The 71,251-nt window shown below is 33.4% G+C and overlaps 5 protein-coding genes across 17 annotated transcripts in view; all 5 read left to right on the plus strand.

Moving 5' to 3' along the window:
* Positions 1 to 15,711: 15,711 nt before the first annotated feature.
* On the plus strand, positions 15,712 to 17,458 carry FLDH (NAD(P)-binding Rossmann-fold superfamily protein). Of its 2 annotated transcripts, none has more exons than XM_020362878.3 (5): positions 15,712 to 16,121; positions 16,200 to 16,328; positions 16,394 to 16,558; positions 16,649 to 16,954; positions 17,078 to 17,458. In XM_020362878.3, the coding sequence occupies exons 1-5, from the start codon at positions 15,864 to 15,866 to the stop codon at positions 17,165 to 17,167; spliced, it is 948 nt and encodes a 315-aa protein (XP_020218467.1). In that variant the 5' UTR covers positions 15,712 to 15,863; the 3' UTR covers positions 17,168 to 17,458. The 2 variants fall into 2 exon arrangements, with proteins under 2 accessions (XP_020218467.1, XP_029128051.1); XM_029272218.2 differs by having other exon boundaries at positions 15,723 to 16,121; positions 17,118 to 17,458.
* Positions 17,459 to 23,578: 6,120 nt separating this feature from the next.
* LOC109802561 (AP2/B3-like transcriptional factor family protein) lies at positions 23,579 to 28,115 on the plus strand. Of its 5 annotated transcripts, XR_002240109.3 has the most exons (7): positions 23,584 to 23,857; positions 23,955 to 24,085; positions 24,163 to 24,340; positions 26,010 to 26,216; positions 26,587 to 26,675; positions 27,314 to 27,425; positions 27,930 to 28,115. XR_002240109.3 is itself a non-coding variant. In XM_083074000.1 (6 exons), the coding sequence occupies exons 1-5, from the start codon at positions 23,732 to 23,734 to the stop codon at positions 26,635 to 26,637; spliced, it is 690 nt and encodes a 229-aa protein (XP_082930126.1). In that variant the 5' UTR covers positions 23,581 to 23,731; the 3' UTR covers positions 26,638 to 26,675; positions 27,930 to 28,115. The 5 variants fall into 5 exon arrangements, 4 of the variants coding, with proteins under 4 accessions (XP_082930124.1, XP_082930126.1, XP_020219555.1 ...); XM_083074000.1 differs by lacking the exon at positions 27,314 to 27,425 and having other exon boundaries at positions 23,581 to 23,857; positions 24,166 to 24,340; XM_020363967.3 differs by lacking the exon at positions 27,314 to 27,425 and having other exon boundaries at positions 23,585 to 23,857.
* A 1,907-nt stretch (positions 28,116 to 30,022) lies between these two features.
* Positions 30,023 to 35,778, plus strand: LOC109802558 (putative protein phosphatase 2C 12). 4 transcript variants are annotated; one of them, XM_083074002.1, is made up of 11 exons: positions 30,035 to 30,272; positions 30,655 to 30,960; positions 31,061 to 31,376; positions 32,072 to 32,243; positions 33,015 to 33,168; positions 33,261 to 33,324; positions 33,841 to 33,948; positions 34,283 to 34,408; positions 34,536 to 34,768; positions 34,857 to 35,056; positions 35,150 to 35,778. In XM_083074002.1, the coding sequence occupies exons 3-11, from the start codon at positions 31,173 to 31,175 to the stop codon at positions 35,173 to 35,175; spliced, it is 1,287 nt and encodes a 428-aa protein (XP_082930128.1). In that variant the 5' UTR covers positions 30,035 to 30,272; positions 30,655 to 30,960; positions 31,061 to 31,172; the 3' UTR covers positions 35,176 to 35,778. The 4 variants fall into 4 exon arrangements, with proteins under 4 accessions (XP_082930131.1, XP_082930128.1, XP_082930129.1 ...); XM_083074003.1 differs by having other exon boundaries at positions 30,655 to 30,799; XM_083074005.1 differs by lacking the exon at positions 35,150 to 35,778 and having other exon boundaries at positions 30,023 to 30,272; positions 30,655 to 31,376; positions 34,536 to 34,640; positions 34,720 to 34,768; positions 34,857 to 34,996.
* A 13,839-nt stretch (positions 35,779 to 49,617) lies between these two features.
* On the plus strand, positions 49,618 to 50,736 carry BKI1 (BRI1 kinase inhibitor 1). Its single transcript, XM_020364362.3, has one exon. The coding sequence runs from the start codon at positions 49,748 to 49,750 to the stop codon at positions 50,615 to 50,617; it is 870 nt and encodes a 289-aa protein (XP_020219951.1). The 5' UTR covers positions 49,618 to 49,747; the 3' UTR covers positions 50,618 to 50,736.
* A 10,052-nt stretch (positions 50,737 to 60,788) lies between these two features.
* The window catches only part of LOC109802987 (phosphatidate phosphatase PAH2), a 10,799-nt gene continuing 336 nt past the window's right edge, over positions 60,789 to 71,251 (plus strand). Inside the window, exons 1-13 of one of the 5 annotated variants that reach the window (XM_020364429.3) lie at positions 60,789 to 60,884; positions 61,203 to 62,223; positions 62,750 to 63,563; positions 64,136 to 64,449; positions 64,579 to 64,652; positions 66,268 to 66,352; positions 66,661 to 66,747; positions 66,850 to 66,922; positions 67,801 to 67,844; positions 67,948 to 68,076; positions 68,178 to 68,276; positions 68,563 to 68,702; positions 71,236 to 71,251. The exon at positions 71,236 to 71,251 is cut by the window's right edge and continues 336 nt beyond it. In XM_020364429.3, the coding sequence (XP_020220018.1) occupies positions 61,261 to 62,223; positions 62,750 to 63,563; positions 64,136 to 64,449; positions 64,579 to 64,652; positions 66,268 to 66,352; positions 66,661 to 66,747; positions 66,850 to 66,922; positions 67,801 to 67,844; positions 67,948 to 68,076; positions 68,178 to 68,276; positions 68,563 to 68,619 (2,739 nt within the window). In that variant the 5' untranslated portion in view covers positions 60,789 to 60,884; positions 61,203 to 61,260 and the 3' untranslated portion in view covers positions 68,620 to 68,702; positions 71,236 to 71,251. Of the gene's footprint in view, positions 60,885 to 60,907; positions 62,224 to 62,749; positions 63,564 to 64,135; positions 64,450 to 64,578; positions 64,653 to 66,267; positions 66,353 to 66,660; positions 66,748 to 66,849; positions 66,923 to 67,800; positions 67,845 to 67,947; positions 68,077 to 68,170; positions 68,277 to 68,562; positions 68,703 to 71,235 lie in introns of those variants that run through there. The other 4 variants (XM_020364431.3, XM_020364428.3, XM_083074007.1 and 1 more) reach the window with 4 other exon arrangements.

Here is a 71,251-nt window from a genome sequence, read left to right on the forward strand (position 1 = left end):
GAAGGAAACATAACACATGGACACTGACACAAAGTTGCTCTAGAATCTCGCTTCGTTGCACATTGTAAGACTAAAAAACTTGTAGTCCTATAGGACTACGTTGTATAGAGGAGCTTCAAGTGCTTAATTGAGATCGTGCAAAGAAGTAGGTAAGCAACAAAGGCAATTGGCAATTGACTCCACGATTCTTCTAGGGGAACAATGAGTTCTAGAGTCGAAGCCCTTGTGTCTACTTGCTAGTCCACAACATTGTTAGAATGTACTTTGATTCCTCTTTGGCGCGACCATTGCCATTGAATTTGTTTCCAAGTGGGGTGGGACAAGATAGAGGAAGACCAAAGAAATAGTCTTGTGTGGTTTGGTGTAACACCATGTTCTTTCTTAAATATGTATATTTTTTATATATGTAATTAAAAATTATATTTTATGTTGTTTTATTGTTCTTAACTTATGTGGGGTGGAAGTTATAGTTGAGATAATTTTAAGCTGAAGTTATAGATGACATAAATTAAGTATGTGATAGTTGACTTGAGGTGGGTTGAAGTATATAAGACAAATTTTAAGAAATGAGCTTCATAAGTTCATAATTCTATAATTTTAGAGAGAAATTAGAGAGAAGTGTTCTAGAGCCAACAAAGTCCGATCCTTGATCCAATTTCACTGAAAGATCTCTTTCCTTCCCCCGATTGTTAACTTGTGCGATAGAAGTTGAGATTAGAGCCAATGAGCTGAAAATATTAGAGAGAAGTTTTCATATAAGAGTTTGGGGTTCTCAAGTTTTCTTTCCTTCTCCCTTGTTTTTTGGAGTACTCAAGGCAAGAAAATCTTGTAGGTTTGATATTTTTTGTTGTATATGTTGATTATCTTTTGTTAATTCATGCTTTGATAAGCATTTAAGTTAGAAATCGAAAGGTAGAACCTTGAGTTCTTTGTTCTTGAAGTTTCTTGGTGAAGAATGAGAAATGGGTGATTTGTGATGCATTTGTTATTGCATGTTGTCTTTCTTTCAAAAATTGACTTATATGTTGTTAATACATGATGGATTTTGAGTTGCACGTATGAATTGTTGTTTGGATGAGAAGATTTTAGGGCTGGTTTGTGTTCTTGAGATTGTTGCATTCGTTCTTAGATTTATGTAGGTTTTCTAGGCTTGCTTGCTCAAAGCACCCATGGGGTCACTTAAGCGAGCAAGTGGATCATTTTAGGAATGAGTCTTTAACTTGACTCGCTCAAAACAAATTTTGGGTGCTCGAAGCAAAGTCCAATCATTCTAAGCTAGTTGTTGGGTGCTCCGAGTGAGCTTTAGGACGCTTGAAGCGCTTGTTTTCCATTTGAACTTATAATTTTCTCAACTTATTTTGTTGAGTTGGTTTTTTACAAGATCCATGATGAAGATTGAATTCAGTTCATTATATATTGATTTATGATGATGTATGATGATGATGATGTTTAATTTTAAAGTTGCCTGTTGTTGAAAATGGTATGTTGATTTAAGTTGATTAAGTTAAAGTTGTATGAAGTAAAATTTTATGAAGGTAAGTTGTGAAAGTAAGTTGCTCATGATATCACAAAATACTTGAGAATGATAATATAGGATGTTGTATGAATAAGAAGCATGATGAGATGAATGAGTTGGAATGGATGATGTTAGGATTGAATGATATTTAAGTTGAAGAATATATGAAGTTGTATGTTGTAACTTGCAATAGACATTTGGTGCATGTTTTAAGTTGAAGTTGCATGAAAAACTTGAGGAAAGAAAGGTTTTTTTTTTCCTTTCCGAAAAGTTATATATCCCATTGTGTGGATATTCATTGTGGTGCTCTAGGAACCTATAGTTGAAAATTTTTCAGTGAATAAGTTGTCACTTGATTGAGAAGTTGTTTTAAGTTGTCTCCTCTAAGTTTTTTAGTTGAAACAATATGGTGGAGGCCAAACCATACTTATCATAAGTAAACATTGAGTAAGGTACATGGTCGGGGGTCAAATTCTCTATCTAAATATTAGAAAAGTTCATAGTATTTAGAGGGTAATCGACAAGTTAATTTTATATAGATTTAGTTATCCATGTGTTGAGATTTTCGTTGAAGTACTTTTGTTATAATTGTAAATCAGTTTGATTCAATCAACGGTCTCAAACATGGCAAGTATACCGGCCGTTCAAGTAGTAAAAATATCGTATCCACAAGGATTAGAAGGTAATATAAGCATTTATTGACTATTCGTTACTAAAGAATAATTCCAATTTCATAGTTTGTGCAGTGAATTCAAAGTTGTGACTATTGGAATGAAAGCTGTAAATAAATATTGTTTTGTGAGTGGAAAAGGTAAGGAATGGTATTGTGGTATTGTGAGGTTGTGGGGGTCAGATTTCACCAAACGTAACACTAATTTATCCTTAATCTCTTGTTGAATTCATTGCTTAGTCAACCCAAGAGTTTACTCAAACCTAATCCCTTAGAGAAAGAACCTAGGTGCAGATATTGAATATCAATCCCTTGAGTACCCAATATCTACACCCGCATTATGGGCTAGGGTTTAAGACTACTAATGGGTCAAACTCTATCCCTAGATACAATCACCACTAGGCATATGTTTCAGAACTAGTTTCAAAGGTTATTTTCCAATACCCATGGAACCTTAAATCATGCAAAGGGTGATCAATCCAAAGCAAGCATTAAGAATAGAAACAAACACAACAAAGAATAAAACAACATGTATATATATCATTAAAACCGTAAAGATTACAATAGAGTACGTTGGTTACATCTAACCCCACAAAAATTGGGTGAAACCACTCACAACAATGAGTGCAAATACAAAATAGAGATGGAAGAGGAAGTGAAGAACCGAAGGAAAGATCCGCACACGGACGATCTCAAGCCCTGGGAATCCCTTCCGCAGCTCCTAGAGGCGCCCAATGTGAGAATGGGGGTTTCTCCCCCAAAAATGGCTTCAAATACGGGCCAGGGAGATCATATTAGGTTTTCGCTCCCGGCGTGTAAGTCTTCGCGCCCGGCGCGTACTCTTCTGTGCACTTTCTGCCTCATTGTAAGCCCGGCGCAATTCCCTTTTACGCCCGGCGCGATGTCTTCCAGAGAGTTTCAAGCACTCTCTGTCTCGACCATGCCCGGCGCGTGTATACTCTCGCCCGGCGCCATGGCTTCCAGGCTCTGTTCTTACCAAGCCCGGCGCGAGTCATCTTGCGGCTGGCGCAATTTCTTCTCTGCTCCTTGTCGTAACCCGAAAATTTCTGATCTTGCGACGTATGGTTTAGACATCCTTTTTAAAAGTCTCATTAATTAAGGAATGCCCGGACACCAGACTAATCCTTAATTAATGGTTTTGAAAATAGGTTCATGGAGTCGCCACCAATATTTTACTCAAAATATTGGAAAAAGAAAAGGTTTTTAAAGATCCAATAATGGCCTTGATAACCAAAATTGGGTTCGGGGGTCGATTACGTGTAGGGAAGGTATTAAGCACCCCTACAACGCCCTAAATCGGTACCCTATGATGAAGATAACGTAATAAGAATTAATAGATTAAATATTAAATCCCCTTTAATAATGTTTATTTACATACTTAAAATATAAATTAAGCGATTTCTCTAAAATATCTACATTATGACGTTTATTATAATAAAAAGGAAATAAAAAATGAGGAATAAAAAGAAGAAAAGAAGATTGAATGAAATACCTCTTGAACAAGCTTTATTAAATCTTCAAATATAGGAAAGGTGCTTTGTGGCGACCTTTCACACTACAGTATGCCTCACAAATCTCAAGAAATACAATAGGAGGGAGAGAGAATATAGAGATGCGACACAAATCTCAAAAAAATATAATAGAAGGGAGAGAGATAGAGAATTTTCGTGCTCAAAGGAGTCTTATTCGAAATTTCTCTGGTCGCGCCAGGTGAACTGTGCCCAAGACTTCAATTTATAGGGATCAGTACTGGGCCAGAATGGCCTGTTCTGGTTTTGGAACGGCCCGTTCTGGCCCAATTATAATGTGTAAATTTCATACCCTGGAACGACCCGTTCTGAAGACGGAACGGCCCGTTCCAGAGTAGAAAGTGACACAAATTTTCCTTTTCCAGAACGTCCCGTTCCAGTTTTTTTCTTGTTTGGAACGGCCCGTTCTGGTATTGGAACGGCCCGTTCCACCCAAAATATTTAGTTGATTTCAGTTACGTTGGAACGGCCCGTTCTTATATTGGAACGACCCGTTCCGGGGTTCAGAACGGCCTGTTCCGATTTTGGAACGGCCCGTTCTGAGTTTTGGAACGGCCCATTCCGATTTTGGAACGGCCCGTTCCAGGCTACTAAAACCACCTTATTTGGCCTTTAGGCCTTCTGATGTCTTGTCTTGTTGTTTGCCTACTTTGGAAGCCCCTTCCCTTCGTAATGGAGGTCCATTTCTTTGTTTGTATGCCCCCCAGACGAAATTGGGTGTCTACAGCTGCCCCTCTTTACTTGTCCTTTGGAGTAGCTATGTGTTGCTTTTCCAAAGACAAGTAAAGACGTAGACATTTCGTCCGGGTCTCCTCCTCGTCTCTTTGGTGTTGGCGCTTCTACGTTCCTTCTCTTGGATAGGTGTATTAGCTCGTGTCCTCGCCCTTTAGAGTAGTTGAGTGTTGGTTGCATACTCTATTGGGTAACAAGGCTAACAAACTGTACACCTGATCTTCGACCTTCAAGTAGATGCTCCATTGTGTCTCTTGTGATAGTGCGTTCTTTTATTTGTAGCTTGTTGAAGAGGGAGTATTTTCGTAGCTCAGCTTCCCTCACGACTTTGTCATATACCGGATTGGGAGATGACTACAGTCTCTCCAGACCTTTCCCTCACGGCTTTGTCGTATACCGGATTGGGATGCGAGTACAGTCTCTCTAGACCTTTCCCTCACGGCTTTGTCGTATACCGGATTGGGATGCGAGTACAGTCTCTCCAGACCTTTCCCTCACAGCTTTGTCGTATACCGGATTGGGATGCGAGTATAGTCTCTCCAGACCTTTCCCTCACGGCTTTGTCGTATACCGGATTGGGATGCGAGTATAGTCTCTCCAGACCTTTCCCTCACGGCTTTGTCGTATACCGGATTGGGATGCGAGTACAGTCTCTCCAGACCTTTCCCTCACGGCTTTGTCGTATACCGGATTGGGATGCGAGTACAGTCTCTCCAAACCTTTCCCTCACGGCTTTGTCGTATACCGGATTGGGATGCGAGTACAGTCTCTCCAGACCTTAGTATTTTCGTAGCCTCTCCAGGCCGTAGTATTTTCGTAGCCTCTTCAGGCCGTAGTATTTTCGTAGCCTCTTTAGGCCGTCTGCTGGTGCTGATGATGTGATTGCCCCTTGACGAGGATTGTTGGTAAGTGGTGCCCTTGTGATTGTGGGCAAAGGAGTTCATGTGTGACAAAGATTCTAATGTTGCCCCTGTCGTGTGAGTATTGTGATGCCTCTCCAGGCGCCTGCTTGTGGTAGGGTTTTTTCTGAATTTCATTTTTATTTAGTTTCGGCTCTTTCATGTTTGAAGCTTGCCTTTTTTGCTATCATTTTTGAATGCTTCGGCTTTTTTGACATTTTCGAAGCTTGCCTTTTTCTCATGTTGCTTTTTTGTTTTTTTTTTTTATTGTCATCATTGATGGAGGAATCTATTCCTATGATGTTATTTGCTGAATCTTTATTGGTGAGTATTATTTTGGAAGCCACTCCTGGCTTTGGTGAGGAGAGCACGCCTGATCTTGGCATTCTCTTGGATTATCCTGCATTTGGTGAAGAGTAGGGCACGATGACCTCTTCATGCTTATAGGCTTGCTTGTTTGATTGTTGAGCTTTTACAAATGCTTTGTCTTGATGACTCCCTTTGACTCATAGCAAGTAGAATGCATGGATGCATGGAGGCAATGAAAATGCAAGACAAGAATGATTTTTACATTTTTTGTGTAACGCCCTTCCATATGCCCCTAACTCATATGCATGCGATACAGTTTATGCTCATGTGTTTGTTCCTAAAGATGCAATTCATTTTTTTTTGTCGGGAAATTAACCTGTACGCATTAAGGTTCATGTTGACGATTCCTTTTTATCCATGTCGTTTGTGATTATCGCCGGGATATGTTCTTTTGAACTCAAGGTTTCAGTGGCTCCTTGATTATCTAGTCGATGTGTAGTCAAGCGTCTCCCAACTCCGTTCAGGGACATCTCGATCTTTCCTCTGTGAGTATTCACTGTGCATTCCCCGTGTATATTTTTGGTACCATTTTAATGCCATAAGGGTCAAGAGAAAAGACAGAAGGGATGTTTGTATTTTTTTCATAAGGTTTGTTAGAATGGATGCTTTTTCCAAAAGGGTTTTCTAGAAGAATGGCTGGCCAAGGTGGGCTTTAGTGTTTATGGCTATTAAACAAAGCGTATTTGCTACAAAGAAGCTATCATTGTGTTTAGCCTTTTTGGAAAGTGAAGTGATGACTTGGGGTTGTGCTTTGTTTAGACGATCCCTTGAGCTGCCTTTCAATTTTCAACTCAGGTCGCTGCTTTGACGTCCTAACTTTTGCCTAGGTTACTTGAGATGCGTTCCCTAGCGGACATTTTCTTTTGATCATTACTTTTGCCTAGGTTACCCTTTTTGATTGTGGGTTGCCTAGCAGATCATGCCCTAACTTTTGCGCAGCCCCCTTGGTGGGTTTCCTGCCGGGCTTTCATTTTTGCAGCGTTTGTGTGGGACGCTCTATTTTTATTAAACCCTAGTCATGTTTGAATTTCTGATTGTTCCTTTGTTATCCTTTCCATGCTATTATTGAAAAGCCTCTTTGTAGCAAATACACCTTGTTAATTAAGGGTTAATGGATGAGGCCTAGAGTGGATATTTAGAGGGAGAAGAGAAGCAAAAGAGTGTTATGGCATTTAAAACAGTACCTTCAATTTACACGTGCCCCTTTAACAAAGCTCGAAGGCCCGGGCATGCCCCGAGTTCGTGATTCATACACAGAGAGATAGACAGATGTTGCCCCCTAGAGAGTCATGAATGATTTGATGATTTCAATAGAAAACCTTTCCACTTGCTTGAACGTCGGTGTTTTCATTTGGAGTGAAACCTGTGAATTCATGCTTTTTGAAGGGAATACCCAAAAATCGCCTTTCGATTTCCAACTCAAGCAGACATTACTTTTTATATGTATCCCTAACTTTTGCATAGGACGTATCCTATCGGGATTTTGATTTTTTCTTTACCCTAATTTTTGCCTAGGATGCCCTTTACGAGTTTTCATCCTAGCGGGTTTTTGTCGCGCAATGTCTTTATTCCTCAATTAGATTTTGTCTTGTAATTCCCTATAAGCAATGATTCGTTCATTCTTGTTCATTCCTCCTATCCCGACAATTGTCATTTCGTCATGGGAAAGTCTCGTTGTTTGAATCGTCGATTTGGGCGTGTGATGCCCCTAATTACTGATAAGTGTTTCCCGATTTGATGTATCAGGTTCGCATTTGATTACAGTAATTTCCATTATCCGGCTAACACGCACAAATTAGATTTCCCTTTTTATTCGTATTTATTATTTACAAGGAAGACGTGTTATCTATATGAAAAGTAAAATAGGATGCAAAGACATATGAGAAATTCAACGGATATCATTCTCATTGATTTTTGTTTAGAGAACATTCTTTGCATACTATTACATGTGTCTTCCATTTCTGATGAATGTATGAAAATGTACTATCCTAGGAGATGCATGATATCTGTTTTCTGCCTAAATTTTATAATTTTTTTGTTACTAAAGGGGATGATGCATGATTTTTGCTTTTTTTTTTTTTTTTTTTTTGAAATAAACTACCCTATATGATGCTTTAGAGTTAGGGTATACAGAAGGGAATAAAATTTTTTATCATATTTTTTATTAATATCTATTTGTTTGTAATTCTTGTCCATTTGAAATAAATAAACACAAACAAATGCAACACACATATGCTCAAACAAATGTACACCCGCGAACAGTCGCGTTTAAATCCTTGGTCTATGGTCCCTACAAGAAAAGTGCATTGTATAGGACAGTTCTAATCTCACTGGTCTTAAGGCCCCCAAGGTGCCCCCATTATAGGGACCCAGTATCTCTATCGCCGTCACCTGACAAACTCTAAGGTCTGTCACAGTATTTCGGGCTAGAGTAACCGGTTATCACCTTGAGTGTGATTTCCGACAAGGCTCGCAGGCTCCAAGGCCAAACTTGGGCCGGTCGTACGTCAACCACTCCCTATGTTTATTACCCTCATGCCTCCGGGTGTATGGGGAACTGTTGTGTGCAAAGGTTTTGTGTACAATTTGTATTTCAAACAAATGCTGAATTTAAACAGGCAAATAAATATTAAAGCCAAACAAAGAAAACAAACAAGGTAAAGGGGAAAAAATATTTAAATTATTATTTTTTATTTTATTAACTTCATCAATTAAATGGGCCTGACCCTCTTTAAACGTCCCCAGTGGAGTCCCCATCTGTCGCAACCCGAAAATTTCCGATCTTGCGACGTATGGTTTAGACATCCTTTTTAAAAGTCTCATTAATTAAGGAATGCCCGGACACCAGACTAATCCTTAATTAATGGTTTTGAAAATAGGTTCATGGAGTCGCCACCAATATTTTACTCAAAATATTGGAAAAAGAAAAGGTTTTTAAAGATCCAATAATGGCCTTGATAACCAAAATTGGGTTCGGGGGTCGATTACGTGTAGGGAAGGTATTAAACACCCCTACAACATCCTAAATCGGTACCCTATGATGAAGATGACGTAATAAGAATTAATAGATTAAATATTAAATCCCCTTTAATAATGTTTATTTACATACTTAAAATATAAATTAAGCGATTTCTCTAAAATATCTACATTATGACGTTTATTATAATAAAAAGGAAATAAAAAATGAGGAATAAAAAGAAGAAAAGAAGATTGAATGAAATACCTCTTGAACAAGCTTTATTAAATCTTCAAATATAGGAAAGGTGCTTTGTGGCGACCTTTCACACTACAGTATGCCTCACAAATCTCAAGAAATACAATAGGAGGGAGAGAGAATATAGAGATGCGACACAAATCTCAAAAAAATATAATAGAAGGGAGAGAGATAGAGAACTTTCGTGCTCAAAGGAGTCTTATTCGAAATTTCTCTGGCCGCGCCAGGTGAACTGTGCCTAAGACTTCAATTTATAGGGATCAGTACTGGGCCAGAATGGCCTGTTCTGGTTTCGGAACGGCCCGTTCTGGCCCAATTATAATGTGTAAATTTCGTACCCTGGAACGACCCGTTCTGAAGATGGAACGGCCCGTTCCAGAGTAGAAAGTGACACAAATTTTCCTTTTCCAGAACGTCCCGTTCCAGTTTTTTCTTGTTTGGAACGGCCCGTTCTGGTATTGGAACGGCCCATTCCACCCAAAATATTTAGTTGATTTCAGTTACGTTGGAACGGCCCGTTCTTATATTGAAACGGTCCGTTCCGGGGTTCAGAACGGCCCGTTCCGATTTTGGAACGACTCGTTCTGAGTTTTGGAACGGCCCGTTCCGATTTTGGAACGGCCCGTTCCAGGTTACTAAAACCACCTTATTTGGCCTTTAAGCCTTCTGATGTCTTGTCTTGTTGTTTGCCTACTTCGGAAGCTCATTCCCTTCGTAATGGAGGTCCATTTCTTTGTTTGTATGCCCCCCGGACGAAATTGGGTGTCTACACTCCTTAGCCTCTTTAGTTTCCAATCCTATGGATCTTCAATCCTCATGTCCCTAGCTCAATACCTGCACAAAAAATGAGGTGTATTAAGGTATTGTTAGCTAAATTTGGGTTAGTTATATCTGCACACAAAATGAACCAAAAAGAGAACAATTATATTGCAATGGTTCAGAGGATGAGTGGAATTCGTTCAATAAGTCTCATCCAAAAAGAGGTAAAATTGAGACTTAACACCATGCTAAAGTCATAGTAGACTCACATCCAAGTTATTCTATATCTGATAGCAGTACTAGAATTTCTTAGTGTAAAAGTGAAACATAAGAAACTAATTTTGGTTATCATGTCAACCGTTGTTTTTAATTATTATACTAATTGTTGTTTCTGGTGAGCAAGTTCGCCGTTGTTTTTGGTTTTTATATCAACTGTTGTAATTCGATAGGATTAAGCCACTTAGACTACTCACCCTAGTTGTAAGAGATTCCCATAAGTTGTTATGCATAATGATGCATCAGTTGTTTTAGTTACTTAATTGTGTTTGAAGTTGACTTTCATTTGCTCAATTGTGTTTGAAGTTTTTTAGTTGCTAGTTGATTATTCTTAGTTGTTCAATTATTTCTATTGTTAAGTTATGAATGATGTTAAAGTTGTTGTTATGCTTTTAAGTTGAAAAACTAACATGTTGCTTTAAGTTGATTATGTTAATGAAATTATTTATTTCTTATATCTGATGATGTGTTATTTTTTTTCACAAACTTGTCTTTTTTTTTCTATGTTGTTGGACTATAATGATAATACTTGGTATGGAAATGAGATAAGATCAGGTTGGAGGAAATGCTTGGTAGATGACCATGCTAGTGATGACCTTATTTTGTTGAGTTGTTCTTATACAACATTTTTATTTAAAAGTGCTTGACTAGCACTAGAGCTTTTGTGTTATCAGTATGCTTTAGTAGATGTATATTTGTATATATATACAATGCTTATTTGTAACCCCATAACAAACTTTATGTTTTTTTTAAGTCAAATTGATAGGAATTGTTTTATGTTTTCTATGTTCTATACATATATCTATTATATAAATGTTTAGATACAATTGCAAGATAACTCTAATATAATTAAATCCTTTGTATTTTCGTTGCGTAGTTATTATATTATATTAAGTGCAATGATATTTTAAATAGTTACATTTTGTCATAAACTTTGATGCCTTAGTTCTTAAAAGTTAAAATGTATATTTTTCTTTTCTTTTATTATGAAAATTCATTTTTGTTCATTGTCTTATAAAAGATTTTATTTTTATAAATTTGAGTTCATGTTATCCTTTTAAAACAATGGTTTTTATATTAAGAATGCTTTTGAATTTTTTTTATTGATTTAAGATTTGAAGCATTAGATTTACCTATATTAAGGCTATGAATTTTAAGTTAATCTCATTGAATAATTGAAAATTTGCAAATTTTATTGTGAAATTCTTTTTTAGTTGCTTGTAAGCCTTATTTTTCATGATATTATTCATAATTATGACATTTTTTTTATGCATTAACTGACTTTCATAACTTTGATATATATAAATCTGTTAAGACAAATTTTACATCTTAAATTAATCAAATAAAATATTTAGAATCGTGCTCCAAAATAAATAAAAAATGATCATTAATTCTAAGAAAAATATTAACTCAAATTTGAATTTGATAGGAGAAAAAACAAATTTCTTAAAAGATAAAAAGTCAAATTAATTTTTTGTATAAATAAAAAAATATTTTAGTATGTGATGATGGTAAAGTTGAATAATATTAATCATAGTTTAAAAGTCCAACTAAAAATTAGAGGATAATAAATTTGAGTTTGTTATCAGATCAAATGTGTTATCAACCGATGTGAACTGTTATGATACAACCCTTTTTTCAGATAAGCCAATGAACCGCGCCGCTGTCTAAAATGCGACCCGGATGCGTGCTTCCCCGTGCTTTTTGCTTGCTTTAGGTAGACGTGCTTTTAGTTTTCTATCGTGTTTTGCTTGAATGGGTCGCGCTTTCATTTTTTTCCATCCATCAATGCGCATATCTCATCTCAGTTTTCCATCCTACGATGCATGTATTTGGTCATCAATGCGCACGTCTCAACTTTCCAATGAAAGTATCAGGCTTTGTTGAGTAAGATCTTTCTTAATGTAGAAAAATAAAATGGAAGCACTTTTGGCCATTAGGCATCTCCAATAGATCATGCATTGAAGAGTGTAAAAAGTGGTCCTCAGTGTGACACGTCAGTATTCAACGACTCAAATATAAATTTACTCTAATGGTTTAAGAAATTCAACTTTTATAAATTTTTTTTCTAATCATTTTTCATTTTTCTCCCTGCTGCTCTCTTCCTTTCTCCTCCATCTTCCTGCCATCCCTCATTGCGTCGTGCTCACGTTAGCCAACCTTGCCTCGCCAGCCCAGCCTAGCCCTGCCGCGCCAGCCCAACTCCGCCGCCCACTTCTCGGTGCTTTTGTATGACAAGCTGGCCAAGATCACCGCCTCCTTCGACAACCCCAACCTCCATGCGGCATTGCTCGTGTGTCGCGCCTGGTGGGAGGCGCTGCGGCTGCTACAGGAGGCCATGGTGCTGCTTTGGTAGGGGAAGTGCTTCAAGTATGGCCGCTGTGGCGTCCATCGCAACGTCGACAAGGCTCTCGACGCCTTTAATAAAGCCGCTGCGCGCTGCTCCGCCCTTACTGTCAAAGCCCGCGCCTCCGTCGTCAACCCCGCCATCATCAAACCCCACCTTGCTGATCTCTTCTCCCACCAAAATCTGGTAAGCAACAGTTACTTGTAGAAGTAACTCTCCCTTTTTTTCAAGCAACTCATATTGCACGTAGGAGTGCTCCAATAGGAAAAAACTGTCCCTTGAAACATTTGGGACAAACAACTCCCATTAGAATTGCTCTTATGTGATTCAATATCCAGCCTTCTGAAACACCTAAGCCTTAATTACATTATCGTTGAGACAACTCTTATAATGTGTTAAATGCATGAATTAAGTTATATTTATAGTTAATCTTTAATATACAATTATATTCCTAAATATATATATATATATATAAATTCATCATGTGCTTCAATTTTTTTTGTGTGACTTAAACAATTTGAATAATATTTTTTAATCTAAAATTATGTTAACTTATACGTTTGAATAATCTATAATTTGATTGCTCTTTTAATATGAATAATTTTTTTATATATTTTTTTAAGATATGATATAAATTTTATTAAACTTTATAAATAAGAAATATATATGACAAATATTTTTAAATTTTTTAATAAAAACTGATCATGCAATTTAATTAATGATCCACTAATTTAACTTTTAAATCACTCATATAGTATCTTAATCAATTTAATGATTAGTTTAATTTTTAAAATATAAATATTTATCTTAACAAAAGTTTTATATACTTTATAAGGTTTTAAACTAATCGTTATGTATATACCCAAAAAAAGAACTAATCGCTATATGTTAAAAGATAGGTTCATTTCTGACCATAATCGCAATGGTCAAATCACTTAAACTACTCATTTATGTTGTAAGAGATCTTCTGGTTGAAATGTGTAATGACACATATAACTGTTGTGTTGTACATATGATGTGTTGACCAAGTTGTGTTGTTCATATGCTATATTGAATTGTGATGAGTTATATTGAGGGTTATTGTTGTGTTGTTCAATTTGAAGAACATGTTATATTGTGTTGAAAAATTGTTAATTGATATTATGTTGAAGCAAGTTTGGTTGTTTATGTTGATAGTATAGTTACTTATACATCTATATTGTTTATGTTGATTTCTTTTAAATACTAGTTTATCCTTGCATGTTTTCCATATAATTAAACTATAATGGTCATACTTGAAAAGAAGCATAGCAATGATAGGCTAGAGGTGAAACTTTTGTAGCCATATTAGGGATGGCGATGCAGGTCTTTTGGGTTACCCTAGAGTAGTTAGTTGATAATAGTGTTATTTGATCGACAACTACGACTCTTTTTCATACTATATATTGTAATGATTACTATGTTCGGATATTATATATATATATATATATATATATATATATATATATTATGACATGTATATTCAGGTTTCGTAAGTGTCTGAAATCTTAGGTAATTTTAGCTGTGTTTGTTTTTTCGCAACTAGTTATGAACTATTAAGTATAGAGACTTGATAGATTGTTACAAATAATGTTCTCATTTATTGTCTTAGGAGTTTTGGATTAAGAATATTAAATAAATTTGACTTGGTTAAAATTTGCTTATATTTGAGTTAAGATTTTTTAAGCATTTTTTTTACTTATATATAGGTGAGTATAGATGAATAAAAAAAAAAATAACAGTGATAAAAATAAAAGAGAAAAAACTTAACAAATAATAAAAATTAAAAGAAAAAAACTAAGAGAACTTTCTTTCAAGTTGCCCATATGAATAGGAAAAAATTGAAAATAAATTAATAAATAAGTTATGTCTCTAATAATTATACAGATAAGATATTAGATAATTATGAATGATTATTAAAAGAGGATGAAAAATTATTTTTTTTAATATTCAAACGGTATAATGGTCTACTAAAAAGTAGGGCTGTCAAAACGGGCCAGCCCGGTCCGTTTGGCCCGACCCACCTCAACCCACTTTTTAAGTGGGCCAACCCGGCCCGGCCCACCAAATATATTATGCAAATTTTCTAGCCTGGCCCGGCCCACCACGGGTTGGTGGGCTAAACGGGCCGCCCACCAACCCACCTAATTTAAAAAAAAAATTTATAATTTAAAATAAATTTCAATATAAAATAATATTTAATTTAAAATAAAAATTATTAAACTAAATATCATGGATACAACATTAAAATTAAATTAATAAGTGTGCAACTTTAAAAAATTAAAATAAAAAATAAAAAATCTTTCATGAGAGTGATTATTCATCAATATTAATTTTTATTAGAGGTTTGAATAGATAAATTTCATACTGTTTAACATTGATTTTATCTTTATCTATAAAAAAAATGATATCTTATTAAAATAATGCATATATAATAATAAATAGTTAAGTGAGTTGTTAGTGGGTTTAGGGGATGGGTTGGTAAGTGGGTCAAGTGGGCCGCCCGGCCCACCACGGGTTTCATTTTTTGGCCCGGCTCGGCCCGTTTTCAAGGTGGGTCGTGTTGACCCACGGGCTATAGCCCACTTTGACAGCTCTACTAAAAAGTAGAGATAAAAAATAGTTACATATCATGAATTCATGGTATACCTTTTATAATAGGTATAGTTTTTTAATATTTAAGGAATATAATGATTCACTAAAAAGTAGAGATAAAAAGAAAGTTACATATTATGATATTCCCTTTATAATAGGTATAAAGTTGTAAAAAAATATTTAATTTTAAGAAATAAAAATAACTTATTTAATTAATTATTTTTCTCAACATAAAATTAATATTTATATTAAAAGTTTTTTGTTTAAATTTTTTTAGAAAAAACACATTGATATATTAAAACTTAAACTATAAAATGATGCTACTGTAATGAGAAATGACAATGATATTATTATTATTTTATTATTTCATAGTTTATCTTAAACTAATTTAATTTGATCGAGAGATTATTTCTAATACTAAATTTTTTAGTATTAATTAAAAAAATTTAAGAATTATAAATTTAGTTAATCTCACCATTAAATATTACTCGAGACCTGACTCTATCATCATTAATTAATGAAACTTTAATTAAAATATTTTTAAATATAATTGATACATAAAATATTTTAAATTACTTCTTATAAATTGACAAACACGTGAATTAATTTTAATCCGGTGTGAGCTTGTTGTCATTGTTGTGAATATTGAATTCTTCTTCATTATGCATGTAGAGTTATGGAAAATATGTAGGCGTTGGTCTTGCATGGAATAAATGTTTCAAGAAGTTTATTATATAGATCATTGAATTGGTTCCAAAGGAAGATAATTATGATTTATATATATAAAAAAGCACATTCCGTCCCATGACAAACAAAACAACAAAAACAGTGTTTAAGAGTACAGATCGCACGGTGGAATTCTTCAAGAGTCAAGACTCGGGCACCAGAGGTAGCAATTAGCAAAGCAAGAAGCAGAGAATGAAGGTATTGGTGACCGGTGCGTCCGGTTACCTCGGCGGAAGACTCTGCGACGCTCTGCTCCGCCGAGGCCATTCCGTGAGGGCCCTCGTTAGGTCCACCAGCGATATCTCCGCTCTTTCTTCGCACATCGAAATCTTCTACGGCGACGTCACCGACTACGCCTCTCTCCTCGCCGCATTCTCCTCCTGCTCCGTCGTCTTCCACCTCGCCGCCCTCGTCGAACCTTGGCTCCCCGACCCCTCCAAATTCTTCTCCGTAAGTCGCTGCAATTCCCCTCATCTATCGCCCTAACTCACTGTCTCACTTGCCAATCGTTTTTCTCTTTTCAATTAGGTTAACGTCGGGGGATTGAAAAACGTGTTGGCGGCGGTCAAGGAGACTCGCACGGTGGAGAAACTCGTCTATACGTCGTCGTTTTTCGCTCTAGGACCGACTGATGAAGGCATAGCGGATGAGAATCAGGTACAATTCCGATTTGTCTTTGTGTTTATTGTTTTTCTCAATTCCGATTGGAATTGCAATTGCAGGTTCATCATGAGAAGTTTTTCTGTACGGAGTATGAGAAATCGAAGGTAGCTGCCGATAAGATTGCGTTGCAAGCTGCGTCGGAGGGTGTGCCGATAGTGTTGCTGTATCCCGGAGTAATCTACGGGCCTGGTAAGGTTACTGCAGGAAACGTTGTTGCGCGAATGGTAATCGGAAATTGATTTAGATATATATGATTTCCATGACATTTAATTAAATTCAATTGATTATGTTTTGTGATTGATTTGAATTGGTAGATAGTGGAACGGTTTAGTGGTAGATTGCCTGGTTACATAGGGTATGGGAGTGACAAGTTTTCGTTCAGCCATGTGGAGGATGTGGTGGAGGGGCACATTGCAGCAATAGAGAAAGGAGAAGGTGGGAATAGGTATCTACTAACGGGGGAAAATGCGTCGTTCAATCATGTTTTTGATATGGCTGCTGTGATTACTAATACGAAGAGACCAGTGCTTAACATCCCTTTGTGGCTAATTGAAGCCTATGGCTGGCTCTTGGTTTTCTTCGCTAGAATCACTGGAAAGCTACCTCTCATCAGTCCACCGGTGAGCTCTCTTGTCTTATTCCATGCTGATCTAAAAAGGTCTATTGATGTTTAATAAAGCAAGACAGGTTCTGCTTTGAAAAATAAGTACTAAAAAGAAAAGGAAAACATTTTCTTACACCAGATAATCCCCAATTCCTTCTTGGTCTTATTTTATGGAGCAGACTGTACATGTTTTGAGACATCGGTGGGAGTATTCGTGCGACAAAGCTAAAAGGGAGCTGGATTATAGGCCCAGAAGCCTGAAAGAAGGTCTTGTGGAGGTACTTCTCTGGTTGAAGAACTCGGGCTTGATAACATACTCATGACAACATCATTTTCTGTTGTTTTTTGGTCGATACATTATTACTAGTACTTATCAAGGCTTCACCTAGAGCAATATCGATAATTTAAAGAAAGAAAAAGAAAACTGTAGTAGAATATAAATATGTTCTTTTTATGTACGGATTTGGTTTGATGGTCAAATTATAGTCAACCTTAATGAATCTGGTTAAATTTAGTTTAACTCAAATTTAAGATGTTTGATTACCAAATTAAAATTATTTTCAATTGAGGAAAATCATAGTAGAGTTGAAGTAATAAGATGTTATTTTTGCTTCATTCAATATTAGTTTTGATCGTTTAGTTGTTACATTCTTTTCTCTAATTTATCTTCATACTATCAATTTAAATACCTTTTTGTTTAATATTTATGCTAATTTAATATTTTTATTATTTATTTTGACTAATATTTTATTACAAGTGTTATGAGTTTTATTTCAAAAGTAAATTTTTTTTATTCACTACAAATATGAGAAAAAACAACTATCCCTCAACAGAAAACATATCAAGAGGAGAGATCACATCCTGATCCTGATCCTTTAGAGAAAAAATAATATCATCATATAAGTTATGAATCATTCTTAAGATATCACGAATATTCCATATCTCAGTGTCAAAAAGGTGATTGTTGGGCCATCTCCAGATCCACCAACAGGTTGTAGCAAATAGGAACCTGTTATGATTTGCCAGTTGAACCCAAATCCAAGAAACCGCAACTGAAGAGAGAAAGCTGGGGTGAGCTAGTGCCCCAAATGTGTCCAGACCTCCTTAGCATGAGGGCACTCTCTCAGACAAGGCAAGACATCATCCTAATCTTGCAAACAAGAAGGACAAAAGCAGCTGAGTTTGAAATATTTCTGTTTGGATTTGGAGGACGTCTAGGATTTATTCTAGGCGAGTCACCAAAGCCAGAGCATTCAAGAGTGTAATTTGTCCTCTTAGATTTAAGGTTCAAGATTTTATAGTTACTTATTCGTGGGTCTTATGGGTTTCGAAAATATTGAGATTTTCTAAAGTGATTTTAATACTGTAATCTTTGGTTATTAAATATAAGATTTTATTCTAGATATGACCTTCTATAACGGATTTATTCTGATATCCTTTAGGGAGGTAATTTGTATTAAGAAATCAGCCTACTCCTGATCCTTTGATATCCCTTATCGGCTTAGCCTTTAGCGTGTTCGGTCAAAGATCTCGACCAAAGCCTCTCGACAAGACCATCACAGAATTTATCCGGGATGATACACTTGTCCCCTAATCCTAAGCCTAGAAGGCGAAAGGACTTGAGTAATAGTTACGGTGCTTGACACCTCTCAGTAGAACCATCTTGAAATTTATCTAACTTGGTATACTTGTCCCCCAATCCTAAGCCTAAAAAGCAAAAGGGCTTGACTGACAGTTACGACGCTTGACACCTCTCAATAGAATTATCTTGAAATTTATCTGACTTGGTACGATTTCTTTTTAAAGAAGTATAGTTATTTGGAAGAGTCGTGAAGTATGAGCTAGAAAAGCAAGTGAATCTTTCCTGGAATACGTAGCTTCTAAAGATCATCCAGAGGCTCCTATCACAAAGATCAAAACCTTCTTGTAACTTACATATTTTCTTAAGCGTATATACCATAATAGGATATGCAATATTTTTTCCCATAAGTTTGATGACTAGAGTCTCAACCCACGACTCACAATTCTTTAAAATAATTCTCATCAACAATAATCTTAGGGAGTAGAAGATTCCCTTCTTCAAATTTCACCTTCAAAAGATTACAAGATAAAATATCTTTCTTCTTTTTTGAATGCAAGGGTGGTTTGCTTGTCAATTTGTCCCGAAAGGAGATGACATTTGGAATTGCTCCATCAGGAGGATCACGAGGGGGTCTACCTACATGAGAGGAAGAACTAGAGAAAACGAATCCCAAACAGGGAGACTACATTGGGTTTTCTTTCCAACAACAATTATCAACTTTATTTGTTATTCATTAATAAATCGAAGGAATATAAATTTCTTTAGTGCTTGAGCTTAAAAAAGGAACAGAGATATGTTTCTCATCATAGAAAGGACAAACAAATATCACAAAATGTGCAAAGTTTTAGATAAAATTATTTTTGATTGACACACGCAACAAATATCTCAAAAATGTGCAAAGTCTCGAATAATAAGTAACTTCCGTGATCAAATAAGAAATAACAATTTGATGAAATACATTTAATGTTTACATTTAATACACTAATAGACACCTTTCACTATAAAGAAGGATATGCAATGAACATGTGGAAGAACATATGTACAAGATTTTGATGATGTCAAAGCATTGTAGAAAACAAAAGGTCAAGATAAAGCAAGTTGATCAAGGAGAAAAATTTCAAGTAATAACTAGATAAGTTTTGACTACTTAGCTTAATATGTAAAATGAACTTTTAAAAGTATTGCAAATTTTACTTGGCCATTAAAATTAGAATTTCAAGAAAACCTAAACTTAATCTTTTTGAAATATAAGAATAAGTTGTTTGAAAAGAAAGCAAAAAGAGTGTTAAAAAAGATTTTACAAAAATATTTTTGACTGAAAATTAGAAGTTTCTTATAATCAAAAGTTTGTGTAACAAATATAAGAATATTTGTCTAGTAATCGATTACCAGCTTATGTAATCAATTACCAGAGCAAGGAAACTTCAAAGTTTGAATTTTGAATACCAAATGGGTTCTAGTAATCGATTACTAGTCATTGTAATCGATTACTAGAAGATGAAATTTCAAAATTTGAATTTAAATGATACAACGTTTCAAACATTTTGAACTTAAAACCGTTGTAATCGATTACCAAGTCTTGTAATTGATTATCAGAGTATCTTTTCTGAAAAATTATAAAGAGTTATAACTCTTCATGAAAAGACACAACCTAAAAAATAATTGTCTATAAATACCTATAATTTTTTAGTAAAAGGTTACGAACTTTATTGTGAAAAAGACATTTACAAAAACTTCTTGGCCAAATTCATTTGCATTATTCTAAGAGTTCATTAAGATATTTAAAGGTGTAATATCTACTCTTAAAAGAGAGTTCTTCTGTAATTCCAAATTGATCATTGGATCTGTAAAGTAGAAAAAGTTGTTCACCTTGTTGTTTTTGAATCTCAACACTAGGAAAGGGTATTCCAAGGTGTTGGAGAATTCAAGTCTTGTAAGTACTACAAGAATAGTGAAAATCTCAAGTTGGAGACTTGAGGACTTGATGTAAGCAAGTTTGGCCGAACCAGTATAAAATCAAGTTTGCAATTCTTCTTCCCTACACTTTTACTTGCTTGTTATTTAATTGTGGTTGAGTAATTTTTATATCATTACATACATTTTGCTTAAATAAATAAATTTTTAGAAGGCATCTTTAAAAATTGTAAAAGAGAAGAAAAATAAGAAAACTTAATTCACCCCCCTCTTAAGTTATATGAGACTTCTTGACTAACAGAACATCTTTATGAAATACTTATATAAAGAAACTTGAAGACTCAAAGGATAAAGAACAACAATGGCAAAAAAATTCATTTCATTTTTTCAATGTCTTTGTGCTCAAATTAGTTGTATCATGTCTTGAAAGTAAAATAAAACAATAAGTGATTTCCTATTTTTAACTTATTGTTATTGCTTGAAGCATGAAGAATGCTTGAAATGACAAGTCAAATAATACTTAGGTTGAGTCAAAAGTGATTTATGAGAATATTTGTATCTTTATGAAAGATATTGAAATTTGAACATTAACACAAAGTTAAAGTTAGAAAATTTGTTTTACTTTTAAGACATGATGCAATCAAATTAAGTACAAAACTTTTTATATAAAGAATGAATAAAATTTTTACAATGTTGTTTTTTTTTCTTTCCGAGTCTTCAAACTTCTTTATATAGATATTTTCATGAAGATAATCTTTACAAATTCTTGAACATCTCTCATAGAACTATTTTATTTATCTTTGTCTTTCTTGCTCGTAGATAAAAGTGTTTGTTGCTACATTAAATCCAAATATTAAATGTGTTTCATCAAAATTTCACTTTTTATCTGATTAAGGAGGGTTACTTATCACCTTTAAGGGGTGCTTTTAGGGTATAAGTTTTTAGTCTTTTTGGGAATCTTAGAGTGAGAATATTAGTTTCTCATGTTTGACATTTATTTAAAAAAAATCAAATAATTATTGTTTCCTAAGAATAATTTTTATCACACTTTCCCAACTAAACATTTTTATGAAGTGAGTTGAGAATATAATTTTTCCAATTAAGAGGGAAAGTTTTAATTATATAAATGATCATAATATCATTTTTTAAAAGAAAATATATAATTGAATTTTATCTTTTCAAAGTATTTCTCTTCTATTTCTCTTTCTCCCTCACTATCTTGCTCTCTCTTGCTTTTTTCTCTCATTTTCACTCTCATTCCCCTCCCCTTTTCTCTCTTTCACTTCCCCTCTTCCTTTCTCTTTTTCCCTTTTCCCTCCCTCTCTCTCACATTTCTATTTCTCTCTCTTTTTCGTGTATTTCATTATTTTTTAACCTTGTTAACTTTAATAATTAACCATATATATTAAATATGAATTTCTATCTTGCAAGAATGCATTTTTAAGAATTTTTCTCTGACGAAAGAATTTTTTAGAGATTTTTTTTAACTTCTTATCCAATTCATTTTTTTTCATAATTATTTATAAATTAAATTTTAATATATTTAAAATAAATTATTAATAAATAAAAATAACATTCTACCATAATATAAATTATTTATCATAAATATATAATATATAAAAAAAAATATCTATTTGTTAAAGTGTTTAATAGTATTTGTTAACACTTATTTATTTATTTTTAATGAAATGAAATAATATAGTTTGGTATACTTAATAAATTAACTTATTTATCTATATAATATAATAAAAATAATATATATATATATATATTATTAACAATATAATTAAATAAATAAATTTATAATATAAAAAATTAAGTTATCATTATTTTTGATATTTTTATTACACTTAAATATTTTAGGTTCTTTATCATACAAAATCTAAAAAATCAAAAATAAAACTCTAGAATGTACATCATTGTTTACTATTTTGACTCTAGAATGTACATCATTGTTCACTATTTTTCTTTATTTTCATATAAAAAATATTTTTATATATATTTTTTAATAAAGTTATATTCTTTTCATCATAGTCTGTATATGTTAGTGTATTTGTATCACAACTAAAAATTTGAAATTATGGTTTTAAAAAAGAGAATTTCTATATATTAAAAAAAAATGAAAAAGTTCCAAATTTTAAAATATTCATATTTTTTAATAAATTTATTATAAAATAATTATTTAATTTAATATTTTAATGTTTAAATTATTTTTTTAAAAATTCGGACTGTGTTTCGGAGAAACTTTTGGAAGATCTATAATTTTTTTAAAAAATAAATAGTATAACATTTTTCTATCAACGATTACTATTTTTTTCTTACCTTTTGTGATGTGTCAAATCATTCCATAGTCGGTCACAATTTATTTTGAATTCAAATTTTACCTTTTATTATGAGTTAAATTATTTTATTATTTTAAAATTAATATTTTTTTAGTGACCATTATAATTAACTAAGTAATCCAAGAAAGAAATTGAAGTAGTAAAAATGTGAAGATTTTAATTCGATCACTATTGCAATTATTTTTTTAAAAGAAAAATATAATACACCCTCTAAATTAAAAATATTTTTTAAAAAATAAATAAAATACTATTTATAACAAATACAATTAAAAACATTTTAATAGACATATTATATATTTTATGTAAATTATGAAAATTAAATGTATTTAATTATTTTTAATTCATATGAAATTGATTTTTTTATGCGATGGATTATATATCAAAAACATTTTATTGATCGACTCATGTGAAAAATTTATTTTTTGAGAATAAATTTATATTCTCATAATATTTTCTGTTTGATAATATGTATCTGTAAATTACTTTATACTAATATAAAAAAACAAATAAATGAATAAATAATAATAATAATTTGATATGATTAACCTTATAATTAATATTTTTTAATAAAAAAATATGTAACACAATCAAATTTTAACATAATACTATTAGAAATATTAATAAAAAATAATTAATACTTATATAAAACTTATTTTAAAATATAATTTTTCTTTTAATACGAAAATTATCCTTTACATAAAAGTTCCCCTTACACTAACAAAAAAAAGAGTGTAACATTTTAAATTATAGTGACAGGAATGAGGAAACTTAGCTAGAAATACAACTATTGGGGAAATGACACGGTGCATCGGGAAGTGGGAATACAACGGTCGACTACTGTAAATGCAATGCCATTTCAGTTCACAATTCATAAACCAAACCCAACCACAGCATTACGATATATACAAATAACATCGTAACGGTGCGGGTGTTGTGTTGTTCTGGAAAGAGAAAAATGGTGGCAGCGTACGAGGAGAGTCGGCGAAAGAGGTTGGAAGAGAACAGGAAGAGGATGGAAGCCCTCAATCTCCCTCTGCTCTCTCAAGCTCTTCACAAATCCTCTCCTTCCAAATCCTCCCCTGTATGTAACTATCTATTACATTATATTATATGTTACATTAAATATCATTTTATTTTTCATCTATATTATATGATCCATCACTCTTTGTTGTTTGCAGCTGAAGCAGCATGCTAAGAGTCGCACCATTGAGAAAGAGGTTGTTGTCGTCAGGAGGTCCAGCCGTGTGGCCAACTTGCCCTCACCCGTTTACAAAGAGGTGGTTATTGATCGTGTCACAATACCTAGAAGGTTGCTTCTCCATTAGCCTTAACTTTCATTTTACTTTATTCAAAAGAAATGACATATTTTTCCATTCGTTTTTGTAGAAGTCTTGGTAGAACTTACAGCAAGCACAGGGATTATGCCAATCGGGTGTATGCTTCAGATGAAGCCAGAGAAGAAGCATTGGAGAAAGCAGACAAGTTAATGTCCGATTTGGAATCTCAATATCCCACCTTTATAAAGACAATGCTCCAGTCCCACATCAGCGGGGGATTCTGGCTGGTAATATAAAACTATATCCACTTTTTTATTGCTTTTGAACCACGTTTCTTTCATTTTTGTAATTTCTGTCTATAAGATTAAGTTGTTTTTCATTAAATGGGTAGCTTCATTTCATTGGAGCTTAGCTTATGCCCTTTCGTTCAGGCGTCTCTTTGTACAAATAATACGTTGTCATTTTATATTATTATTATTTTTGTTTACATTTATTCAAATTATTGTGTTTGATAACCATGGTTTCATTCTTATTTATCAGTAATTTTCTGTTTTGAATTGTGTGTCAATTTGATGAATAAACTAAATATGTTTTTGACATTCCTAGCTCCTAAGAATGTATAGGATACCATAGAAGAAAGATAGAGAGTGATAGATCATAGATGTAATGGCTAATACTAGCAAAAAGGAAAAGAGGAAAAGGGGTGCAAACTATATAATATAAGTATAGGATGTTTGACAAGTCTAGAAATTTATTTATTTTCTACAATATTTGCTAAGAGGTGCAAACGTCAAATTTTTTCAATAATCATGATTCATGAAAATCAGGAATTTTGGTAATTATGATTCTTAAAAATCATTAATATCTAATTCTGGTAATCATTATTTCTAAGAATCATTAAAATTTATTTAGTTAGTCATAAATGTTTTTTTGGAATATTTTAAAATATTACATGAATCATGAATTTTCAAACATTAAATAAGTAAATAAAAGTAATGTAACATTTTTATTGTATTAAAACTTTATTTTTGCTTTGAGAAAGTTAGTTTTTCATCCCTTTATAAATCCATTTCTAGGAAACAATTGTTCTTAAAAATATTATTTTTTTAATAACAGATTCAACGCAAAAACTTAAGACTCTCAACGTTACATTTCTAAAAAAGAAAAAATTTATGTGTTTCAAACACTCCTAAAGATTACAATAAGAGTGGGCTTTTTAATTTTGTTCCTTCAAAAGTTATATTACAATATTTTCATAACATGTAATCTTGTGTGTAAACATAAATATATGAAGTGGGGAATCATGATAATTTTTTTTTTAAAAAAAAAATAGCACTTGTCTTCTCTGATGTCTCTTGACAAGTCTTCCTAAATGATGTTAACACCTCTAATTTTTAAAATACACTCACCCTTATGAGAGATAACATTAAGAAATAGGTATGCATGTTTTTATTAGAGGTGTGTTTGAATTGGAATCAAGGTGTACCCAAGGTTATCGGGCATTCACTCAATGAAGGAATAGTCTTCTCCATATCCTGCAATCCAATCACACTGAATTTGTTTGGATAGAAGTTTAGAAGACTTTTTTTTTATATTTTTTTTTATTGAAAATAAAAAGTTTTTTCTTGAATAAAAACTCTCAAAATTTCTTTTAAACTAAAGAGGCTTTAAATACATGAGGGAAGTAGGTGCAGTGTGAGTGTCACTTAAAAAGACTTCTGAGTGATTTCTCCTAAATTTTATAATTTGTTTAATCTTCACAAGTAAAGTATTGTTTAAAACACACAAGGATTGGGATATATGATTCCTAAAAAAAGTTGATGCCCTTATAACACAACCAAATTGGTTTAACTGTAAATGTATTGCCCAATACTGCAGAAGCGACTCAGTTAAATGCGTTTTGTTTCTAAGCGCAATTTAAAATGGGGTTAATCACTGTGCAATCGTTGACAACAGGGCCTTCCAGTCCATTTCTGCAAGAGCAATCTTCCAAAAGGGGACGAAGTGATGACATTGATTGATGAGGATGGGAACGAGTACCCAACAATATATTTGGCACGAAAAACAGGACTTAGTGGTGGATGGAAAGGTTTTGCGGTTGCTCATGACCTAGCTGATGGGGACGCTTTAATTTTTCAGTTAATTAAGCGCACTGCATTCAAGGTGATTAAATATTGATCATATTGGCTTATTCATGCCCTTGTGGTAAAACATTCATCATATTTTTGAATTATGTGAGTGGTATTCATGATTGTTAATAAGAAAAGAAAATTGTGATTTGACTAATAAATATAATCGAGTCCTTGACTATATTTTAGAACTTAAAAAAATGTGCTGCCATTTTATTTTCATGTGCTGTGGACTGTGGTTAGTGGTTACTACTTGTACTTGCTCCCTTTTGAGCTATCTCAATATTGCTACATTTATTTTTTTCATTTTGAATTCATGAATATGCTTCTCCTAGTGTCACAGGTGTACTGTATGAGTTCACTAATCTTGATACATACTGTGGTTGCCTAATATTTTCTTTCAGGTGTACATTATTAGAGCAAATAGTCCTGCAGAGGATAAAAAGCTTAAGTGAATTGCAGTTGGAGATAGAAGCCATTAAAATTAATCTAGGTATTATTTTCTTCATAAACATAATCAATCATGTTACATCCAGAGTAAATATAACCTTTAAATGAAGTGAAAATCAGGACACAGATACAACTTGGGTCTCTTCTGCTGATGTATGATCGTCAAATATAGGTTTGTTATCTGGGGCTTTTGGACATCAATAATGGTGATCTGATAAAAATTTAGGGATGAAAAATTAAGCAACAAGTTTGTAATGTTAGAAAGGATATGCACTTGGAGACCTATATAAATAACACAAACTAAGAAAATCAGGACACAGATACAACTTGGGTCTCTTCTGCTGATGTATGATCGTCAAATATAGGTTTGTTATCTGGGGCTTTTGGACATCAATAATGGTGATCTGATAAAAATTTAGGGATGAAAAATTAAGCAACAAGTTTGTAATGTTAGAAAGGATATGCACTTGGAGACCTATATAAATAACACAAACTAAGAAAAGGCCTACAAGTGTTAGAATAGTGGATTAAGCCTAACTCAACCCTACAAAACCAGCTTGTAAGGTGAGGGTTGCTTTTCACTTATATACTATTCAATTGCCTAATCTCTAGTCGATGTGGGACTTAGGTTTTTCCCAATAACAGGGGACGAATACAAACAATGACCCTTTCCTTTTTCAGGTTCAGGATGAGAATAGTCTGTTGCTCTATTGGCTTTTAAGATCATAGCCATGACCATTCATTGCGTGCTTTAAGTCAAGTTCCCATACATTTAACAAGAGATCTAGAATGGGTTAGTATTATATTGCAATTGTATATGTATTCGAGAAACTAATCACATTAGGTTCTGAAAAGATCATTGTCATTTGATAATTTAGAAAGGTAAAATGATGCCACTAAATGCACTGGGTGAGAGAACATGTCAAGGGGATACTTGAGATACTAATAGGAGTTTATTGCACCAGTGAAAGAGTTTTTCGTAATTAATTGTAATCAAATAGAGTTTCTTAGTGACTTCCAAGGGTAAGGGCTAGGTTAGGCACGCTAAATTCCAACTTCCCTGTCACATTTTGTCCGGTGGTTGCAATCAGTCATATATTGAAATTTTTGTATGTTGTATTAAAGATACATGCATGTGGGTCTTTGTGCGTGTCAAAGGGATAGTTGGTTCCATTTTTGTCTTCGATCAACGTTGTTCGTATTCGAGTCTTGAAGCAGTGGAAGTTTGTTTCTGTTTCAGTTTAAAATTAATTCAATGAATGCGTTATTCATTAATTCATTTAGTTTTGTATTGCAGGTTCTTGTGCAATGGAAGTTCCATCTTGGGTTCAATTTTTGGTCAAGTTTTAATACACTTGTAGTTTGGCTGACGTATGAAGTCTAATTCTGCTTTGGGGAACATGTTTATATCTGTATGTGAAGGGAACTCTTAAGTATCTATATCTAAAATGAATAGAATGATCCCATGACGAATTTTCTTGAATACGTAATTGTTATAGTGCTTGTTTTTTTGTGGTTGGGTGTGGTGAATGTGAATTTGTTGACTCTATCTAACAAATATAGCTGGCCTTGGCCAAAACTAAACCAGGGGCACAAAGGCAGAAATTAGTCTTGTCGCACATGTGCTGATGCGCAAACATGCCACCATCATTTGTTTCTTTGTTTAATCTAACTTAATCTTCGGCTTCTTTATTTTTTAATGTTTATTTAATTTTTTTTTTTATTTTCACTCTACTTTTTAAAATTATAACTACAATCACAAATTCTTTTTTTTTTTTTTTTTCATTGTTGAGTATTTGATGCTATATATATAAGAAAGGAAGCAAACTTAACGCGTGTGTATGATGAGGAAGAGGAAGTTATTAGAGGCTTTTTTTAGTAAGAGAAATATAAGGAAGGTGATGCATTATTGATTTAGAAGTAGCGCATGTGGCGGAGGTGCAGTGAATAGCTGTGGTGGACTACGCGTATTTGAAGTCTGATGTATACATATATTTATATCTATTTGATGGGAACACTTGGTTGGAAAGGTGATGTGGGGTGTTTACAGCTGGCAAAAGCATGTACTACAAGAACAAGTCTTTCTGGCTTTCTAATTTACAACTTAATTAGCATCTCACTATGAGGCTCAGCCTCACTCACTCAGCCATCACTATCAGCCATCAAAAGTTGGCTCTCATTTTTATATTCATTTTTCTAAGTGGCTGATTAGATTATGCATCATAATTCACTCCTTTCACGCCGACCTCACGCTTACAAGTCACATACGCCAGCATAATGCTGTGTTATGTTGATATTGTTAACTGGATTGGGATACTGTAACATTAATTCTTGAAACTAAGAAAATTTTAAATAAAAATATGAAAGTATGATATGTTAATTAATATTCACTTTCATGAGCCAAATTAATTATTTACTCTACGTGATAATAAAAAAACCCTATCCTAAACAATAAAACAAACGAAGAAAGGATCCATTAGCTTCGATTGTCTGTTCCTTTCGGCGATGGTGTGGACGCGCCAATAGCAGTGCGGCACGGCACCCGTTTTGTTACTATGACAAGCGCCGATGATTGCGGGGGTTCTCGTTCTCGGCATTAAAGGTTTAGGTTCAACCTTGGACTTTTTTTCGTCTCTTTCTTAGTTCAAGGTGAAACAGTTATTCATTTTTTATTAAAAAAAATCATGATTTTTTAAATCAATAATTGTTTTCTAAGATATACTGAATAAAAAATAATTCTTTAACTTATAAAAATAAAATTTAGTTACAATTCTTAAAATGTGATTAAAATTATTTTCTGTTTCGAAATATCTAAAAAGTCTCGCTTTGTTTAAGAGTCGAGACTAATAATAACTTATAAATATTCTCCTTACTTAATCGATCAAAGTCCTTTTTAAAAAATATAATCGTAATAATCCAATGAACATTAAAACAGATAATATGTATAAATATATATTAAAAGTTGGAAAAATTATATCATAAAAACCTAACTCTAATTAAAAAATAACACCAATCACATTTAAGGAATTATAACTGAATTTTGTTCCACTAAAAAACCTAATAAAAAAAATGTTGTCACTTTTACCATAATATTTTAACAAAAATGTTACTTTTAACGAGATAAATAAAATATGTAATTTGAATTCTTAGCATTTACAGAAATATTCATATGAGAAATTATTATATTTATATTATGAGTTAGAGACACTTTAGTTGCTTGATTTTAATTGATCTATATGGTTCGAGAAAATGCAAATACTTTGAGAAGAGGACGTACTTTGGAGGAGAAATCCATTAATAATTAATATATACTGCAAAATATATATTTTCCCTTAAATCAAGTGACCATCGAAACAATAGTTTTAGACATTTGCCAGCCAAAATATATTTTGGAAGATCTTCTGTTTGTATTGGCTATCTCCAATGGCAATTAGGTGGAAAAAGCAAGAAGAGAAAGAGTACGTTAAGCAATTTGTGTGAGATGATAAGACAACACAAATTCTAATCGCGTGGATAAGGAAATTCCCAAAAAGAAAATGTAGGGCCTTCTGATTGCGAACGAATTTGGATATACCGATGTTACAAATGTAGATATAGACTAGACTTCACTAAAGTTTCTCAAGCACTGTTGCCTTTTGAGGTAAGTGAAACTACTGTTTATAGTCTGTTCCACAAATTCAACTGCGTTCTATGTGGTGCAGGAAAATACCAGGAATTTAGCTGTTCCACCGTCAGTAATTATTTCAAATTAAGAAAATCTCAATAAATTTTAATAATTCATAATTTATTATATATATTCATTAATAAATTTAGTATAGATATATAATAAATTTTACTTTAACCAATTGCAATTGCATCGATTATTCGTATGAGAATTACCGCGCATACAAAATAATTTCCTCCCATAAATTATATATGTCATAATGGTACGAGCATGATTTATTGTTTCCTTCCATGTTTGATAAATAATATTATTTATAAAAATATATTTGAAATTAAAAAGTAAAATAAATTGAGTACAGGTGGGTAATTGACAGAGCGGCGCAAGAGTGATTACAGCGTTGACAATGAGGAGGGTGGGTGGCGCCGAGCCGAGGAAATGAAACGAAGCGTTTTGGGCATGTCATATCATTCACCGTCTTTGGGGGAAAGAAAGAAAAAGAAACGGTCCATTCATTTCATTTGTTTGTTTGTTTGTTTGTTTTATGTTTTGTGTTTTAAGCTTTATTGTCTTGTGTTGTATTGTATACATCAACAAAGCCAGTTTTGCAGAACCCCGGGATCCGCGTTTTTCGACCACTCCATCTCACCCATTCTGTTAATCCAACGTTGTTTTCCGACCATGAACTGCATTGCCATCTTGTTATAACAAATGCCGAATTGGCATCAACACAATTGATTAATGTCTGTGATTGTGTCGTATTTTAGGATTTTGTTGTGACCCACGACACAATCACATGGAGGATTAAAGCAGAAGGAACGCATTGGTGTTTCGTATTCGAGTTTCGAGGAAATTAAGGTTTATCATCGCCAACCATCAATGTCTGCTCGGAGTGGACACCAAACGGTTCCCCTTTCGGTGCTGCTGAAGCGCGAGTTGGCCAACGAGAAATTTGAGAAGCCGGAGGTGGTGGTTGTGCACGGCCAAGCTAGCGAGAATAAGAAAGGCGAGGATTTCACGCTGTTGAAGACGGAATGCCAAAGAGTCGTCGGAGATGGGGTTTCTACGTATTCTGTTTTTGGAGTATGTTGTGTTATGTTTCTTTCTCATGCCATCACATTTTCTTTTAGTTGAGATTTAATGGATTGTAACTCATCAGCGTGTTTTTATGTGATTATGGTGCATCACAAGTCAATGTGTGTGTGTGAGTGACGAGTACAATGCATTCACCTTACTGACTGTCTACTTCTTCTTGAGTTACTTAGTATTTAAAGCCAAATGTATTTTAATTTTGCTTATAGTTGATGCTTTGATCTACTTGGCTGATTTAGACTGTCAAAAAAGTTTTTGCAAGGAAAATAATTTATATGCAGTTCATTATGTACTTTTAGGATGTTCTCCGATCAGAATTGGAGTTTTACATTGTTAACATGATAAAGGTTTGCATTGAAGATCAACATATGTTACTTAGTTGATTAGTGAACACCACAAAAAACATATCTAAATTTTGTCCACTAACTAATTGCATAGAATGTTTGTATCAACACAGAAGACCATATTCTTGATAGTTAGCTTTTGTTTGTATGCACGTGAAAGCAACTTATCTGTGTTTTCTTTCTTATTCACTTGTATTAGTTGAAGACAAGAATATATTAGCATTTTCTCAATGAATGCTTATGTTATAGCAACATATACTATTCTTTCTTTTCTTGGTTTTGGCTTTTTTGTACACCTTTTATGTTGTTGCATTTGCATTCTCTGATGTAGAAGTTTTACAGCTATTCGATGGACATAATGGATCTGCTGCTGCTATTTATGCCAAGGAGAATCTTCTAAGCAATGTTTTAAGTGCGATTCCTTCTGATCTTAACAGAGATGAGTGGATAGAAGCATTGCCTAGGGCTTTGGTTGCGGGCTTTGTAAAAACTGATAAAGATTTTCAACAGAAAGGTATAACGAGTTACTTCCTTGTTGTGTTTGTTCTTGCCTCTATTAATTATTTGGCTATGAGGCAAATTCATGTATTCCAGTTGGAATCTTCATAGTGATAATGTAATATTACCAGATAGTATTGCTATATCACCTATGTGACCTCCTACTTAAATAAAATGTTTCCTTCTCAGAAAAAAAATAGTAAGTATATTTGATGTCTTGGAAATATAAAAAGTATTCAATACGTTTTCATCTAGTATGTATGGGGGGTTAATGGGAAAATTTTTCTAGGAAGATTAAGAATTATTCTTTACAAAAATAACTTGTCAATATTCCCATTTCTCAAAGTCCAAAAATTAAAGAATAACAGGTTAAAAACAAAGAAAGCAGGTAGAATGCATGCTGAGCATGTTGACAATATCGGGAAACCTTGTTAATATTTTTCTAACCTCTGTTAGTTCATTGCTACTAGCCTAGGTCCTTTTGAGCTGTTTAATGGACCCTGTCAAGAGAAATTGAAAATGTACTAAATTTTCTGCAGCTTAAGCTTAGAATTGTCTAATGCATACTGAGAACAGTTTAATATCGTTTAGCTGTTTGGACCTTTGAGTCAATGCAACTATATATATATATATATATATATATAGTTGCTGGAGAACATGCATTTTCTAATAAAAATGATCAAAAGCTTTTGTAACTGAGCTGTCATTGATAGGTCTTGTACTTCTGAAGTTTTTGTTATATTTTTCTTGTATGTTGGTTTATATATTATTATATTTTTTTGTACAGCAAAAACATCAGGAACAACTGTAACCTTTATGATTATAGAAGGATGGGTTGTAACAGTTGCATCAGTTGGTGATTCCCGTTGCATACTTGAGTCTTCCGAAGGTGGAATTTATTACTTGTCAGCAGACCATAGACTAGAAAGCAATGAAGAGGAGTAAGTTGTTACTGGAAAGTTTTGTATGAACAACTGCTTGGAATTGCTCCGTTAAATTGCAGCAGTCTCATCCTTTCTTTTCCTTTCATCAGGAGGGTCCGCATCACTTCTAGTGGGGGTGAGGTTGGTCGTCTAAATACAGGTGGAGGCACAGAGGTATTTTTCCTTTTAATTGTGATCTCTTTTTGAATTCAGATTGCACTGGTTTCCTGAGAAGCTTCAATAATCCCGCCTCCTCTCCCCCTCCCTTCCTACGGCAAGAAAAAAGGCCATCATCACTGCTAAAATCAAAGCAGTGGGTGGAAGTGCTTCTCAAATGAATCTGATGCCTCTACCAATAGCAGTACTACTCTTTTGCACATGATGCATGGCCAGTTAAACTAGATAAGAAGAGATTAAGAAATACTCTAGGTCAATTACCATGTAGAGTTGAGACTTGAGAGGCAAGATAATTGATGCTAGCTATAGGATCGTGTCTTGTCTTAACAGTACTCATCACATATGTTGTTAGATTTTTATAATATTTTTGGAAAACTGTTTACATTTTCAGTGTTATACCGGGCATATGTGATGATATTTAGACTACCTTCCTTCGCCATATACTAAGATTCTCTTTGGAAGAAACTTGCATTTGAGTTGTATTATGCCTGACCAGATTAATGATATTTATAGGTTGGTCCTTTGAGATGTTGGCCTGGTGGCTTGTGTCTTTCACGATCAATTGGTGATATGGATGTTGGTGAATTTATAGTTCCTGTACCATACGTAAAGCAAGTAAAGGTCAGTCAAAGTTTTCTGTGATTTATGTTTATTAGTTGTTTTTCTTATGTTTCCCTTCTTAATTTTACTTGTGTGTATATAATTTCTCATTTACTTAAGTTTAGTTCATCATTTTCTATCTCTGCTTCACAGGCAGAAGTAGTCTTCATAGCATGATTTTCTATCCATTAATACAGAGGACTTGAATTTTCGTTTTTTCTTTTGAGATCATCTATTGGCTTTTAATAGTCGAAATGAATTTTTCTTGCTACAATGCTGTAAATCCTTTTGTATTTTGTCTTCCCTTAAAAGTGCTTAATTCCTATGTTGTCCTCTCGTGTCTGTTTTTTTGCAGCTTTCCACTGCTGGAGGCAGGGTTATTATCAGCAGTGATGGTGTCTGGGATGCTCTAACTGCAGAAATGGCCCTTGATTGTTGTCGTGGCATGTCAGCAGATGCAGCAGCATCACATATTGTGAAAGTATGAACGTCTTTTACATAATTTTTGAATGCTCTGGTTTCACCTTGTAACTTGTGTCATTTTGTGGCATGACCTGCTTCTATTTTTAGTTTATTACCATTTATTCCTGTCTCTTCTCTTTCTTCAGGAAGCCGTGCAAGCAAAGGGACTTAGAGATGACACAACATGCATTGTTATTGATATATTAGCCCAGGAGAAGCCACCTACTTCTGTGCCAACACAAAAGAAACAGGTAAAAGGAAGGCTTAAGTCCATTTTTCGCAAAAAGTCCTCTGAATCATCTGATATTGACAAACAATACCTGGAGCCAGATGTGTTACAAGAACTATACGAGGAAGGGTCTGCTATGCTTTCAGAGAGGTTAGGTTTCTTACTAGTGTTGTGAATGTTAGCATCTTTCTCTCTAGTTATCTCTCTTGACATGGAAACATATTTGTCTGTGATGCAGGTTAGAAACAAAATATCCACTTTGCAACATGTTCAAGTTGTTTAACTGTGCTGTGTGTCAGATAGAGATAAGACCTGGGGAGGGTATTTCCATACACGAGGGTGCACAAAATCCAGGAAGATCGCGACCCTGGGATGGACCTTTCCTTTGCTCAAGTTGCCAGGAGAAGAAAGAAGCCATGGAAGGGAAGCGAACATCAGGTTTCTGATAACGCTTCCACGTTTCTATATCCATTGATGCCTTAAGGTTATGCATGTCCATAATTGAATTGTCCTCCAACCTTTTGCTTTCAGATAGACTTAGCAGTGGAAGTGACTAATGAATTATCATGTACATTTGCATTTTGAGACACAAAGAACCTTCATATAACGGGGAAGGTAAAACTTCCAAGCAACAATGACTCCCTTTGTCCCTTAGATTACCACGGAGGCTTCTCAGAATACGGATGTATTTTGGAAATCCACATGGAAATCAATATGGAGTTTCTGTGTTGTTCAATGTATGAGTCAGGAGACTAACAAACAATTGCAGCATGTTAGAAGAATACTGACTTGGAAAAGAGGAATATGAAGTATGAACCAACCAAGAGTGTGAAAGGTTGTGTTCGAAGTGGGAATGCACAGCAGGACGTCGGAGGTGATTCATTCTTGCTTTTTTAATTCCTTTGTTCTCCCTGGATCTGTTCATTTGTATATATGTCTTCAGAATCACGAAATCGAGCTTTAAGGAAACTGGTCTTTGTTGTTGTATTGTGCTATACAGGGAGGTCTTTTAGTTGTTTTTTAGTTTTTTTTTTTTTTTGGTGGGGGGTTCTAATACAAGGAAGGGAGTTTATTTAGACGTCATAGACCAGTTCCACTGTATAATAGACGTGCTTTAAGGCTTCTGAATTAGCATTAAATTTCGATAATTTCTTTCACAATACCAATATTAACTTTTCGTAATAGAAATGTTTGGAAAGCCCCACCTTCACAATCCTTTATTTCTCATGACCTGTTTTATCTCACCAATCCGGCTCGATTTTAAGAGATTTTAAAAGGTTCGAGTTATATTTTGGATAGTCTCTATTAAGTCTAATGCTATATTTTCTTTTACAAAGTACATTTTTTTAAAGCAATTAGATACTACTAATTAATAGTACAATATCTTCAGTTAATAAATGATAATTTTACTCTGATGTTATAATATTAATAATACAATTTCTTGAGTTAATAAATAATTTTATCTAATACTTTTCTCATCTCTCTTTATGTATCCGTAATTCCGTTTACAACCTTTTAAAAGAAGTGATTTAATCAGAAATGAAAGATTCTATATATTAGACATTACATATGCTTTTGTGAGTTTATATAATGGTGACTGTGATATTGAGTAAGTTGACAAACTATATTTTTTCGGGGTAAAGGCTTATATATTTATTAAAGTGATTCTTATACACTGTTTGGGTATATAACACAATTAAGTGATAAGAAGAAAATTGAGAAAATAAAATAAAAATGTAATAGGTGATGTGAAAAAGGAGAGAGAGAAATAGGTAAAAAAAGAAGCGGAGGTGTTGTATAATATGAACATGATTGTTGTATGAATAGCATGCTGTTTCTTTGTAACGGAGTTAGAACTCAATAAGCAAAATCAATTTTCATAAGGGGAACCAAATAATTAGTGTGATCTTTGTTTATGATTCTTTTGTTGGGATGGAGTGCGTGATATGGGTAAAGATAATTCAGTAGTCATTTCAACTGCTAAATCTAATTGAAAGCAAACTAGCAAAGGGGTGGTTATATGCAACCAACTCCGTAGACTAATGTAGTTAGTCTGCTGTCTACGTTAATACAGACTCAATTATTTTAGGTTAAAACCCTATTTTGGTCCCTTATAATTTTTTTTTGTTTCAATTTAGTCCCTCATGAATTTTTGGTCTCAATTTGGTCCCAAACTAATTAATTGGTTTCAATTTAGTCCTATATTAATTAATTGGTTTCAATGTGGGACTTTCCGTCTAAATTGCTTTAACGGTGTTAACTTTTGGCCACGTGGACGCCACGTAGATGCATACGTGGCATCCACGTGGATGAGAATTTTTTTGAAAACACCTGGACCCAGAACGGCCCATTCTGAAACCGGAACGGGCCGTTCTGGATGCACTTTTGGTGTGTTAATTTTGCATCCGGAACGGCCGTTCCAAGTGCAAAATTAACACACCCAAAATGCACCAGAACGGCCCGTTCCGGTTTAAGAACAGGCCGTTACGGTTTTATTTTATTTTTTTATATATAAAATATTAATAATTTTATAAAATATATATTATTAATTATATTTTAATTATGTTATTATATCCAATAAAATAAATATATTAATATTTTTTTATATTTTATTTTATTATGTTTATCTTATTAATTTTTATCATTTTATTCCTTTAATGTTAAATAAGTTGTAAAAAATTATAAAGTGATATTCCTTTTATCTTATTAATTATTATATTTTTTAATAAAATTAATTAAGAATATTGGTTTAATTGCATTTTTTATCCCTCAAGTATTACAATTGTACAGTTTTGTGATCTTATATATTTATATTTTTGTAAAAGTATATTAATATATATTAAGTTATATTTATCAAATTATTAGTTTATTTATAAAAAGGGTAAAAATATTATTGATATTAATTTATCAGTAATATTAAAATACTAATAATATATAAATTTTATTTATTTAGTAATAGTAAATATATATCATCTGATACATTAAAAAAAAATATACGTTAATTTAAATAAACAAACAATTATATAGTTTTAAAACATTATATATATATATATATTAAAATTTTAAAATTATTAAATTTTTAATGAGAAAGACTAAAATTCCACAATTATGATATTTGAGAGATTAAAATTGTGAGACTAAAATTACACAATTATAATCTTTTAAGGACTGAAATTACTCAATTAAAACCTTAGAGATCAAAATTGCATAATTATAATATCAAAAATACAATTAAGTAAAGAATATTTTATTCACAGTTCTGGAACGGGCCGTTCTGAAACCAGAACGGCACGTTCTGATTTCAGAACGGACCATTTCGAAAGCAGAACGGCCCGTTCTGATTTCAGAACGTCCCGTTCTGCTTCACTGGTGGTGTTTTAATTTTGCAACCAGAACGGCCCGTTCCGGTTTCAGAACGGGCCGTTCCGGGTCCAGGTGTCTTAAAAAGAATTTTCTCATCCACGTGGGTGCCACGTATGCATCTACGTGGCATCCACGTGGCTAAAAATTAACTTCGTTTAAATAATTTGGACGGAAGTCCCACATTGAAACGAATTAATTAATATGGGACTAAATTGAAACCAATTAATTAATTTGGGACCAATTTGAGACAAAAAATTAATGAAAGACTAAATTGAAACAAAAAAAGATTATAAAGGACCAAAATAGGGTTTTAACCATTATTTTAAATATCTATAGAAAAATTCTAAATCTTCCTAATTGTATTCCAAAAATTCTTCCGAAATCATAAAAAAATATTTTAAATTATAAAATATTAAATTAAATAATTATTTTATAATAAATTTATTAAAAAGTATAAATATTTTAAACATTAGGAAACGTGTTTCGAATTTTTCGGTCGGAGGATGTAGTAATCCTCATATGTCTAAGAATAGCCAAGTTTCTACCAACCTGCGAAGTTTGGAAATTTTGCAGGCTTAGTCTGCGAATCTTGTGGGTGGCTCATTTATCAATAAATTATTTTTATGTATTTATATTAATTTTTATATTATATATGTATTTGTATTAATTTTTATGTATCTTTTCTCTCATATTTTTGTAGAGTAAAAAAAAAAAGAAAATAAATCTTATTGATTTTTTTAGTATTTGTAAAAAAGTAGCTATAATTAGGTTTGTATACTTGTGAGCTTTACGGGTTGCACTCAAATTAGAAAAATTAGTTCGTTTATTTGTAAAATAGACTTATTTAACCTGTTAAAAATGAAAATTTTATGAACCAGATTTTAAATGGGTTTGACCAGTCTATTTATCTATTTAACATCTATAAAAAGTATTATTTTTAAAAAAAATATATAAGCATAAAGGGTAATATAATTTAATAAGAAAGATAAACAAAATTGATAAGTATTCCCTGTGTTATTTATTATAACCTTGATTTTTCTTATAAGTAAAACAAATTGATTTTTAACTTAGTCACTTGATCTAATGGTTATAAGGTCTAATATAGGATGCAAGGAGGTCGATCTAGTATTCTTAGATTCAAATCTTATCTGGGTTAGAATAATGTTTGACCAACAAAAGTTACACCATGTGAGGTAGATTAATCACTAATTGTCAACTTAAAAAAATTATACCTCATTTGCATTAGATTTTACTAGTTTCATAATATTTTTCCTAAATTATCCTTGTTATAAATGCAAAAAACAAAGTAGAGCTATTGAAAAGTCATGCATTAGAGGAGTGATATTTTAGAAAATATATCATTAGATGAAACAAAACTAGTTGAATGAAATTTGTTTATATTTAAGAACAAAACATTTGTGTGTGTGTGTGTTTGTGTTTTTTTTTTGTTTTTTTTTTATTTTTACATACAATAGAGAACAAAGATAGTATTAATGAGTGTTTTAAGAGGTGTTAAGGCGAGTCAACCTAATTCACTTAGATTGACTCTTCACGGTAGAGGTGTCAAATAGGTCAAGTTGACCTGACCTAACCTGACTTATATGAGCTAAATGTTATTTTAAGTTAGACTAACTTGACCCATATTTTTTTGAGCTACCATTTTTTGGCCAAAACTGGTGTATGTCAGGCCATCGAGACAAATTAGGCTATTTAAATTTTCTTTTTTACAAAAAAAAATTATAACATGATTAATTAATACTATATATTGTTATGAAACACTTAATAGCTTTACATATTTACAATTTTTCACAACCATTCATTTGCATTATCCAACCCATCAACTAGACCAATCTTTTTATAATAATTTCATATATCAAAGGTGTATTAAGCTTACTTTTTTTTTAGTCTTTTGAATATCCTGGTCTTAGTTATTGACAACCCTACTCTTGCTTTTATCATCAATAGTAATAGTAATAATAGAAGGATTAGTTACAACGATAGACTTTCTCTTTATGTTAGGCGGAATTTTTATTGTATTTAAATCATTCTTTATACTATCAAAAGTATCAACATTCCTAACTCTAATATTCAAAATTAAAAAAGTTTACTCATTTAATTTACAATTCCCACAATGAATTATAAAGCAACAACAAGCCAACATAATTCTTAGTTCAATTCACAACATCAAGTCAAAATTTAGTTCACAATTCTAAATTCACATAACACAAGCCTTGAAAAAAATAAAATAACATACTTGGCATTTGATGAGAGTTAGAACAAGGGATAACACCAACATCAAGAAATAAAGCAACAAATGATAATCGAAATGAGATAGAAAAAATGTCATAATAAAAAAGATTTATTAGCTAAGTAAATATATTTGAATAGTTGAGTTGAAAAAATCATATCATATAGAAGAAAAAAAGGTTTCATACAAAATGAAGTGGTACCTTGTGAATTTGTAGTATGAGGGGTGACGATGGTAGTTATCGTCATTCCATGAGCATAAGCGCGAGTGTGTGACTACATTTTCATCTCCTTCAACAAACATAAAAAAATGATGAGTACAAGATCAAGCTATCAAGGAGACAATAAGATTATGGGAGCAACCAAACTATCATAGCGACTAACTCTAATCCAAAAATTGTATGTACAAACAAATACCAAAAAATAAAAGATTATTACTCTTGTAATATTATTATATTTTAATATATTATTTTATAACAAATTATAGATTGATGTTAATTTAAGTTAGGAAAGACAATCGCTTCGAGTTCATAATTGAGAGGCCCAAAAATAATCCAAACAATTTTTTTATAAAGAAAAAATTCAATTATTTTTTACAATGACACTTCAGTTTTAACTTATCAAAGTAAAGTTAATGAAATTTTATTTTATACAAAGAAAATCAAACACTTATTCATTCAGAATATTTTTTATCTATATTTATTTAATTAATTATGGGAGAAAGAAATATGAATAAAATATGTTCTAGTTCTCATAATATACTTGTTTTATGTTTTTAGTTCCTATAATTTTTTTGATTTCTCTTGATCTTTATAAAATTTTATTTATCAATTTTAGACCTTAATGTTCTAAACTATGTAGTTTTGTGGAACAAAATTTAGAAGAGATTATTTTGCCTTTAATAATATACATACAGATAAATTTATTATCTAACTACATGCTTACTATTGAATTTAACATGTATAATGACATGATTATTTTTATCATAGAGTAGAAAAGAAATTTGGGGACTATTTTGAATTTACTAATAGATAAGATTAAGATTAAGAAATCATTGTGTTTCAAATAATGAGTAAAGATTATTTGTGTTTAATTGATATAATTAAATTTATTAAATGCTAATATATTTTTTTATAATTAATATGAAATGTTTAAATTTTAAAAGACATAATTTAAAAAAAGAAAACATTCGAACTATACAGTTTGTAGCAGGAAAAATTTGAAAAAGATTATTCTATCTTTATTCTTTAATAATATAAAAATAGATGTCATTATTAATAAAAAAATATGAATTTATTTTTTTATTAAAATATGTATTAAAAGAAAGAGAAAAGAACTTCATTTATCAATATTATCATGATCAAACTTGGTACGTCTGACTCACCTGTTTTTGACTTGTTTTAACAGGTGTCATTGTTGTTTGTAATTAAAGGATGGTGGAGAATAAGGTAGGAATGAGGAGTGACCACATCATTTCTCTCATCATAAGAGCACCTCCAGCGGAGGGTGCTTGTGTGTGTCTTAAAAATAAGTAATGGAGCTTACTAAAAATTTTTATTGGAGTGATCCTACGTGCCACTTGAGTTGTTTAAAATTTTTGCTGTGTTGCTTGTACAAGGGACGTTGCTTAGTATTGAGGAGAGAAATCTGATTGGTTAAAATGCATCTATGTGGATCAGATTTAAGAAAATAAAAAAACTGAAAAAAAAACATTTTCACTTCATCTTCGTTTTCTCTGCGCGACACCCTCCGCACGACGGACCACCCTCCCAGCGCGCAGCTCTCGACCGGACCTCCTTCCCTCGCGCGCGGCTCCGAGCGGACCCCACCCCATGCGCAGCTCCCGACTGGACCTCCTTCCCCGTGCGTGCAGCTCCCACCAGACCCCCTCCCCTTACGCCCACGACTGCCGACCGGAACCCCCTCCCCTGCGTGCGTGGCTCAGCAAATAGAGAGAAAGAGAGACGTTTCTTTGAGAGTTTGAGAGAAAGAGAGACTGAAGAGAAAAAGAATGAGACGTGTGAGAGATGTGCGTCAAAAGAAAAATGAGAAAGAGCCGTTGCAATTTTTTTATTATTGTAATTTTTATTATTGTAATTTTATTATTGTAATTTTTAATATTATTTTATTATTGTAATTTTTTTATTGTAATTTTTGGTATTTTTTTATTATTGTAATTTTTTAATTATGTAATTTGTTTTGTTAATTATTTATATTTATATATTATTTATAATAATTAATTTTATAAAAATATCATAAAATGTAGTGTGAGATGTCAAAAAGTGTAGTATGAGTTGTAAAAAAGTAGGGGTGCTTATGAGCAATTCCTATTGGAGCAAAAATTGTAAAAATATAGTATGAGTTGCTTATGAGTGACGTGGCAGGACCCATTTAAAGTGATTGGGAGTTGCTTATAAGCAGCTTCCATTGTAGATGCTCTAAGAAAGTCTTTTATGATTTTATGTCATTAATTTATTTTTTAATCAATGTGAATTTTTTTTTCTTTCTTTCTTTATTCTTATCATTTCTTGATTTATTCTTGTACTTTCGTCTTCTACCAATCCCTCTTTTGTAATATACATTACTGCATATCACCGTGTGCAATGTGCCCCGACCAAAAGCAATTTTCCACAACAATGATTTATTTTTATTTTTTCTTCTTTTTTCCCATTCTTCTTTTCTCACCCTTTCACAATCCTATATATAGTTGCATGAAATCAAACCTCAAATCAAAACTAACATCACCTTGCCGTTAAGATAATCTCCAATCCATCACAAGATATGATGTTCTACGCGACAAGAAGGGATTTTCCGTAAGTTTATTATGTGGTTTCCAATAAATATTTTACTACTAGGAAAAATCATATTAGATGCATATTAAAAAATTGTTTATGTATATATGTTAAAGCATATTATAGTCCTAATAGTTAGTTTTATTTTATTTTCTTTTTTTACTATCATCAATCCTTGAATGGTGCGATAAATTTTCAACAATTAAATTATTAAAAAAAATAATTCAAATTTTAAATAAATTAAATAAATGAAAATTTAAGTAATTATTTTATAAATTTATAATCTTTAAGATATTATTTAGATTTATATTTTTTTTTTATATCTTTTAAGGATTTGTTTCATGGTTTTTTATTAGGAAGATTATATGATTCAAATTTTATATTATAAATTTTCTCTATATATAGAAAGTCAATAAATAAAGTCAATTTATGTTCTATTTCAAATCTTTAGAATTGTAGATAACCTTATTACATGAAGAGGAGTTTTTCCTATCACAAATATACCCACTACTATCTTAATAATTTAGAATTAGTTCAGATGAGCATAAGATCTATTATCTTGTAAAGGAACCACAATCATCATTCCAGCAACTTACCTTCCCTGTAATCCCCAACCAAAGTACATGCTACAACCATTAAAAAAAATAAAATCAAAAGATCCTAAATTGGTTTCTTATTTTTAGAATTACAAAGATACATGATTTAAGATATCCCTAACCTCCTTTTCAATCAAGAATTTTCATTGACCTGTCTAAAATCATCCCATGACGAAATGGAGGTAAAATTAATTTAGAATAAATCAAAAATAAAAAAAAAATCAAATCTCTAAGTCTTGACATGTTGAATGCTAAAAACATGATTGCGACACTTTGCATCTTATCCCATTCCCATGAGATATGAGATAAGATGCAAAGTGTCGTATGTTTTTAGCATTCAGCATGTTAAGACTTAGAGATTTGATTTTCTTTTCGATTTTAATTTATTCTACTTTGATTTTACGTCTATTTTGTCAAGGGATTGTTTGAGATAGGACAGTGAAAATTCTTGATTGAAAATGAAGTTGGGAAGATCTTAAATCACGTGTCTTTGTTATGCTGAAAATAAGGAGTCAATTGGGGATATTTTGATTTGGTTAATTATTTTTATGGTTGTAATAACTTGTAACATAACTTGGTTGGGGATTATGGAGAAGGTAAGTTTTTGTTACCATGGTTGTGTTCCTTTACAAGAGAGTAGCTCTTATGCTCATCTAAACTAATTCTAAATTATTAACACAATAGTGGGTGTGGTTGATTGTTGAGGATAAATTACACCATTCAAGGGGTTGATGACAGTCAAAAACATATAAAATTGTTTTCAATATTATTATTATGATACATTGGTTCATTGATACTTAAGGGAGTGTATTAGATTTGGATTTAGAAAGATAATTTTAGCATGAAAAAATCTTCTAAATTTTAATAGATTTTAAAAAACTTCATAGGAATGTCAAGACTTTTAGGATTTTTTTAAAAGATTTTTAAAATCTAGATTTTAATCAAGATTTTGTAATTAATATTTTAATGGATTTTGATGTATTTATATTATAAGATTTTAAAGGATTTTATGAATTTCATAAGAAAACATGGATTTGTAATATTATAAGATTTAATAAAAAAATATAAATAAAAAAGTAAAACTAATATAATTTTTCTATCTTTTGACAAATAATTGACTTTAATGTCCTCCTAACTAACATTTCTTAACATATTTAAAATTATAATAGCTAAACTTTCATGCATTGACATACTTTCTTTTATGCACTTGACTCTGAATAATATTTTTAAAATTATAATTTTTATTAATTAGTAGCACTGAAGATGAAGATTCTTCTACTAATTCAATTGAAAATTCATCTTAACGACATTTTTTTTGAAAAACATTATGTAGTACTACATACTAATACAAGTTTAGCTTGTGTTTTAAATAAGAATAGAGGTCTTGAGTTAAAAATTGTGAAGTAAAATTTTAAAATATTAAATATTCTCTCGATTATATTTTTTAAATATGTATGACGTAAATTAAAATTTTCATTTTTATTTTAAGGATCATTATCATGACTTATAAAGTCTTTTTAATATATGTTTTTAAAATTTTATATTTTAATATTAAATTTTATTCAAAATAAATAGTTAAATTTTAATAATTTAAAAAATTTAATGATAGATAATATTTAATAATATAAAAAATATTTTAAATATTTAATTAAATATCACATAACTTTTTTATATTAAAAAATGATCTTAATTTAATATCATAAGATTTTTTTTATAATAAAAAAGTATTTTAACATCTATTAAAATCTTAACCTAATATATTTCCTGATATATATATATATATATATATATAAAAGCTGCTACGTAACTGATACAATAAAATATTAATTGAACTAACAAACTTAGAAGTAAATAGTAACCACTAAACGTGTGTTTGATTTAGCGTTTAAAACGTGTAAATGCCCTTTCAATTCAAAGTAACACTTTCGTTAATTCTCAATTCTTATATTAAAAAATGAAAAATTACAGTTACATTAAAAAAAATGCGTACCCAAACATACTTTAATAATCGTGATAACAACATGCTTTGACAATATATTCTGGATAACTAGCAACCCACAAGGCTAAAAGGGTAGATTGGCCCAACATCCAAAATGCAACAAATTAAATAACGCAATATTAAATAATTAGAGATAAAAATTGTTAATTCAAATAATTTGATATTTATATTTTTTAATTAATGATTAAGAAGAAAAAAGTTATAAAAATATCATTTTATTTTTGTAATTGTCATCCACTAAAATGGAGTTATATGTCCTAATTAAGAGGAGATAATGATTAATCATCTAAACGAAATAACTATCTATTATCATATGTCCAAATGTAAAGGAATCAATTAATATCCAATCACATTTACTACTAAAGAGTAAAGACAGACAAACAAGATTATTCAAATCTTAAATAGGTATGTATTTTTATTCTTACGTTTCACCTCTTAACTTTGCATATATTGACTTATGCGTTAAACTCAACTGTGATTCTCCCATTGATGAGTGCCAAAAAAATCTCTATCTGAGGCCACCCATTAGATATCTCACTCTTTCACAAATTATGAGATCGATCATTTTAAAACTGACTTGTGTACTTGAAAAGTCTACTTATATCACATTATCTTTTGCCCTCAGCAACTATCTCCTCAACTCATGGCTGACGGAGCTAATAGATACACTAGAGTGCAGTTGCTATTTCACAAGCTTGTAATTTTTACTCTTGTTTTGTTTATGTTTCCTACACATAAAAATAAAAATAAAAAAAATATTATCACTTCAAAGTTTTCAAACAGAGAAAACTATCCAATAAAACTCAAAAAATCCTGAGGCAACAAGAAAAAAGAATCAGATTCCGGCCCTATCTTATTAAGACGCGCGGAAGTATTCCATTTTTTCAACGAATAAATAAAAATTAATGAACGAGAATTTACATAAATGATATAACTATTTCAAACTAAATTAATTGATTCAAAAAAATTTGGGTTGGATATTTGTCAATGGTACGTTTGCATGTCTCAACATTTGTCATATATATATAGGCATAGGACAAACGCTACGCCTCCTCCTACATGAGTTAAAGCATGCACGTTCATAACAAAAGTCAGCATATATAAACAAATAAATAGGTTAATTAAAATTAAAAGTTCATACTAGCTATTTCCTGTCTGATGAATATGCATGGACACATTAATTGAATGAAGCAGTACGTTGCTGTAATTCCGTTCAATATTGCAAAATCCAAATTATTGTAATTAATGTCTTGGTGGGTGCACAAGCTCTCAAAGTGGGCCGGGACCCATGGTCAACCCAGCTCACCTTGAAAATGGGCCGGGCTGGGCCAATAAAATTTAAAGTTTTATAGTAGGTTGGTATATCTCAACCCGGTCCATTTTGACCCGGCTCACCCGGGCTAAACCCGTAGTGGGCCGAGTAGCCCACCAACCCACCATTTTTTTTGCAATAAAAATTTAAGTATGATTTGTAGTTAATTTTATATGATAGGTTATTGAAAATTTTTATTTTAGACTTTTACCATGATTTGTATTTAATTTTGTATGATGAGTTATGACTTATGACTATTAATGATGTTAATTTTATGACTATTATGTTAATTTATAATTAATTTAAAATTTTGAATTTTGTTGATAATTTTTTTTTAATTTTTAGTGGGCTGGTGGGCTGGCCCGTATAACCCACCAACCCGTGGTGGGCCGGGCCGGGCCAAATTTTTTTTTAAGAAATCAAAAGTGGGTCAGATTAGGTTGGCTCGTTTTTAAAGTAGGTCAAAGTGGGTCAGCCCACATGGATCGGACTGGCCCGTTTTGACAGCTCTACATGCATGGTAAGATGAAAACGTGATCCGTTTTCTCGGGGATTTCTGAAAAAGAATCGATCAAGTACTTTTCTGACAAGTTGAAACGTTAACAAACGCGATAGAGCTAGGAAGAGAAGCAGTGAGGTGATTCAAGGTTTTGTTGTTTGGAGAAAAGGGGTTAATCGATTAATTGAATGGCTAACATATGAGAGGCAAAAGTTATTTCATTCCCACGCAAAAGGATCTCTATGTTGTTGGATGGTGAAGGATTTGTTTTATGCTATGCTTTCTCTCTCTTATCTCAATAAGAAAAGACGATGGATGGAGAGAATGTAGTAATATTTATATTTAGTGGTGAAAGTGGTGAGGATGGTTCAGTCCAACCAAATAATGCCTCCATGATTAAGATGTTGACCTTAACCATGCATACAAAATTCCTTTATGCTTGCTGGATGGACCACCACCCCATGCACGTGTGTGTGGGTCTATCATCGACCACCCCCACCACCTAACTATCTCTCTTTCATTTTTCTATTTCAATTTCCCTCTACTTTTTGATTCCTCAATTTATTGATTTTATGATAATTAATTGATTCTCGTATACCTTAGGCCAAATTATAATGTCATATATCATTTACATTTTTCTTCAAGATCGTAGATTGTGTATATATCCTCTTAGTTTTAGATCAAATTATCATCATATATGTTAAGTCCATTTTTCTAGACATCGCCTCATTACAATGAGATCGATCATCGCTGATATTTTCTTATTATAACCGAAAGTTTTGGAACAATTGGAATATAATTGAACTATTTTTATTGGGGTCTTTTATGTCAATCATGAAACTTAAATTAAAAGATTCAAGTTTAGGCTCATTCGAACTAAGAATCTTGTTGTAATTAATATGTGATGATATGTCTTTCCATGAGTTTATATGACTAGTACATATATAGGATATAGCAGTAGTCAATGTATGGTTGTGGACTTACACATGGATAGTAGTGTTGGGCACCGTCGGATAAAGGGGCTCACACTCACATGATCTCCCTCCCCTAAACGACATTGATCCTTCTGTTTCTTTGAGCTTTCGCGTTCATCAATGAATGAATCGGTGAACTGAATCATTCCCAACAGCTGGCACTGATCATGGCCCTCCCAATCTCTTTTCCAATTTAATTACTATTTCCATTTCTTTTTCTGCTTATCATAATAATGTTGCCCACTCGTTTAAGGAATATTTATTTTATTTTATTCAAGTTTTTAATCGCTTAAAAATAATTTTATTAATTATTACATCAACTTTTAGAATAATTTATTTTCTCAATGTCTCAATCCGATATTCTCGAGTTTCGTCCATTTTAAAATAATATTTGATGAACAAAAATTATCTTTGACAAAAAACCTTGTTGCAGAGTTAGTTCAGAATCACATATACAAGATTTTGAACTTAAATTCATGTAGAAACCAACCCGACTCAACATTCACTATAGTTCGGTCATGCTTGTAAATATATATCATTTGCAAGAGTTAATTTAACAACTTTATAGTAATTTGTAGTAACTTCAAAAAATATTTTTAAAAAATATATACAATCTGGTTTCGTGCGAAGAAGTGTATATGTTCCATCGATCTACAACTTTTTTCTTTTGATGTTCATTCAATATTTAACCTGTGAAAAAAAAAGGGCGTTGTCTAGCCCCCTAAACTAGTATACATATTTATCTAATTCTCCTAGTAAATGAATGTACATGGAATTGTTTTCCTTCCTTGGAGACCTTCTCACTGATTGGAAAACAAAGTCCAAATTTTTGGAGTGAAATCCGCCATGCCAATCCCATCTTCCTTTAGTGGCCAAATTTGGATGTTTGTGACCTCATTCCCAAAACCACCACAACTATTGCTGTTGGGCCTGATAGGGACTCAACAAAACACACCACTAACCCTTTTTATTTAACACACGAGAAAAAACATACCATCTCAACCCATTCTTCACCACCCTTCCATATAACGCAACTATTCTAAGTGAAAAATAAACATTATTGATAATGTTTAATAATCATCACACGTAAATAATACGCATACACACAGACACAATTGGTGTCTTATGAAAAAGTTTCAAAAGAAGACAAACCAAGTCCAACAGTGGTTTGACAAAGACCCTCTCTTTCTTTCCATGTTTTTCGGTTCCCTTATCCCTCATAAAGCTTTGTTAACATCCATACAACAAAGAAAAGATCACAACACAGCCCCTCTCCACCAAAAGGAAAAGATCATAGAGCGAGAATTAATTTCCCACACCCTCTTCAAGACAACCTCAACTGTAATAATGGAAACACATCAAAACCAAAACAACACAGAAAACGATGTGGCAAAGCAAACTGAAGCAAAGCCTCCTTCACCATCCTCTTCCCCTTCTCATGAATTCTCCTTCACAATCTCCCTCCACTCTTCCAACACCACAATCCATGACAAATCCAAAACCACACCTTCTCTTGCAGTTGATTTATCTCCCGCAGATGACATTTTCTTCCACGGTCACTTGCTTCCTCTCCACCTCTTATCTCACTTCTCTTCATCACCTCGCTTCTCCACCAACTCCATGGACGGTTTCACTCTCCCCATCAGAGACTTCTTAGAAGATGAAAAACGCACCAGCAGCAACAGAAGCAACATCACCATAGATAGCATTAACAACAGCAACAGTAGCATCAGCAAAGAAGAGTTGTACAACAATAGAGCCACAAAGGAAGAGAGTAAGTCCAAGCCTAGTTTCTCATTGTTTGGATTAACAAAAGGGCGCAAGGGGTGTCAAGTTAGGGACAAAGAAGATAAAGAGAGTAAGCACAAGAAGAAACTAGGGTATGATGTGATGCATGCACTGAAGAAGTACTTAAGAATGGTGCAGCCACTAGTTCTTTTCAGAGGGAGAAGAGAAAAAGTTCGGTTCCATGGACAAGCTTATTCTCATTCGGGGAATTTGATGAGGAAAAGTAAGCCTGAGTTGAGAGGAAGAAGAGGGGAATATTCAGCACCAGCATCTATGAGAACTTCTCCAACAAATAGTGGCCTTTTGCTTGCAACCGCTGCAATTCCTCCTGCTAATGACAGCACCATGGAAGAGTTGCAAGCAGCCATTCAAGCTGCAATTGCTCACTGCAAAAATTCTATTGCCAAAGAAGAGAAGCTCAATTGCTGATACGTACACACGTGGTAGATAACTTTTTTTTTTTTTGTTACTAGTTGTGTTTATTATTGTCATAGTTTTCGTATTCTATATTTTATTAATGTTAAATCTGCACCTCAAGTTTTACAGCAGCAGGTTATTACGCTTGATTACTGATATTTTAATTGTCGGTTACTGACATTATTGTCAAATAATGGTTCTCCGACTCGCAATTGTTTTTTATCTAATAAACATTGATCATCAGTAATTAACATAGGTAACTAAGTGTAACTCTAGTGTGGATTTATAATATTTTAGTATCTAGGTTTGCACCAGAAAAAAAAAATATTTTTTTTGCATTTATATTTTAAGAAATTGGGCACCGAAAAACGTGCTATTATGACATTTTGAAACAAAGGGCAAATGTAAAAGGTATAAGTCAGAGAAGATTGATGACTTGTGTCTTCTAGTGAGTAGTATCTCATAAAATTCTGAAAATTCAGGCAACCGAGTCTTTTTCCATGATGAGGTGATAGAAACAATTGCCTCTCACTTGGGCCTGTTGATGAAAATGGTAAAGAGTTGGTTTTTCTAAGTAAAAATTTTAAGTTGGAGTGTCGTGAGTGGGGAAAAATTGACAAAAACATAATTTTACTACTCTTCTAAATTGCTTCATCAAAATCAATTAAAATAGTCAAAACAAAAGTGACTTTGGGTTTGGAAGAAAAATGCACCGAGACCGCTAGTTCAGAGAATGGGATAAAGGGATATGCATATTACTCCACACGAAACTATTTATAACTTTTGGCACTGATCTCTATATATAGGAATTCTGAATTCTCAGTTCTGACATCCCAATGATAAGCATATATATAGCAGTTAGAGACGCGTCAGAAATTTTCAACTCTAAACTGCCTATGTTTCCTCTGACATTCTCCTATTATAGATCCATAATGACCAGAGCGTTTGGGTTGTGCATAAATTTTCATTTTGCTCTCGTGGTTATTTTGTTGAACTTTTCCTTCAAAACAAGTCCAATCAAAACATATATGGACCCTATGTACTAGATTCCCTGCCAAATAATCTGCTCTACCTTGTCACAATCATTGTAAGGAAAGACTGTATTCATGGAACCACGAAGGTAAGGTTACAACTGTCACTGACATATATATGTACGTAAAAGGAGGAAACATGCTCTTTACAGGCTTAACAGTTAGGAAAGCGCAATGAACACCAACCAACTATAGTCAAAACAAGGGAAATTACATTATTATTCTACTGCAGTTTGAAATTTAACTACTTAAAAATACATTTGTTGGGTCCAAATTATAAAGTCAAAAAGGTCAAATAATCCTTTTGTAGCACCCTACACACGAAGGCAATGAAAAAGATACTACTAGGTAGGCGGATATTTTTTTTTTATCATAAATAATAATGAATGAAATTGAATAGGGATGGCATAGCCGCAAATAAGAGAAGGTCATAAAGTTTCCAAATACGACAATTATATGACGGTCATATATGTATATAATAATGGTCAGAAAATATATATATATATATATATATATATATATATATATATATATTCCCTACATGTGATTATAAGGAGAGACAGTAGTGATGAAAGTCTTAAAGTTCATGCTAACAATTAATGATAAACGTAATGATGAGCTTAGCCATACATATAAATGTGGGCAAGTATAGTATGGTGATGGTTACAAAATGTTCACTTTATGAAAGAGGACCACCATGCATCTACGATCGCTGTTGTACTATGTGTCAAATTCAAATTGCAAAAAGATCCCATTTTATATGCAAAGTGCATGTGTTGTTGTATTTGACCATTCCACTTTGTGAGCACAGCATAGGTCATCGAGTAACCGTTCATGTATCTGGTAATTAAGTTAAGGATAAGCTCCACGGCTTCCTTTCTATGCGTTGTGCATCAGAACGCTCTAATTATCGACAAAATAAACTTTCTGCACCAATTGTAAAAAAGTAGTCAAATTTCAACTATCTAAATACGTAGTCTATAAGTTGCTCTAAACAGTTTTTGTTCATGAAGTTAAGGAAATGTTTAAAAAACATTTTTGTATTTTTTCTACAAAATAATACAACACACTACCGAAATTAAGCCAGATGAATGTTTATTACTTGTGTTTGTGTACTAAATTGAAAAGATGGTAGGCTGGTCCAGATGCCCTTTAGTTGGAAGAAAACTTCGTAAGTCGCAAGCAAATTAAGGTGAGCCTCATGAGTCATGACTCAAACCCACTTAGCCCACAAACACAAGGGGAAAGTGAGAACCACTACCCTTGTGTATTTGTGTTTGTTCCGGTATTGGAGACCGCCGCCGAAGCACCCTTAGCGATGCCGAGCTAAAAGAACTTGACAGCAGTCCTGACCTAAAACATTTGATGAGAGTAACCTGCCGCCTTAGACCTAATCATTGCTATATATAACGGTGTGACGTTATAGACATGAATCGCACTTATGATCCCATAAATCACGTCCCATTATGGACTCGTAACTCCCGGTATTTATTACCGTTCCCACGGATCGTGAGATCTTATTGATTGTCCGAGTGAGCCAGTTAATCTCCCCATATTTGGGTCCCTCTTGTGTGATCGGCATTTTACCGACCTGCCTCTGGTCGGCCAATGGGAGACCACCACTACGGTACATAGCCCTCCATGCTCGAGCACTAAGGTGCGAAGAACATGTTAGATCGGTATTTTACTGACGTGCCTTGGATCGGCCAATAAGGTCGGCCAATGGGAGACCACCACGGTACATAGCCCTCCATGCTCGAGCACTAAGGTGCGAAGAGCATGTTAGATCGGTATTTTACTGACGTGCCTTGGATCGGCCAATAAGGTCGGCTAATGGGAGACCACCACGGTACATAGCCCTCCATGCTCGAGCACTAAGGTGCGAAGAGCATGTTAGATCGGTATTTTACTGACGTGCCTTGGATCGGCCAATAAGGTCGGCCAATGGGAGACCACCACGGTACATAGCCCTCCATGCTCGAGCACTAAGGTGCGAAGAGCATGTTAGATAGGCGCTTTGTTGACCTTTTCCGACCTTAAAGTGCTATTCACACTAAGGTTTTGGGTCGTCTAAATTCTGACCTTAAAGTGCTCTTCACACCAAGGTTTTGATCGTATAAATGCCGCCCTTAAGGTGCTCTTCACACCAAGGTTTTTGATCATATAAATTTCGACCTTAAAGTGCTCTTTGCACCAAGGTCTTGATCGTCTGAATTCTGACCTTAAAGCGTTTTTCACGGCAAGGTGGAGATTGTAGAAAATTCCGACCTTAAAGCGCTCTTCACGCCAAGGTGTAGATCGTTGAAATTTCGACCTTAAAGCGCTCTTCACGCCAAGGTGTAGATCATTAAAATTCCGACCTTAAAGCGCTCTTCACGCCAAGGTGTAGATCGTCTAAATTTCAGACCTTAAAGCGTTTGTTACGCCAAGGTCTAGATTGTAAAAAATAAAATTCCGACCTTAAAACGCTTTTCACGCCAAGGTATAGATCGTTAAAATGCCGATCTTAAAGCGCTTTTCACGCCAAGGTGTAGATTATTAAGAATGTCGACCTTAAAGCGCTCTTCACGCCAAGGTGTAGATTGTTGAAAAATTTTGATCTTAAGATGCTTTGACGCCAAGAGACGTAGATCGTTAAATTGTCGACCTTGAAGGGCATTTTTTCGCCAATGTACAGGTTGTTAAAATCCGTCGTTAATGCGACGTCGTGGCCAATGTATGGGTCGTTAAAATGCCGACCTTGAAGGGTTTTTTTCGCCGAAGTATGGATTGTGCCGACCTTAAAGCGCTCTTCACGCCAAGGTGTAGATTGTTGAACGTGTCTACCTTAAAGCGCTCTTCACGCCAAGGTGTAGACTGTGCCAATCTTAAAGCGCTCTTCACGCCAAGGTGTAGATTGTTGAACGTGTCTACCTTAAAGCACTCTTCACACCAAGGTGTAGACTATGCCGCCCTTAAAGCGCTCTTCACGCCAAGGTGTAGATTGTTGAACGTGTCTACCTTAAAGCGCTCTTCACGCCAAGGTGTAGATTGTGCCGACCTTAAAGCGCTCTTCACGCCAAGGTGTAGATTTGTTGAACGTGTCTACCTTAAAGCGCTCTTCACGCCAAGGTGTAGAATGCCGACCTTAAAGCGCTCTTCACGCCAAGGTGTAGGTTGTTGAAAATGCCGACCTTAAAGCGCTCTTCATGCCAAGGTGTAGATTGTTAAGAATGCCAACCTTAAAGCGTTCTTCACGCCAAGGTGTAGAATGCCAACCTTAAAGGGATTTAAATAAATTTTATAGTTTTTTTTTTTTTTTTTTGTTATGGCATCATATTGTTGGTGAGTTGATGTAAATGATAACGTGATTAATCCGCAGCATAAAAAAGGAAAGGGGAGTATGAACTATGAACAGCAACAGCGGTGGAGCGATAAGAAGAGAAGAAGCGATTTCTTTCACCCAAAGTTTAGAATATGCGTTGTAACATCCTAAATTTTTAATTAATTAAATTTTAATTAATTACTATTTTTATGAAAATAATTTATATCATTTTATTTAGTAATTTTATAAAATTGCAGTAGATTCTAAATAATAATAATTATATTTACGAGAGAAACTTGAGTCTAGTAGTTATTTATATTTATATTCTAGAGAGCAGAAAATAAATTAGTATTTTAAATAATTATAGAAGTTGAAACTGTTTTATTTTTTTTAATTATTTATTTACCATTTTAATTAAATAGAGGGGGATGGGCAGGTGAGTATGGGCCTGGCCCAGTCGGAATTATTAGAGGGGTTTTGGGGGTAGTCAGTTACCTAATATTCATTTTAACATCAGACGCTTGAAGGAAGAGGGGAGAGGAGAAAATTCTTGAAGGAAGGCGTAAAGTGTTCAGATTGCTCCGTCGTTCTTCTGTTGGCCTTCGTTCATCATCCTTAAGATACAGGGGGATGAGTTTCTTCATATGTGAATATAGGGGTGTTCGGGTAGTGAGGGCAATCCCTAAGTCCCTCTAGGAACTCTATTTAAAATTCTGAACGATTATCTGTGCAATCGATGTTCTAAATTCTTAATTCATTTGGAAGAACTTATTTCTTGAATTGTCTTTGAATTCCATTGGGGCTTTCTTGTTAATTCTTTATCCTGAAATTTGATGACTTGAATTTTATGTGTTAAGAAGAGTTTAGATTTTTTTTTGTAAAACCAATGGAAACCAATTTTTGAGGCTTGAGATGTGTATGGATTGATTTGGAACGTATGAAGAATATAAATGGAGTTAAACTGAACCAACGGGGTGTAGAAGTAGTGAAAATTGGTAAAAACCTTGTTGGAACTCGTAAAACGCAGGTTTAATTTCACAGAGGGGAGTCTGGGCAGAGATTTGGGCGCTCAGCGCCAGTTTTGGGCGTCGGGCGTCGGGACCCCGACATACGTTTGTAATTTTGCGATATCTTTCTGTGTAGTTATCCAAATTGAGTGCCGTTTGTTTTGTTAGAAACTAGACATCTGGGGCTACCATTTAGACACAAGAATCGTGTAACAATATTAATATTTGATCAAGTTATGTGAGTTGCAATTTGAGCCTTCCAATCTGTGTGCGAACCACAACATCAATTTTTGTGAGCCCTGAATGGTAACCTAAACGACTTTATTAGGATTTGTGTTCTTCATGAAAGTTGTAGATATTGATGTTAGGATTCTAATGGAGTTGGGATCACTTAGAAAGGATATGTATATCTCGAGTTATGATTAAATTATTAACTGAATGTCATAGATATTGTGATGTGTGTGAAGAATTATGTGAAATTTGTGATCTATGATGTTGATAACTTAATGATAGGTACCTAGCATGTGAGGATGATATTGCATGGATTGTTATTGACATGTGATGATGTTATATAATGGAGATGCATTAATTATGAGTTACGTGGGATGCATGAGTTGCATGAGACTTATGAGTTGCATGTGGTGCTTGAGAAGCCAGACGTGGCTATATTGCATTGGACCCTGGGCCCAGAGAGGGGTTGAGACAGGGGGGACCATGACGGGAGGCATTCCATGCGTGGGCCGTTGGGTGTTTAACTGTGCAGCTCACTGGCCACAGAGGGTTTAACGGTGGGTGGATTGCCTTTGCACGGGCCGCTGGGTGTTTAACCGTGCAACATATCGGCCCTGGGAGGGTGTGAGAACGGTATGCCCGCATTGGCAACAACTAAGGGAATTGACGAGGTACGCCCATTGTGCGGAGTGCCAAGTTGAGACTCTTAGGAGAGAAGATGTGTATGAGCATATAGTGAGCATGTGTATGAAAGCTTGTATGATTGAAAAAAAATGATGTTTGGTAATTATATGAGATGTATTTGTTGTTTATATTTAATGATGATATTTTGGTGCACGGTGTGGGGTGGGAATTGGGTAGCTCTATGTTCATATATGATGTTATCTATCTCTCACCGTCCTGTTTTTATGTGGTTTTCTTTTAGGTGAAGATGAAGGCACTCATAGTGTTGAGTTCTAAAGGGAAAGGGTTCTGCTCTGATAGGATGTGACATTGGGGCATGAATTTAGGATGCTTTAGTTATGAATTGTTATTTGTCGTTTGAGGAGACTTATTTTTAAGAGTTTTATATTCACCTTATATTTGTAAATTCTGGATTCCTTTCATTTTCTTTAGAGACCTTGATAATTTTCTTTTAAGAGTAAAACTTTATTATTATTATTATTTTTATTTTTATTTATTTCAAGACTTGTGAACCTATGAGTTTTTATTAAAATATGTGGACCCTTCTTGATGTTATATTTATTGAATTATTCTTATTGTTGTTACTTATTTATTATGGGGTAGATGGGTGTCACATGCGTCTTCTTCAAGTTTTGGTATATTTGGCAGCGTCTCTTATATAACGGAAATTTCTTGGAAATTCAGTGTGTACCCAACATCGTATATGCCATTTAATATTAATAAATTAAAATATTAAATAGTTATAATGTTAATTATTATAAATTGTAAATTTAAATGAGGCAAATAACGTAATTAAAATGAATTAAAGTGTGCGTTGAGCATTATATACCTTGCCGAGTTGAAAATCGTTTGTCGTTTGTTGTTTGGTTGAGCCGGTTTCCGAAACAATAACCAGTTATACGCAAAGCATAGTATAATATAAGAGAATTCAGAGTGTAGAGAGAAGAAATAGGAGAGAGAAAGGGAAGGGGCAGCGAAAAGCACGACACGAGAGGGGGAGAGAAGAGAATTGGGGCAAAAATAAATCAAAAGAACAAACCCCCGAAACCATCTCTCCCCCCAAACAAAAATCAATTAAATTTTTTATTAACGCTTTTTGACCATCCATGCAAGCGCACCTGACATGGCAATGGTCTATTAACAACAAAACAACTACCTTCTGTGTATACACATGAAACAGTTCTCTCGCAACCAATTCAAGATACTCCAGTAATTGTAAATAACTTAATCTCCAATAAAACCATCATCATTACACAGCGTATATCACGTTGATTACTCTGTTTCTAGATGACACCATCAACATCCACCAAAGAAACGTCACGATCATCACCGGCGTCACGAAAACTTTGCGAAATTCTTGATCGATTTAAACTATTCTTTGCCTGATTCGAGAACGTCAACAGAACCTGCAATTAAACATTCCTAAAAACCAGATTAAGGTTCGATCCGCGATACAAGAACCGAACCGTTGGCTTTGACCGAACGCAACGAAGGTTTGTTGAGTCAGAGAGAATGCACCGAGCCCGATTCACGCGACTATAATGAAATGCAATGGGGCCAGAATCTCTTGCAGAGTAGGATTGTTACTGGTTTCCGCGTGCTTCTGCCGATATAGTCGCTCGGCTTCCTCTGCTCGCCTCCGCGCTTCTTCATTCTCTCGTTGCAAGGTTTCCATTGTGGCCAAGACTTCTTCTAAGGTGTGGCCGCTGGCGGGAGGGATGGGATTTTCCATTCCACCGGAGCTCCCAGTTATGACCTCAACGGTACTGTCGATATTGGTTCCTGTCGCATTGCTTCTTAGAGATCTCGTCATTATGACCTTTCGCTCACGTCAAACAACAAGGGTGTGGGATGCAGTTTTACCTGCCCCACGGTGGGCGCCAAAATGTTCCGGTATTGGAGACCGCCGCCGAAGCACCCTTAGCAATGCCGAGCTAAAAGAACTTGACAGCAGTCCTGACCTAGAACATTCGATGAGAGTAACCTGCCGCCTTAGACCTAATCATTGCTATATATAACGGTGTGACGTTATAGACATGAATCGCACTTATGATCCCATAAATCACGCCCCATTATGGACTCGTAACTCCCGGTATTTATTACCGTTCCCACGGATCGTGGGATCTTATTGATTGTCCAAGTGAGCCAGTTAATCTCCCCATATTTGGGTCCCTCTTGTGTGATCGGCATTTTACTGACCTGCCTCTGGTCGGCCAATGGGAGACCACCACTACGGTACATAGCCCTCCATGCTCGAGCACTAAAGTGCGAAGAGCATGTTAGATCGGTATTTTACTGACGTGCCTTGGATCGGCCAATAAGGTCGGCCAATGGGAGACCACCACGGTACAGTGTTAGACTCAAACTAAAGTTTTGTTCAAGCAATTGGGCCAATAGAGACAAAAAGGACCAAAGAACAAAGTCCTCTATTAGCTAAGGCCCACGCTAATACCCCCACTACTTTTCGTGTGTGTGTTTATACATATATAAACTACTTTATATAATTTAGTTATGTTCTACGTAAATTATTTTTTGTAATATTATTTTATTTGTATATTACAAAAAACTAGCTTTTGTAATTTTCTAAAAAATTTACATTACAAAAATTAATTTTCATAAGATGAATTCTTACATCATAAAAACTAATTTATGTAATGTTTAAAAAAAGATATTATAAAATAATTATATTACAAAAACTAAAATTTATAAACATATATTTTCATTAATATATATAGTAAATTCTCTTGATAGTGGTATGACAAATTGAGTCATGTACTTAACATGAAAATCGGTGAGTTTCATTATGACCTATCCTCGTTTTATGTTGTTAAGCACATGATTTAATTTATTATATCGTCAGAGAATTTGTCTTTGCGAAAGATATCCTAATTAGATCTTCCTCTCCGGTACAATAATAAGTCTTTGAACTTTAGTGCATATTTGGTAACACGTCTAAAACGTGATTCAAAACAAGAATCACGTTTAAAACGTAAAAGTTATAATTAATAGTTTTCATGTAAACGTGATAAATCACGTTAAAAATCTGAACCAAACACGTAATTATGTAGCTTAGGAAAATCAGAATCCAAGAAAACATATTGCGCATCTAGAATCAGACTCAAAGAAACCTCGCCTCTTAGCAATACGAAAGGCCATGGCTCAACGTGAATTATGGAGCAATAGCCAATATTACACGAAAACATTAGAATAACAAATCCATCCGTATTAACCTTAATCTAAGACCATGTCTTTACGTTGTGTTGTTCACCTTTCCAATGCATCTTAGCTAGAGAGTTCCAAATCCACAAATTGGCGTCCAAGTGGGTTTAATCGGAGAAACAAACATACTGAAAAGTGAAAACCGAGACAACAATCGAAAGGTTCATTCAAACTGGTCCCACAGGTAAAAACACATACAATGTCATATGTTTGTATCATTTTGTCCATCGCGCAGCCATCCACAGAAAAGTTTGAGTTCGCTTTGGTCCCATTCTTTCCAAAGAAAACAACTTGGCATGAGAGGATCATAATCAGAGTTCACTACGTAATCCACCTCTCATATTAGTGGTCCAGCAGTCATGGATGGGAAAGTGATGGGTGTTTACATTATTATTTTTTTTTTTGGTTCAATTAAATATAGTAATATTAAAAAAAAAAACATAATCTTTATAAAACCATTTTTGGTGTCTACATGCTTATCTCAAAAAACCAATTTATTTTGGAGGTACTGTACAACATTATTAAATATCTCTTTCAATAAAACATTTTCTCAGCAACATACGCGAATGATATAATTATTAGTGAAATACTTTAATAAAAAAAAAAGTGTTATTTGAGTGTTAAGTAGTAAAGTTGTTTAGGAGTGCATAAATTAATAAAGATTATAGGAAGAATGACTTTAGTTTAGTCATTTGATTTGTGTGTGAAATGGTGAGAAGGAAGAAGCGTGAAGCAAGCAGCACGGATCGAACGGTGCGAAAAGAGGCAATGAATATCGAAATGTGGGCCCCACATCCACCCACGTAAGTAACTCTTAATTCTTTTTCGTCTTCACCACCAACGACTTTTCTTCCTCGTCCCGCCGCGACAACACGGGACAACGCCCTTCACGTTAAGCTCACACACACTCCTCGGAATCCAAACACTATGTCCTAATTCGCGCTTTTTTTTTTCTTCTTTTCCGTCTCTAATCAAATGATTCCGCGATCTATATTTTCCCCCAGATTCCGTCCTGCTTTTTATAATTACGATCGCGCCTTCGGACGAGTTGAATTATTGAATCTAATTCAATCCATGTGTTGTTTTTAATTTTTAATTATTTATTTTATATTGTGGATCAGTTTGGGCGTTACGAAAGCAAGATTGAATTTATGATAAGGGGTAGAATAATTGGGGAGGATGCAAGCGGTGGGTAGAATAATTAGTCAGGGCGTATACACGGTTTCAGGTCCCTTTCATCCCTTCGGTGGCGCCGTCGATATTGTGGTGGTGGAACAGCAAGATGGGAGTTTCAAGTCTTCTCCTTGGTATGTCCGATTTGGTAAATTCCAGGGGGTTTTGAAGGCAAGGGAAAAGGTGGTTGATATATGTGTCAATGGGGTGAACGCTGGTTTCCAAATGCACCTGGATCATAAGGGGGAAGCTTACTTTCTCAGGGAAATCGATTCACAAGAAGAAGCTAATTTATTGTTTCCATCTTCTTCTGGCGATGACGCAGATGATCTCTCTCACCCTCGCAATCTCAGGTCCAAAAGTTGCAACTATGATGGTGATGAGGTTGTGGGCCGGGCTGGTTCTCGTCGCTCTCGGATACTTGGCCTTGTGTTTGGGCGAAGGTCTTTGAAGAGGGATGATGGAGACGGTGATGGAATTGGGAACAGGGTTGGTTCTTTGGAGCGTGCTGAGATTGCAGCTAACTTGTTAGACATCAAGTGGTCCACCAATCTCTCCGCGGAAGACGGTCAAAACGTTCTTGCTAACTCGCCTGGGGATGCTAATGCAGTCATGGACAATGGTGGGTTGAAGGAGGAATCTTGTACTGATGGCGCGTGTAGCTTGAATGGGAAGGAAGTTGTGTATGATATTGCAGGGTCTGACGTGCAAGTTGCATGTGTGGAGGTGAAGCTTGTAGAGAAGGAATTGAATGGAGAAGAGGTTTCCGGTGATAATGGTAATGATGTTTCTACAGAGGACGTTTCAGCTGATGGGGTTTGCCGTGAAACATCAGAGACTAACTTGGACGTGGATTGTTCTAGTGAACAAGCTCCTGAGGTGATGTACCTTGCTGGCGCAGGATGTGAAGAAGTCCATGTCCGTGTCCAAGATGAAGTTTTGCATGGTGCAACTATACTGTTATCTGAGGTAAATTGACAAATTCATGGACAAGTAGCCTTCATCTATGGTTTTGGATTGAGGAATTGGACAAAACTAAATAGTACCTAAGCAATAATATTCTCTAATCAAAACTAGCTATATAGTGTATAGACACTGCTACCAAGATGCCAATTTTATTTACTGAGATGAAATTGATGGTGGCATTGAAGGTCAGCAGCCGTGACCAGAATAAAATATAACACAGCCAATTTTGATTGGAGAACAATAACACTTGTATTTATGGTACTATATTTAAGTTGTCTAAATTCTTTGCATGGAATATTTTACATGTCAACTGGAATAATTAAAAAGACATTCTCAATCCTCAAAATCTTCTTCTAATCCCCCCACTTACTATATAAAGAAAGTATTTAAAACTTTTTATGTTCTTAAGGTATTAAAGTACTAGGAGGTTCTTGTATGAAGATATAACAGTATAGCCTCGCTTATAATTAAATCAAGCAAATATTTACTCTGTTTTAGTTGACACTGACACATTAAAGTTATCCTTTAGGGTGCAGAAGCTGAGGAAGTTCTTGAGAATGCTGGTGTTGGGATGCCAATATTGGAGGTCTCTGAGTTACATTCTCGAGTTCAGAAAACAGATTGTTCAGATTCTGATGATAGTGCAAACAATGAGGTGGATGTTGAAGAGCAACCGACATCTCCAAAACCTCAAACTGTCAAAAAGGGCCTAGGACATTCTTTGAGTGAGAAATTTACACCAAATTGTGTTATCAAACCTTCATCTTACAGCAGCCTGGATGACCATGTCTTAGATGCTAATAATACAAAGGATAATAATGATTCTAGCATGTTATCGTTTCCTCTGGACTCTGTTGATGATTGTTTACTTAGAAAAATGTCAAGGAGATCACCATCACCAACTTCAGAGGATGAAAATTTCCTTTTTAGTGACCTTGATGAAACCGTCATCAATGATCGATTCAGGAGATCATTCTCCCCTGAACATGCAGATAAAGAAGATCATGTTTCTTATGAGAATGACACCAAAAAGTTAGCAGTAATATCCAGTCCCATGGCTATTCCTAGAAATGAAGCTGCTGGGGAGGAAGTTGGGCAGCATTCAGGATCCTTGCCAAATATTTCTAGTGGTGACAGCATGGTCCGACATGTTCGTTATCCTTTTAGTCAATCGCTGGACTCAAAACCCACATCCTTACCATGGGAATTTCCTGGAAAGGATGAATTGAAATGTCTAAAATTAGATGAAGACAGAGGAAACCAGTTATCACATGAGGAGCCAGGTGCCAAGGATTACCATGACTCTGGGGAACTCCAAGATACTGTTCTGAAGCTTCCCCTTGGTAAGATAACTTCTACTAGATGTTTGTCAACTGAATTGAAAACAATCCATGTCTAACAATATTTCATCTTCTTCTAGTAGTGTACTGAACATACTGTTTTTATGGAATGATAATTGTTATACATTTTACAGAAACAAGTTGTAAATTTCACTGAAGATTTAGAAGTGACTTTCTTTTTTGAACAATAATTTAGTTTGAGCAGACTTGTGTATTTTGTTGGAGCAAAATGAAGGGTTTTGTTATTGTTGTAGCTTTGAAAAAGGCTTCTCAAACATTAAACTGTATCCTGTAGGTAGTTACCATACTGATTTATCATTTATGCGAACAACAATCTTTGTAAGCACTTGTTGTATGAAAGGATGGAAGCTGACTGTACTTCTAAAGCATTCAATTCTGAATATCTGGTTGGTAAATAAATTTACTTCCTGGCACCCTGGGGGATAATAGGCTGGTTATTAAGATTGATTAACATTATTTTTCATGGGATTTTGGCATGGTGTCTTTTGAAAGTCCATATATGTTAAAACTGAAGGGCATGATTCCTGCTGACCAAGTTGATGAAAATCATACAGGAGATGATCCATCACCACACCACCCTCCCCCTGGTGGAAATTGGAGAATTTGGCCTTTCTCCTTGAGGAGAACAGGATCTAGAAAGTCTATGTTGCCTCCTCCTCCAAGTGATGCCAAAGGCACTACTTTGGGTAATTCTCCAGAGAATACGATTGGCACAGATATGAACAAAAATGACCTCAAACCCAATAAACTGAAAAAGAAGGTTAGGATAACAACTCCAACTTCTGAACAGCTAGCTTCGTTGAATCTGAAGGACGGGATGAATACTGTAACCTTCACTTTCTCTACAGCTGTGCTGGGGAAGCAGCAGGTCAATAATCATGAGTTTCTATAATTTTATTTTAAAAACATGAAGTTTGCTTGTTTCCTTTTATGTACATTTCTTTTATTAAAATCTCTCATCTACTATTATTTCTTATATTTTATGTTTGACTAACAGGTTGATGCTCGAATATATTTGTGGAAATGGAACACTCGTATAGTGATCTCAGATGTGGATGGTACGATTACAAGGTAAGGATTTATCTTTTGGAAAATGAAGCTGTTTTTATAATAGATAATGCACTCAAACAACTCTTGTTAATATTCATACTTTTAAAAGTTGTTTTTCTTTCTTATTGTTAATTTGATGTTACCTACAAAATGAAGACACTTGTTATTACCTAAAAATATGCCCCGTAGAAATTTCATTTAAATCTCAGAGCTGGCTGATTATTTTTCCTTTTTTTCAATCAAATTTGTCTTGCCTAATTCCACCTATGGCCTTGTAGCCAGTCCCAAGCCACGGTAAAGGGTGAGGGTTGTGTTCATCCCTCAATAGCCAACATAAAACTTGTTGAAATTCCGAATCAAATGTCTTGCCTTTATCAAGTGAAAAGATATCCATGATATGATTTATTCCTCCATGAGCTTCCCAAATTTCTTTACATATATCATATATGTCAGTATAAAATATATTCTGGTGTATATCAGTAAACTTCTACCATGTGATGTTTTTATGGTGGTGATTGGTGAACAATACTTGCTATCATACGCTTTTCTGAATTAGTATGCTCTTACACGCAGAAATATCTAATGTAACCACAATACAAGCATAAATCTATCAACTTATTAAGCTTGGAGTATAGATCCTATAATTTAGAATCATTAATCATTATGGGATGCTTGTGATGGATGCACTTGGAAGAATTATGAAGGAATGCAGGGGCATCTCTGGAGTTTCTCTTCATGTTTGCTTCTAACATAGATTTGTTTTGAACCTGTATACACAGTTTCTCTTCATCCTTTTTTGAAGCTGTATCCATAGATTTGTTTTACCTGTGCTAGGACTTATTCTCTTATATGCTGAGCTTTTGATTTACAAACTTGTTTAAATTAGGCATGTAAAAGTTTCTAATGGTTTTAAAATACAAGGGTTTGATTTCTAATGAAGAAAAACTTTACAAGGCAATGCTTTGATGTGTATTGGGATTATATGGAAGGAATGTGACCTTAATTATTGCTGCTTAGTTGGTAAACCCAATCTGGCTTATGAACTACTTATTGGAGTTTGACATACCCTGTGGAAGGAAAATTATATTGTCATTCACTTCGGGTAATCAGATAATCAAGCTAGACAACCTAGGTAGGCAAGTTGCCATTCAACATCCCCAATTGGATGTAAAGTTTTTAAGTAGATAAAGATCCTTGCTTGGTCCGTTCTACTTATGATTATTGTAAAGTTGGCTGGTATAATTAGTTTCACAATTACCATTAGACCTTTAAAGTTTAATTGATTGACTATTTATGGTAATATTTCTATGAGAAAATTTATAGGTTGCAGCAATATCTTGGCCAATTTTGAGATGATAAAGTAGAGTTAGCATATTTAAGTGAAATTATTTTTATTGGAATGTGAAATATGTTATGCATAGCATATTGGGAAGTAAGACAAGATGGACAACAGAAAATAAAATTGTAGAAATTGTTTGAATTTCCTTTTCCTTCTTCCTGCAGGAATTTTAAAATCCTAATAAGCTTTTACCCAATAGAGTCCATGTCTTCTCCTTCTCTTCTGTTGTTATTTTCAAAAAATCTATCTCTATAGTGTGACAATTGTAATTTCTTTCTCTTGTTTCCTGTCTTACAGGTCAGATGTTCTTGGTCAGTTCATGCCATTGGTTGGTATTGACTGGTCACAGACAGGTGTTGCACATTTATTCTCCGCTATCAAGGTTTGTTTATCTTTTTCCATGTGTTTAAATGTTTTGAGACTGCTACAATGTGATAATGTGGTTAAATCCTTTGAATATGAGCAGTTTTTGGGTAGGTATGCTCAACAAATAGTTGGTTTCTTTATCTGTTTAAACCACAAAATTGCTTGCTTGTATTTTAAAAATTTTATCGTTCTGATATGATTAATTTTCTGAGTAGCCTTATGATGGGAACTGTACTTATGCACTACCCATAAGAACTGTCTTTTGATCTCCTTTCACCTGGTTTGGTGTCTTTCATGGTCTATTCCCTTATTGCACATTTACAGGAGAATGGCTACCAACTGCTTTTTCTCAGTGCTCGTTCAATTTCTCAGGCCTATATTACTCGACAATTCTTACTTAACCTTAGACAGGTAATGTATAAATTTAGCAATCCGATACCAATCCATATGGACAAAAGAATAAGAAGAAAAGAAAGCCATTTTGATTTTTCATATTTATTTTGTATATTGCAGGATGGAAAAGTTTTACCAGATGGTCCTGTTGTTATTTCCCCCGATGGACTTTTTCCCTCTCTATATCGAGAAGGTAATGACTCTGCTTGTCCTTTTTCTCTGCTGCTGCTTATTATTCCCTTTCTTCCATGTTGAACAACTTTTTTTTTTTTTTACGTTTGCGAGTAGGAGTAGATTGTCCTTGTTGATACTTGAACTCAGATTTCACAGACAGAACAAGAAAACGGAACTAGGATATTAAATTTATTAAAAAGTTGTTTTTGATCAATCTTACACTTCACCGTGTCTTCAGTTATTTTTCCCTTCTAAAGGTACTGAACTACTGATTAAACCTAAATGAAATACATCTTACGTGAATAAATAATAAAAAAAATTGTATTTAATGTCTTCTTGAAGAATGGGTAAGTTCACTGATAAAATTCAAGTAATTTAGCAGAAGCAGTCTGCAAAGCCTGAAAAGAAAATCTGGAGTCTGGACTCTTGTACCCTGCTTTTACCTTAATTTGACAAAGAGCTTTTGTATAATAGGGTTTGGAAGGCTAGACTATTGTACTAGGAACCTCTAAGAATAATATAAATGGGTGAAATTGAATAAAATTAAAACATTCCACTTTTATCCCCTTATATCACACGAAGACACAAGCAGTGCAGCCATGTTTGTTAATAGGAAAATATCCTTTTGGATTTCTTTTATAGCATGAATTCTGATGTTTTTATTTTATTTTATTCTAGATTGTATTAAACACTACCATGTGGAGGCGTGACCAATATATGTAGAAATCTTATATATTTTTTTAAGTTTTCATATATGACTCTTTGGCCACTTAATTTTTTGATGTATGAATGAGAGAGTATGAGGATTCATCAAAATTTAAGGCTGGGAATGAAATGCCCCGATCTTGCCTTTATAATATATTGTACTAAGACAATTTTTTTTTAATCTATTTCCAGTCATTAGGAGGGTTCCCCATGAATTCAAAATTGCATGCTTAGAGGTTTGTTTCCCAATGTTACAAATTAAATGAACATATTTTAATATATTTTAATCTCGTTATTCATAATTGTTGCTAAAGTCAATTTGAATTTTTATGTCATCAGGACATCAAGGCACTTTTTCCTTCTGATTGCAATCCGTTCTATGCTGGTTTTGGTAATAGGGATACTGATGAAATCAGCTACCTTAAGGTTGGAATTCCCAAAGGAAAAATCTTCATTATTAATCCCAGGGTAAATAAATCCTTATTTTTTAAAAGTAAAAATTTGCTACTTGCTAGAAGTCACTAAAATGTTTGAAGTTTGTCAAACCTTTCTTATTTTTAAGTTTGCAGGGAGAGGTTGTTGTGAACCGTCGTGTTGATGCAAAATCATATACTTCTTTGCATGCTCTCGTGAATGGAATGTTCCCCCCTACGAGCTCTTCTGAGCAGGTTTAATCTCGAAGAAGCTTTATCTTTTATTCTTTTGTTCATAATGTCAGCCTAGGGGATGTGTTCCACATTTTATTTCAGTCTTCCCAGAATTTAAAATTCAAAGTAAAGCATGTTGAGTGTGAGAGCTGAGGTGGATCTTTTTATACTATTTGTCTGCTGTGTGATTTACATCCTGGTTACATTGATATGTTGTTGATGCAAGTTTCATGCGATTGAGGATTTCTTTATAATGCTACAAATGTAACTTACTTTTGCCCGGCTTCGTGCTGGACCAATTTTGCAGGAGGACTTTAATTCGTGGAATTTTTGGAAACTACCCCCTCCTGCTATTGATATTTGAAAGGTCCCATTGTTTTTTTGGGCTCAATTATGATTCTCTAGATATGGATGGGCACAGGCTGTGCTGCTCCAAAATATATACGGGTAAATTTATCAGCTCTAGATAATATATTCAAACTATATACTCCCTCCCCTCCCATAATAAGTGTGGGATTAGAAGAAAAAATAAGTCTCTAAGTAAGTGTCGGTTAGTTTTTGAATATAGTATTAATTATCTCTTTTCCATTTATACTTCAAATAATATTATATAGAAAGTCAATTTTGTGTTGCATCATTTTTAGTAAAGATTATTCATAAATTTTGTCAAATTACTATTCTAGGAGGGTTCACCGCTCAATAACTTTATATTAAATGTTACAACGCTCAATAACTTTATATTAAATGTGAATTTTGTAAATCCAACCGTTAGATGGAAAGTTTATATCTCTTAGATCATATATGTCAAATTTTGTTAAAATTGAACAACAACTTGAAGGTAATCAAAGTGTTCATATTTTAGTATATTTTGAAATGTATATATTACGTCAATTTTGTTTTATGAGAATGAAGTATCAAATCATCTTATATTAATATAAAATTTGACATATATGATCTAAGAGATATGAATTTTCAATCTAACGGTTGGATTTACAAAATTCACATTTAATATAAAGTTATTGAGCGGTGTAACACTTAGTTAAAGTTACACCCGTATCGTTTGAACCATCCTCTTCTCTTTTATCTATTTATGGTCTTTTCTTGGTCTATGTAAAATAAATTAGGATTACACATATTATGGGATGGAGAGAGTACTTGATATATTTTGCATTGGTTTTTAACTTAGGTTTTTCCTTTAATTTAATAAAAAAAACTTTATAGGAAAATATCAAATAAGCCATCAATTTGGTCTTCTAAGTATTTCTCTCTTTTTTAAACAGTCCTTAAAATAATTAATTTGTATAAGTAGTTCTTAAAGTATTGAAAATCGAGCAATCTAGTTCCTATATTGATATATTTTTACTAACGTCAATGGACTAATTTGAATGAGTTTTCAAAATAGAAGGACTAAGTAGCATGATTTCTTATACTTTAGGAACTGTTTATATAATTTCATTACTTTAAGGGTTACTTGGGACAGAGTGTTATATTTCCGGGACCAAATTGATGGTTTGTTTTGGAAATATTTCATTACTTTTCTTGTTTAATATGTTCAATATTTCTCCTGGAACTGAAGTATCTCAATTGGTCCTTATACTTGCAAAATCTTTATGTTTAGTCTCTACATCTAAAAATTACTCACTTTAATTCCTATGACGAGTCAGTTTCAAGGTATCAAATTATATTATTGGAAATATGAGTGTGAGAATGTAATATTCACATGTTTGTTACAAGTTTTGGAAAATGATTCCTGTGTTTTGTTTATTTTTGTTGGGATGCAAGTAAAGTCCCACATCGTTCCAGCAAGATGATGAACATGAATTTATATACATACAATTGTTTCTATTGGTTGAGAGGTATTTTGGGTGATGTCCAAAAGCAAAACTTGAGGACCGAGCCCAAAGAGGTAAATATCACATCAATGTGAAAGACATGTGTATGTGTGTGGTAACTCCCGGTGCACAACAATTTTTTGGGGTGTTTTCTTACCATATTTCTTCTCTTTTGATTCCCATGAGTGTGGGAATATATTTTCATGAAAATATTGAAAGTTACATCCCAACACATTTGTACTTGTTTTTAATTAATTTTTATTTATGTTATTTTAAATATTTAAAAATATTCTAAACATGTGTTTTCATGAAATATCACATCAATGTGAAAGACATGTGTATGTGTGTGGTAACTCCCGCTGCACAACAATTTTTTGGGGTGTTTTCTTACCATATTTCTTCTCTTTTGATTCCCATGAGTGTGGGAATATATTTTCGTGAAAATATTGAAAGTTACATCCCAACACATTTGTACTTGTTTTTAATTAATTTTTATTTATGTTATTTTAAATATTTAAAAATATTCTAAACAATTTAATGATCATATACTGTTAGTATAAAAAGTCTTACACTGTCAATCAATCTTAAATCAATGTTTGTATAACTTCTATAATAGTTATCGTAAAAATTAACAAATCAATCTTAAATCAATGTTTGTATAACTTCTATAATAGTTATCGTAAAAATTAACAAATTTATTATTCATAGTGGTCTCTAATTGGATGATCGTGTAATCTTTATACTATCAATATATAATCTTTTTTTCTTTTCTAAATATACTTGGGAATAACATTCCGGTTAAAATATTCTAGGAAAAGTGGTTTTCGCAAATACAATTTGATACCTTGAAACAAACGTTCTTAATAAATACATTTTTTTAAGTTCATTTTAGGCCTTTATCTTCCAAAAGTGTATGAACTAAAATGGATTAAAAGTGTATATATAGGAATTAAAATGAGTAATTTTTAAGTGTAAGAACTTAAAAATGTAAAATCTGTAAACATATACAAACAAAATAAGTAATTAAACTCTAAACCTCAGATATTATTGTATGCTTGTTGTGGTGGTGTGTGCTTGCACCACTTTGTATGTGTAATTGTGCATTTACGTCATTCTGTTAGGTTTTTTTTTTTTTTTTGCTAATACAGGTTATATGTATTTGAG

The sequence above is a fragment of the Cajanus cajan genome, chromosome 4 (assembly GCF_000230855.2).
Source record: "Cajanus cajan strain Asha chromosome 4, NIPB_CcT2T_4, whole genome shotgun sequence".
Taxonomy (NCBI): domain Eukaryota; kingdom Viridiplantae; phylum Streptophyta; class Magnoliopsida; order Fabales; family Fabaceae; genus Cajanus; species Cajanus cajan.

Excerpts from the sequence above, each read along its gene's own strand:
- LOC109802558 (XM_083074002.1), top strand. The coding sequence starts at position 31,173 with ATGTCTGCTCGGAGTGGACACCAAACGGTTCCCCTTTCGGTGCTGCTG. Across the intron at positions 34,409-34,535 it reads CAGCATCACATATTGTGAAA|GAAGCCGTGCAAGCAAAGGG; the intron begins GTATGAACGTCT and ends CTCTTTCTTCAG. Across the intron at positions 34,769-34,856 it reads TCTGCTATGCTTTCAGAGAG|GTTAGAAACAAAATATCCAC; the intron begins GTTAGGTTTCTT and ends TCTGTGATGCAG.
- FLDH (XM_029272218.2), top strand. The coding sequence starts at position 15,864 with ATGAAGGTATTGGTGACCGGTGCGTCCGGTTACCTCGGCGGAAGACTC. Across the intron at positions 16,122-16,199 it reads ACCCCTCCAAATTCTTCTCC|GTTAACGTCGGGGGATTGAA; the intron begins GTAAGTCGCTGC and ends CTTTTCAATTAG. Across the intron at positions 16,559-16,648 it reads GAAACGTTGTTGCGCGAATG|ATAGTGGAACGGTTTAGTGG; the intron begins GTAATCGGAAAT and ends TTGAATTGGTAG.
- BKI1 (XM_020364362.3), top strand. The coding sequence starts at position 49,748 with ATGGAAACACATCAAAACCAAAACAACACAGAAAACGATGTGGCAAAG.
- LOC109802561 (XM_020363966.3), top strand. The coding sequence starts at position 23,732 with ATGGTGGCAGCGTACGAGGAGAGTCGGCGAAAGAGGTTGGAAGAGAAC. Across the intron at positions 24,086-24,162 it reads CGTGTCACAATACCTAGAAG|AAGTCTTGGTAGAACTTACA; the intron begins GTTGCTTCTCCA and ends TCGTTTTTGTAG. Across the intron at positions 26,217-27,929 it reads TTAAGCGCACTGCATTCAAG|GTTCTTGTGCAATGGAAGTT; the intron begins GTGATTAAATAT and ends TTTGTATTGCAG.